Source organism: Bombina bombina, chromosome 1, assembly GCF_027579735.1.
Source record: "Bombina bombina isolate aBomBom1 chromosome 1, aBomBom1.pri, whole genome shotgun sequence".
NCBI classification, from domain to species: domain Eukaryota; kingdom Metazoa; phylum Chordata; class Amphibia; order Anura; family Bombinatoridae; genus Bombina; species Bombina bombina.
Genome location: NC_069499.1, coordinates 992,943,471 through 993,015,559, shown reverse-complemented (window position 1 = coordinate 993,015,559; position 72,089 = coordinate 992,943,471). Strand labels below are relative to the sequence as shown.

General features: G+C 38.9%; 1 protein-coding gene and 1 non-coding gene across 4 annotated transcripts; both read left to right on the top strand.

The window, feature by feature from the left end:
• The first annotated feature begins 20,231 nt into the window (after positions 1–20,231).
• Positions 20,232–20,303, top strand: TRNAE-CUC (transfer RNA glutamic acid (anticodon CUC)). The gene has a single exon. It is a non-coding gene; the product is annotated as a tRNA-Glu (tRNA).
• Positions 20,304–20,692: 389 nt separating this feature from the next.
• On the top strand, positions 20,693–61,831 carry DNAJC5 (DnaJ heat shock protein family (Hsp40) member C5). Of its 3 annotated transcripts, none has more exons than XM_053711537.1 (5): positions 20,693–20,767; positions 55,172–55,287; positions 55,402–55,615; positions 55,819–55,990; positions 59,763–61,831. In XM_053711537.1, the coding sequence occupies exons 2-5, from the start codon at positions 55,181–55,183 to the stop codon at positions 59,864–59,866; spliced, it is 597 nt and encodes a 198-aa protein (XP_053567512.1). In that variant the 5' UTR covers positions 20,693–20,767; positions 55,172–55,180; the 3' UTR covers positions 59,867–61,831. The 3 variants fall into 3 exon arrangements, with proteins under 3 accessions (XP_053567512.1, XP_053567566.1, XP_053567625.1); XM_053711591.1 differs by lacking the exon at positions 20,693–20,767 and adding an exon at positions 33,262–33,372; XM_053711650.1 differs by lacking the exon at positions 20,693–20,767 and adding an exon at positions 45,522–45,541.
• The last annotated feature ends 10,258 nt before the right edge of the window (positions 61,832–72,089 follow it).

Sequence of the window (72,089 nt, the reverse complement as noted above, 5' to 3'; positions counted from 1 at the left end):
TCAGTAGGATTTTGGGCATTTCACCTTCTACAGTGCACAATATGATTAAAAGATTCAAGGAATCCTGTCAAATCTCGGTGAGTAAAGGGCAAGGCTGAAAACCACTTCTGAATGCGCATGATCTATGATCCATCAGACGTCAGTCTCAAAAACCGTCATGAGCCTGTAATGGATATCCTGACATGGGCTCGGGAATACTTTGGTAAACCTTTGTCAGTCAACATCATTCACTGCTGCATCCACAAATGCATGTTAAGGCTTTACTATGCAAAGCAGAAGCCATACATCAACACTATCCAGAAGCGCCGCTCATCTGAGATGGACAGTAGCACAGTGGAATCGTGTTTTGTGGTCTGACAAGTCAATATTTAAAATAGTTTTTGGAAAAACAGCCATTGTGTTTTCCGGGCCAAAGAAGAAAAGGACCATCCAAGCTGTTATCAGCATCAGGTCCAAAAGCCAGCGTCTGTCATGGTATGCAGGGGGTTGTCTGTACCCATGGCATGGGTAACTTGCACATCTGTGAGGGCACCATTAATGCAGAAAGATATGTATACATTTTGGAGCAACATATGCTGCCATCCAGACGTCGTCTTTTCCAGGGACGTCCCTGCATTTTCCAGCAGGACAACTTTAAACCACCATCTGCCCGGATTACACGTGCATGGTTGTGTAAGCAGAGAGTGCCGATGCTAACATGGCCTGCCTGCAGTCCTAACCTGTCTCTGATTGAGAATGGGTGGTGCATTATGTAGCGCAAAATAAGGCTACAAAGGCCCCGTACAGTTGCGCAGCTGAAGACATGCATAATGGATGAATGGGGGGAAATTCTGCTTGTTAAACTTAACCAACTGGTGTCCTCAGTGCCAAAACGTTTAATAAGTGTTAAAAAAAAAACAATGGCCAGGGTGAGAATGATGAATCAGATACAATTTTTCCGGCTCTCATATTCATGCTTCAAAAGTAAGAGAAATAAGTTGACACCCAATTATTTTTTTTGCAGAACTCACAATTCAGTGTAGTTTCTTATTTAATGATAACGTTGAAGACCTATACCAGGTTAAAATAGAGGATGATAAAACTGATTTGATGATGGCTGAATAAAAACAAGTTAAAAGTTTTTGAGACAGACCAAATTATTTAAGTTGCCTTAAGAACTACCAACGATGTTGAGACTATATATAGTATATAGTAAAAATATCAACGTCCCATTTCAAATCATGTTGAATCGTTGTGCCAAGGAATTTGTATGATGTAACTCTGTCTACTCTGCAATCTTTAATTTTCAGAGAAGAAGGTGATGGAGACTTTTTTTTTTTAAAAAATCAATTACAATCTCTTTGGTTTTATGAACATTTAATGCTAAATTGTTTGCTTCACTCCATGATGCCTGCCTGTCTACTTCACATGTTATAGCTCAATTAATCTTCATCTGAGATAAGCCCAATTAGTGTAGTGTCATCTGAAAATTTCAACAACTTCACAGATATAATATGTAATAGATCCAGCAGACTATTAAGTATTGTTGTGTATTTATATGGAAAATACTTTGATTCAGGAGTGTTTGTATAAATAAGACATAAATAAGGAAAGATGAAGATGTGTTTTCTTAAACAAGTTAGATTTATTATGATCTAAGGCCTAGATTTAGAGTTTGGCGGTAGCCAGGAAAACCAGCGTTAGAGGCTCCTAACGCTGGTTTTAGGCTACCTCCGATATTTGGAGTCACTCAATAAAGGGTCTAACGCTCACTTTTCAGCCGCGACTTTTCCATACCGCAGATCCCCTTACGTCAATTGCGTATCCTATCTTTTCAATGGGATCTTTCTAACTCCGGTATTTAGAGTCGTGTCTGAAATGAGCGTTAGAAATCTAACGACAAAACTCCAGCCGCAGAAAAAAGTCAGTAGTTAAGAGCTTTCTGGGCTAACGCCGGTTCATAAAGCTCTTAACTACTGTACTCTAAAGTACACTAACACCCATAAACTACCTATGTACCCCTAAACCGAGCCCCCCCCCACATCGCCGCCACTCGATTAAATTTTTTAACCCCTAATCTGCCGACCGCCACCTACGTTATCCTTATGTACCCCTAATCTGCTGCCCCTAACACCGCCGACCCCTATATTATATGTATTAACCCCTAATCTGCCCCCCTCAACGTCACCTCCACCTGCCTACACTTATTAACCCCTAATCTGCCGAGCGGACCGCACCGCTATCATAATAAAGTTATTAACCCCTAATCCGCCTCACTAACCCTATAATAAATAGTATTAACCCCTAATCTGCCCTCCCTAACATCGCCGACACCTAACTTCAATTATTAACCCCTAATCTGCCGACCGGAGCTCACCACTATTCTAATAAATGTATTAACCCCTAAAGCTAAGTCTAACCCTAACACTAACACCACCCTAACTTAAATATAATTTAAATCTAACGAAATTAATTAACTCTTATTAAATAAATTATTCCTATTTAAAGCTAAATACTTATCTGTAAAATAAATCCTAATATAGCTACTATATAAATTATAATTATATTATAGCTATTTTAGGATTAATATTTATTTTACAGGTCACTTTGTATTTATTTTAACCAGGTACAATAGCTATTAAATAGTTAAGAACTATTTAATAGCTAAAATAGTTAAAATAATTACAAATTTACCTGTAAAATAAATCCTAACCTAAGTTACAATTAAACCTAACACTATACTATCATTAAATTAATTAAATAAAATACCTACAATTACCTACAATTAAACCTGGTCCGGATCTACTCTTCTTCCCGGATAGGATGAAGACTTTGGAGCCTCTTCTGGACCTCTTCAGCCACCGGATGATGGATCGCCAGCCCCCGCTTGGGTTGGATGAAGATTTTGGAGCCAGGACCGATCGGTGACACCCGGTGAGGTGAAGACAAGGTAGGATGATCTTCAGGGGCTTAGTATTAGGTTTATTTAAGGGGGGTTTGGGTTAGATTAGGGGTATGTGGGTGGTGGTTGTAATGTTGGGGGGGGGGTATTGTATGTGTTTTTTTTTACAGGCAAAAGAGCTGAACTTCTTGGGGCATGCCCCGCAAAGGGCCCTGTTCAGGGCTGGTAAGGTAAAAGAGCTTTGAACTTTAGTAATTTAGAATAGGGTAGGGCATTTTTTATTTTGGGGGTCTTTGTTATTTTATTAGGGGGCTTAGAGTAGGTGTAATTAGTTTAAAATTGTTGTAATATTTTTCTTATGTTTGTAATTATTTTTTTATTTTTTGTAACTTAGTTCTTTTTTATTTTTTGTACTTTAGTTAGTTTATTTCATTGTAGTTATTTGTAGGTATTGTATTTAATTAATGTATTGATAGTGTAGTGTAGTAGCTATTGTACCTGGTTAAAATAAATACAAAGTTACCTGTAAAGTAAATATTAATCCTAAAATAGATATAATATAATTATAATTTATATTGTAGCTATATTAGGATTTATTTTACAGGTAAGTATTTAGCTTTAAATAGGAATCATTTATTTAATAAGAGTTAATTAATTTCGTTAGATTTAAATTATATTTAAGTTAGGGGGGTGTTAGTGTTAGGGTTAGACTTAGCTTTAGGGGTTAATACATTTATTAGAATAGCGGTGAGCTCCGGTCGGCAGATTAGGGGTTAATAATTGAAGTTAGGTTTTGGCGATGTTAGGGAGGGCAGATTAGGGGTTAATACTATTTATTATAGGGTTAGTGAGGCGGATTAGGGGTTAATAACTTTATTATAATAGCGGTGCGGTCCGCTCGGCAGATTAGGGGTTAATAAGTGTAGGCAGGTGGAGGCGACGTTGTGGGGGGCAGATTAGGGGTTAATAAATATAATATAGGGGTCGGCGGTGTTAGGGGCAGCAGATAAGGGGTACATAAGGATAATGTAAGTAGCGGCGGTTTACGGAGCGGCAGATTAGGGGTTAAAAATAATATGCAGGGATCAGCGATAGCGGGGGCGGCAGATTAGGGGTTAATAAGTGTAAGGCTAGGGGTGTTTAGACTCGGGGTACATGTTAGGGTGTTAGGTGCAGACGTAGGAAGTGTTTCCCCATAGCAAACAATGGGGCTGCGTTAGGAGCTGAACGCAGCTTTTTTGCAGGTGTTAGGTTTTATTTCAGCTCAAACAGCCCAATTGTTTCCTATGGGGGAATCGTGCACGAGCACATTTTTGAGGCTGGCCGCGTCCGTAAGCAACTCTGGTATCGAGAGTTGAAGCTGCGTTAAATATGCTCTACGCTGCTTTTTTGGAGCCTAACGCAGCCTTTATGTGGACTCTCAATACCAGAGTTATTTTTATGGTGCGGCCAGAAAAAAGCCGGCGTTAGCTACGCGGGTCCTTACCAACAAAACTCTAAATCTAGCCGTAAGTTTGTACGAAAAAAGTATAGATCCTTATCTCTCCCACTTCCTGTCTTAAATACTCCCCATCTAACACTCTCACTCACAGATAGAAAGAACATTTATTATTAAAAGAATATACATGAAAGGTAGGTCAGAATCAGATGGCTGGCTGGGCTCCGGCTTGTTTTTTCTAGTCCTTTTGGGGAGCTACTTATTTTGCAGCAGGATCTTTTGAGGATAAAACTAGAGGGTTTGATTCTAAACTAGGAATACATGGGTCAATATTTATATAAAAATTGTGGATTTTAAAAAAGGTATTCTGTGAGATTGCTTGTTGACTTGGAATTACCATCTTTGTCCTTGTTTAGATTTGTATTTGTATCATTAACATCCATACCCTGCATTCAACTGGGCAATTATAGTAGTTTTGACCACAGAATCTCTAGAACTGAACAATAGTATTGACGATTTACATTTCCAACTCATAAAAGGATCCAACTTCTTTATCTGACTTTTTTCAGCCCTAAAAAAGCTTTTTAATTTTCCACTCCTGAGTTATTTAACTAATAAAAGTGATATTCTTTGTTTCCGTGTGATCCAAAGACTCTCTCCACTAATTCATTTATCTGCTATAATAATCTGCTTTGCCTTTTCCTTTACTCCAGCTTCTATAGCAATTGCCTTATCCTTCGTGAGTTGTGTGGTATCATTAGATGGTTCTTTTCTGATATTTTTCCACTATATCTTTGATGTCCTGGTTATTACATTTTTAGTGCATGATCTCTTTAATAGACGTTATATAACAATATATTATTGTTATAGTTGAGTAGGGAGTCCAATGCCAGCTGCAAATATCTGGAAGAAGAAAACACAGAGGCGCAAAAACTAACCCAACTAACATTCAAAAGAGGGACACCCCCACCCCCCGTGGCAAAAATGTGAAATGTGGTGGGCAGTAGCAGGGGCGGAGCTTAAAAAATCATAAGACCAAAGTAATATAAATAAAATTCTAAATAAAGTCATATATTTTAATACTCTTAGGCAGCAAATCAAACACAAGCTTAAACCACTGGTATAGCTATGTGAGCTCAGTATTTAATTAACCTTTGCAGAGACAGTGCTAAATGTTTTATCTTAATTGGACATTTAATAATATACTCTTTAAAACTGCTCTCTGCATTCCCCATTAATATTCTAGATTCTGGCCTTTAAAGTTAGCAAAAATGCACAGTAACACACTACATAGTTTACACTTATACATGCAGATACACACACAATACACAGCATACACTTATACATGCAGATACACACACAATACACAGCATACACTTATACATGCAGATACACACACACTACATAGCATACACATGCAGATACACACACACACTACATTGCATACACTTACACATGCAGACACACACTACATATCATACACTTATACATGCAGATACACACACACTACATAGCATACACTTATACATACAGATACACACACACACTACATAGCATACACTTATACATGCAGATACACACACACACTACATAGCATACACTTAAACATACAAAAACACACACACTACATAGCATACACTTATAGATGCAGATACATACACACACTACATAGTTTACACTTATACATGCAGATACACACACTACATAGTATACACTTATACATGCAGATACACACACACTACATAGCATACACTTATACATACAAAAACACACACACTACATAGCATACACTTATAGATGCAGATACATACACACACAACATAGTAATAAAGTCATATATTTTAATACTCTTAGGCAGCAAATCAAACACAAGCTTAAACCACTGGTATAGCTAAGTGAGCTCAGTATTTAATTAACCTTTGCAGAGACAGTGCTACATTTTTTATCTTAATTGGACATTTAATAATATACTCTTTAAAACTGCTCTCTGCATTCCCCATTAATATTCTAGATTCTGGCCTTTAAAGTTAGCAAAAATGCACAGTAACACACTACATAGTTTACACTTATACATGCAGATACACACACAATACACAGCATACACTTATACATGCAGATACACACACAATACACAGCATACACTTATACATGCAGATACACACACACTTCATAGCATACACATGCAGATACACACACACACTACATTGCATACACTTACACATGCAGACACACACTACATATCATACACTTATACATGCAGATACACACACACTACATAGCATACACTTATACATACAGATACACACACACACTACATAGCATACACTTATACATGCAGATACACACACACACACTACATAGCATACACTTACACATACAAAAACACACACACTACATAGCATACACTTATAGATGCAGATACATACACACACTACATAGTTTACACTTATACATGCAGATACACACACTACATAGTATACACTTATACATGCATATACACACACACTACATAGCATACACTTACACATACAAAAACACACACACTACATAGCATACACTTATAGATGCAGATACATACACACACAACATAGTAATAAAGTCATATATTTTAATACTCTTAGGCAGCAAATCAAACACAAGCTTAAACCACTGGTATAGCTATGTGAGCTCAGTATTTAATTAACCTTTGCAGAGACAGTGCTAAAAATTTTTATCTTAATTGGACATTTAATAATATACTCTTTAAAACTGCTCTCTGCATTCCCCATTAATATTCTAGATTCTGGCCTTTAAAGTTAGCAAAAATGCACAGTAACACACTACATAGTTTACACTTATACATGCAGATACACACACAATACACAGCATACACTTATACATGCAGATACACACACAATACACAGCATACACTTATACATGCAGATACACACACACTACATAGCATACACATGCAGATACACACACACACTACATTGCATACACTTACACATGCAGACACACACTACATATCATACACTTATACATGCAGATACACACACACTACATAGCATACACTTATACATACAGATACACACACACACACTACATAGCATACACTTATACATGCAGATACACACACACACTACATAGCATACACTTAAACATACAAAAACACACACACTACATAGCATACACTTATAGATGCAGATACATACACACACTTCATAGTTTACACTTATGCATGCAGATACACACACTACATAGTATACACTTATACATGCAGATACACACACACTACATAGCATACACTTACACATACAAAAACACACACACTACATAGCATACACTTATAGATGCAGATACATACACACACAACATAGTTTACACTTATACATGCAGATACACATACACACACACTACATAGTATATATACACTTACACATGCAGATACACACACACTACATAGCATACACTTATACATGCAGATACGCACACACACACACACACTACATAGCATACACTTACACATACAGAAACACACACTACATAGCATACACTTATACATACAGATACACACACACACACTACATAGCATACACTTATACAACCCTGGGAGATAAAAGATAGCTGCTTCTGAGTATGTGCCCAATAGAATTTATATTTATTTATATTTATATATATATATTTTTTAATGCATGGGACAATGCAGGACAGATGGCTAGCAACTAGGGTTGCCAGGTGTCTGAGACAAAAATACTGAACAGAAAAGCAGGGTGCGGGTGGGGGGGTGTAAAAAAAATAATAAGTGTGTATATATATATATATATATATATATATAAATTATGTGTGTGTGTGTATATGTATATATACACGTTTATATATACGTATATATATATATATATATATATATATATATATATATATATATATATATATATATATATATATATATATATATATATATATATATACTGTGTGTATATATATATATATATATATATATATATATATATATATATAGTGGGAGAAGAAAGTTTTTAGTCAGCCACCAATTGTGCAAGTTCTCCCACTTAAGAAGATGAGAGAGGCCTGTAATTTTCCTCATAGGTATACCTCAACTATGAGAGACAAAATGTGGAAACAAATCCAGACAATCACATTGTCTGATTTGGAAAGAATTTATTTGCAAATTATGGTGGAAAATAAGTATTTGGTCAATATCAAAAGTTCATCTCAGTACTTTGTTATATATCCTTTGTTGGCAATGACAGAGGTCAAACATTTTCTGTAAGTCTTCACAAGGTTGTCACACACTGTTGCTGGTATGATCGCCCATTCCTGCATGCAGATCTCCACTAGAGCAGTGATGTTTTGGGGCTGTCGCTGGGCAACACGGACTTTCAACTCCCTCCAAAGGTTTTCTATGGGGTTGAGATCTGGAGACTGGCTAGGCCACTCCAGGACCTTGAAATGCTTCTTACGAAGCCACTCCGTTGCCCAGGCTGTGTGTTTAGGATCATTGTCATGCTGAAAGACCCAGCCACATTTCATCTTCAATGCCCTTGCTGATGGAAGGAGGTTTGCACTCAAAATCTCACGATACATGGCCCCATTCATTCTTTCATGTACACGGATCAGTCGTCCTGTTCCCTTTGCAGAGAAACAGCCCCAAAGCATGATGTTGCCACCCCCATTCTTCACAGTATGTATGGTCTCTCTCCTCCAAACACGGCAAGTTGTGTTTCTACCAAACAGTTCTACTTTGGTTTCATCTGACCATATTACATTCTCCCAATCCGCTTCTGGATCATCCAAATGCTCTCTAGCATACTTTAGATGGACCCAGAAATGTACTGGCTTAAGCAGGGGAACACGTCTGGCACTGCAGGATCTGAGTCCCTGGCAGCGTAGTGTGTTACTGATGGTAGCCTTTGTTACGTTGGTCCAGCTCTCTGCAGGTCATTCACTAGGTCCCCCGTGTGGTTCTGGGATGTTTGCTCACCGTTCTTGTGATCATTTTGACCCCACGGGGTGAGATGTTGCGTGGAGCCCCAGATCGAGGGAGTTTATCAGTGGTCTTGTATGTCTTCCATTTTCTAATTATTGCTCCCACAGCAGATTCAGTCTTCCCAGCCTGGTGCAGGTCTACAATTTTGTTTCTGGTGTCCTTCGACAGCTCTTTGGTCTTAACCATAGTGGAGTTTGGAGTGTGACTGTTTGAGGTTGTGGACAGGTGTCTTTTATACTGATAACAAGTTCAAACAGGTGCCATTAATACAGGTAATGAGTGGAGGACAGAGGAGCCTCTTAAAGAAGAAGATACAGGTATGTGAGAGCCAGAAATCTTGCTTGTTTGTAGGTGACCAAATACTTATTTTCCACCATAATTTGCAAATAAATTCTTTCCAAATCAGACAATGTGATTGTCTGGATTTGTTTACACATTTTGTCTCTCATAATTGAGGTATACCTATGATGAAAATTACAGGCCTCTCTCATCTTCTTAAGTGGAGAACTTGCACAATTGGTGGCTGATTAAATACTTTTTCCCCCCACTGTGTGTATATATATATATATATATATATATATATATATATATATATATATATATATATATATATATATATATATATATATACAGGGAGTGCAGAATTATTAGGCAAGTTGTATTTTTGAAAATTAATTTTATTATTGAACAACAATCATGTTCTCAATGAACCCAAAAAACTCATTAATATCAAAGCTGAATATTTTTGGAAGTAGTTTTTAGTTTGTTTTTAGTTTTAGCTATTTTAGGGGGATATCTGTGTGTGCAGGTGACTATTACTGTGCATAATTATTAGGCAACTTAACAAAAACAAATATATACCCATTTCAATTTTTTATTTTTACCAGTGAAACCAATATAACATCTCAACATTCACAAATATACATTTCTGACATTCAAAAACAAAACAAAAACAAATCAGTGACCAATATAGCCACCTTTCTTTGCAAGGACACTCAAAAGCCTGCCATCCATGGATTCTGTCAGTGTTTTGATCTGTTCACCATCAACATTGCGTGCAGCAGCAACCACAGCCTCCCAGACACTGTTCAGAGAGGTGTACTGTTTTCCCTCCTTGTAAATCTCACATTTGATGATGGACCACAGGTTCTCAATGGGGTTCAGATCAGGTGAACAAGGAGGCCATGTCATTAGATTTTCTTCTTTTATACCCTTTCTTGCCAGCCACGCTGTGGAGTACTTAGACGCGTGTGATGGAGCATTGTCCTGCATGAAAATCATGTTTTTCTTGAAGGATGCAGACTTCTTCCTGTACCACTGCTTGAAAAAGGTGTCTTCCAGAAACTGGCAGTAGGACTGGGAGTTGAGCTTGACTCCATCCTCAACCCGAAAAGGCCCCACAAGCTCATCTTTGATGATACCAGCCCAAACCAGTACTCCACCTCCACCTTGCTGGCGTCTGAGTCGGACTGGAGCTCTCTGCCCTTTACCAATCCAGCCACGGGCCCATCCATCTGGCCCATCAAGACTCACTCTTATTTCATCAGTCCATAAAACCTTAGAAAAATCAGTCTTGAGATATTTCTTGGCCCAGTCTTGACGTTTCAGCTTGTGTGTCTTGTTCAGTGGTGGTCGTCTTTCAGCCTTTCTTACCTTGGCCATGTCTCTGAGTATTGCACACCTTGTGCTTTTGGGCACTCCAGTGATGTTGCAGCTCTGAAATATGGCCAAACTGGTGGCAAGTGGCATCTTGGCAGCTGCACTCTTGACTTTTCTAAGTTCATGGGCAGTTATTTTGCGCCTTGGTTTTTCCACACGCTTCTTGCGACCCTGTTGACTATTTTGAATGAAACGCTTGATTGTTCGATGATCACACTTCAGAAGCTTTGCAATTTTAAGAGTGCTGCATCCCTCTGCAAGATATCTCACTATTTTTGACTTTTCTGAGCCTGTCAAGTCCTTCTTTTGACCCATTTTGCCAAAGGAAAGGAAGTTGCCTAATAATTATGCACACCTGATATAGGGTGTTGATGTCATTAGACCACAACCCTTCTCATTACAGAGATGCACATCACCTAATATGCTTAATTGGTAGTAGGCTTTCGAGCCTATACAGCTTGGTGTAAGACAACATGCATAAAGAGGATGATGTGGTCAAAATACTCATTTGCCTAATAATTCTGCACTCCCTGTATATATGTGTGTGTATATGATGGCCTGGTTAATATTGAATACTATGGTTCCTGGCTTTAGCTTGCCTCCTGTCCTCCCTCCTGCACATTCCTTGTACTCTGATTTTGCTACTGCTCCTGACTACTACCTGGACCTATCTTCTGCCTGCTCCTGACTTCTACCTGGGCCTAACTTCTACCTGCTCCTGACTTCAGCTTGCCTCCTGACCTCTCTCCTGCACATTCATTGTACTCTGATTTTGCTACTGCTCCTGACTTCTGCCTGCACCTCACTTCTGCCTGCTCCTGACCTCAGCCAGGCTGCACCTGACTTCTATCTGCGCCTATCTTCTGCCTGCTCCTGACTTCAACTTGCCTCCTGACCTCTTTCCTGCACATTCCTTGTACTCTTATTTTGCTACTGTTCCTGACTTGAGCCTGCAGATGACTTCAGCCTGCACCTGACTTCTAACTGCGCCAATCTTCTGCCTGCAATTCATCTCTTGTGATATTGGGTCCAACTAGGGTTGCCAGCTGTGCGCTCTAAAAATACCGGACAACCTATAGGTGACTGGACACGGGTTGTAGCTGGGTTCACACAATGTCCCCACAAAAGCTCAACCTTAGGCCCCACCCTTGATCCCACCACATATATTTTTCACAACTAAGCAGTCATTTTAACCCCTTGGTTGCCAGTAAGACATGTACGTAGTAGTCATGTGACCCCTTTGGCTACCAGAAGTAAACACCCAGCAATGATTGAACAAACACCTATTTGCCTAAAACACATATAATAGAAAATGCACAGTGTAACTTCTTTTTGAGCCATATTTCTAATGCATAAAGGCCTAGAAGGCCCCTTACATTTAGCTGACAGGGGTCTTTAAGTGTCCAGTATTTTAGTACAGATTGTACTGGACAGCCTATTTGTATGGTTCAGATCAGCTATAATTAATATAAAATTGATACAGACATAAAGGCTTCTAAATGTGGGGACTCTACTATTAAGTAATGACAGACCTACACTGCACAACTACATATGCTAATTAGTATGGCTGGTAACCCCAGAGGTAATCACATGACATTATCCTGAGGCTCAGTCATAGCTCTGTAGATATTACCAAATCAAAGCAGTTCATGTCATTTTAATAATCTATTCTCAACATATACGCACTGGAAATTCAGGATTTATAATGGGAGTTTTGTTAGAACTTAAAGGGACAGTAAACACATTGTAATTAGGAGACATTTCTGTTACTGTCCTATAGAATAACATATCAGCCAAGTGTAAACATTTGTTTATCAAAATAAAATCCTGTTTACTGCAATTGGGTTTCAATAGAAAAACTGCACCCAATACTCACCTTATTTGGAGGAACCAAATAAGTTTGAGTCGGCAGACAACAAGGCTAATTATTGCCATTAAGTTAGCATAAAATTAATTGTTTTGCAGTTGTTATCTATTAAAGCCAATTAGGAAAATATGTGTTGCAGAGTTAGCTCTGAAAAGTCAGCAGGATGCAGTTCCAACTAAATGTACAATTTTCAGAGCTAATTATATGAAAAGGGGCAAAATAAATAATGAGTATATTCCAAAGTTGTTTTATTATGCTTAATTAACTACACTAATAACAAGCTAAACTGACAGTCATGGTATAATGTGATGCCTGGTTGTCATGGTAACATTCTTAGGGGAGTGGCTTATGTGATGCAGCAGTTATGTCACAAAACCAACTGACAACACAAAGCAACCACCCTCATAACTGCTGCTCACCTTACTAGAGTTGCTAGACTGATCCTGCTGAGCTTCAGTTTTGACTGGGCTAGACTTTACAACTACAACTCTGTATATGTGCTGGTGAGAAGAACAGTGACTACTTCCAACACAATGCAAATGGCATCCAGTGGGAGCTGCAGGTATGAAAACCAATTACTACAGGTAGTGTTACCATGATCACCCCAACTCAGTAACTTAATAATACTAAATCACATTTATATACATTGTAAAATAATACAGATAAATGACAGAAGTAATAGCTTAAACTTTGTAGCTTCCTATGGGCACCAGTACTCAACATAGCATACAAACCTCACATAATAATGATCAATATTATCTTCACACCTTTATTTAAAAATAAATATAATTTATTAAATATAATATTTTCAAATATATTTATTTTAAACATATTATAGCATTATAAGTATTATAGCCAAAACTGTAGGACACACCAATGCCTTTCTGTGCTTCCTCTACATATCTTTATAAGACTTGCAGCTGGCAGTAAAAGCTTTAAACCAGCTTTAAGGATGGTAAGAATTATTGCATCATTAGTCTGCAATTGCTCTAAAGCAAGGACTTCTAGTAAAGGCCTAGAATATAAACCCCATGGTATGGGTCTGCAATTTATACGCTGCACACTCTCTGGTACTGGGACCCTCATTAAACACTGCGCTGTCTGATGCAGCTGTTTTTTACTGCTTGACCCAGATGAAGAAAAGGCAACTGGTCATCTGAAATCATTTCAGATCAGACTGATGCGCATCTGACCAGCAGTATACGCGCTGATGGCAGATGTCCTCACGCTGCAAACTCACTGGTGCTGGGACCCTCATTAAACAATGTACTGCAAGGTGCAGCATCTGATGCAGCTGTTTGTTCTGCTTGACCCCGATGAAGAAAAGACTTCTGGCAATCTGAAATAAATTCAGATCAGACTGATGCGCATCTGACCAGCAGTATATGAGCTGATGGCAGATGTCCTCACACTGCAAACTCACTGGTGCTGGGACCCTCATTAAACAATGTACTGTAAGGTGCAGCGTCTGATGCAGCTGTTTGTTCTGCTTGACCCCGATGAAGAAAAGACTTCTGGCAATCTGAAATAAATTCAGATCAGACTGATGCTCATCTGGCCAGCAGTATACGCACTGATGGATGATGTCCTCATGCTGCAAACTCACTGGTGCTTGGACCCTCATTAAACACTGTACTGTAAGGTGCAGCATCTGATGCTGCTGTTTGTTCAGCTTGACCCAGATGAAGAAAAGACAACTGGAAATCTGAAATAAATTCAGATCAGACTGATGCACATCTGGCCAGCAGTATTCACGCTGATGCCAGATGTTTTTACGCTGCTAACTCGCTGGGAACCTCATGAAACACTGTACTGTAATGTGCAGTATCTGATGCAGCTGTTTTTTCTGCTTGACCCGGATGAAGAAAAGGCAACTGGCAATCTGAAATAAATTCAGATCAGACTGATGCGCATCTGGCCAGCAGTATACGCGCTGATGGCAGATTTCCTTCAAGGATTTTTAAATTACTAAACTGTAAGTATCTAAGGTAAGATTTTCTGAGATTAACAAGTTTGTTAGCTCTTTGAGCAAGACATCCCATTACCACATTAGATTGTAAATACAGATCCTGCTCCAAGAGCCTACAGACATGTGCAGTGAGGTCAGATAATTTCTCACATTTCTGTCACGCTTTTCTTTACTTTCCCATTTCATAGAAATCTTTAGCTTTAATTTGGTTCTGTATGTTTAAAGCTTTCTGTACTTTTCAAGGCTTATTGATATACAATATACAAATCATCTCTGTGACACTAGTATAATTACACTTACACTGCTATAACTTTAATAAACTGATATTAAATGAAATTGAATGGCTTAAATCCATTCTTACTGCACATATCTGTCTAATGTAATAATGTTAAGGATCTTGGTGAAGAGAATACAATGATATGATTATTATGTTTGCACTTATATCCTCAATGCAATGCCTTGACGTATGGACACCAATAAGCACCTTGCAGCTGGTTTACAATTTTATCTGAGAACTGCAGCAACCTGGAACAAGGACTATTATATCTGTGAAACTAAACTTGAATGTCTACAAACACTCTGGGACAAGTACTACTGTTGGATTTTTGAAGCAGAGAGTCCTAGTGAAGCACACGATTTGATAGGTCATGGGAAGGTCCTGTATTTTATACCTCAGATTAGAAATTGAAAAAAAAACCCTGCATTATAAGGTACAGTGTGTCATGCACCTATGTTCTTGCATTGGATGAAAAATCCTTACAAGATGTGCATTGACTGATTCATATCTGGCAAGCAGTATAACGAAGACTGGAATACTCTATGGCAGTGGCAGGAAGATTGAAGATTTCAGAGGGACTAGTGTTATGCCACATGCTGAGTGCAGTCTTACATCAGAGATTTCTTTTATTTCTCTACACTGTAAGTATCCAGAGGTAAGTTCTCCTTAAATACAAGAATGTAAGCTCTTTGAGCAAAGCACTGAAACACTAGATTGTAAGCTCCTTGGAACAGGGTCTGCACCCATGGAAATCCTTTAGAGCAGGGACTCCCATTGTACCAAATAAATGTATTGTTGTTGATAGAGTGAGATAAACCCTCCATTTAATTAGTTCAGCAAGGAATAAATATACAATGCATAGAATATACAAATTATCCCACAGAGTATTACTAATTCAAAATGCATTTTAATATGGCACCCCTTATGCTCCTGTTAGTTTAAACCAGTAGTATAGCAAACTGTGAAATACAGGAGGCTTAAATAACACAGCATCAACCATAGGCAGCCTGTTTCGCTACTTTGGGACTCTTTCTCACTCAAGTCATTATGGTTGATGCTGATGTCCTCGAGCATTCCACCCTTTGCTACAGGGCTGCCCATTATATTGAAATGGATTTTGAATTGTAAGTGTTGCAATTTTGCACAGATAAGTACATTTATTTTTTGCTATGATTAATACAATGGAGGAATGAGCCCCAAATGGGCCAAACAGGCTGTCTATGGTTGGTGCTGCTGTTCTGCTCAAGCATTAATTTCACGCTTTGTAAGTGGGGTTACGAAAATTAATGTAATCATCAGCAAAACTGGCATATAGCCATAAACCTAAAATCAATGCTTGAGTCCAATAACATAGCACCTACATCATACTGAAGAGCCCCAACAAGGGTGAAACAACCTGCCTATAGTGAAAAAACACATTGTAGTATTACAATATATTATTCCCCTGCAAGACACCACTCTTTTTGTACTGGTTTTGTATGTAAGCAGAACTATTACAGAATAATAAGGCTTCCATATATCATAAGAGTCAAAATTTTGCCTGATTGCCAAGTGCCCTTGACATAGTAAAAGTGTTCCTACCTAAAACTATTAAATGGTCAGATGTTCTGCACATATCTGCAATAAAAATGTTTGTATATTTAAATATGAGGACACAAAGAATATCTCTTAATGATAGCAGCAACTGGATCACCCGAATCACTCAGCAGCAACTGGATCACCCTGGATCACCCGAAAAGCCTCTAACAGTTATGTCCATGCTTAATTCAGTGCAGGCCTCCATTTACCAAGTTGGCTACAAGCTCATCATGCTGTAACACACCTAGTAAAGAAGGCTTATTTACAGTATACTGAGAACTTGAAAAACAGCCCTATTAATACTTAGAAATCAGCTATTTAGATATTTTAAATTGCTCTTTTATCTGGTGTCAGATCAAAGTAATTGCCAAAGAAAGATGATAACTACATTATTTGTTTACAAACTGAATAATAAAGTATGCATTGTTGCACATGTCTAGTAAATTCTTTGCCTTGATAAAAAATATAATGTTCTAATTCTTGAGAGCATTTATTGTTAAATGTTTGCAGTACACTACAGGTTACATCGTATGGGACCTACTAAAGGGATATAAAACCCATTTTGTTCTTTCCTGATTCAGATAGAATATTACAGGCAATTTGAAATTATTTTCCAATTTACTCCTATTATCAAATGTGCTTAATTCCCTTGATATACATTGCTGAATTTACAAAACACATCAACATTTAAAAGTACAGTTACACTCATAATAACACTATCTGATGCAAAAATATTAAATAAAAATATTGCATTAAAAAGTTATAAGGGCTCAAAGATATGAGGTCTCAGGTGTTATATATAAAAAAAGACTGCAAATGGCTTTAACATAGAGATACTGTACATTCATACACATGGCTAAATATGTATATGTATGTATATGTGTGTATATATGTATTTATATTTGTATATACGTAGTTACGGAATATAAACACTTACATACATATGCATACATATATAGACCTATATATATAAGTGCATTGGAGCCCTTTGCAGTTAAGTAGATGAAAACATGAAAAACATATGTATGCAATATTCATAAGTGTTTAACTATGTATTTACTGTATAAATTTCACATTCCAATGTTTTTGCACAATGGGGAATATGTTCTATGTATTTTTAAATAGATAATCCTATATATCTGTATACATCTAGACCTATATATAATCAAGTTTATATATATATATATATATATATATATATATATGTATGTATATGTATGCATAAATATATATTTGTGCAAATATCCATCAGATATACATTTAAATCTCTCTTTAAGAATACATAGAACATATTCTGCTATCTGCAGAACATTAGATTATGAAAGATGCAATATTATCTTCTTATTGTATGCTTTTAAATAACCGCCATCGTGTTTATGTGATTTGTGGGTGCTAGGTATTTTTCAGCTACATTGAAGTCTATGGGGGGAATGTGATTTTGTATTCACAACTTCTCAAGGTCTATTTTTTACTGTGACGTTATGAACATGAGAGAGCAACCTTTTTACTTTCAACTCGTAATATGAGCCTGAAACTCTGAGAGCAAAAAATAATTAAGCAGTCATTTTATCCCCTTGGTTGCCAGTAACACATGTACAGAGCAGTGATGTAACCCCCTTGGATGCTAGAGGTAACCAACCCAGCAATGATTGACCACCCTCATGGTTGCCTGTAACACATATAATAGAAAATGCACAGTGTAACTTCTTTTTGAGCCATATTTCTAATGCATAAAGGCCTAGAAGGTCCTTTACATTTAGCTGACAGGGGTCTTTAAAAATACTGGACATTTAAGTGTCCAGTATTTTTGTACAGATTTTACTGGACAGCCTGTTAAAATACTGGACTGTCCGGTTGAATACTGGACACTTGGTAACCCTAAGTCCAACTAATCAAGATACCCTACTTATTACCTTACAGATCAGTCATGTAAAACTTACATAGGCTAATGAGTTAAAACAAGTAATTTCTGCATTAAATGTCTCTTTAAATGTTAATATTTACTGTGCATATACAAAAAAACATTGACTGTAATGTTCTTTTAATCACCGTTTCTCCAGATTTGCAGCACTTCTAACCAGATTGTGTATTTTATATAAATTTTGTGCAAACACAATCCCCTCCCTACAGCTTCAGGAATAGGCTTCCCTGTAGTAAGATGACACATTTAAAGAGATTTACTTATCTGAGCTCATGTTAAGTCCTGTGACAAGGTCCTGCTCTGCAGTATAAAAGAATTTCTGTAACTGACTGTAGACATAGACAGTGTCTTGCTGTTGTGACGTCACGCGAGCGATCACGTGACGTCCGACAGTCTCACAATGCAGCAGCAGGCGGCAGCACGCACAGCGTAGGCTGTGGGCACTGCACATCAGGATCAGCTGAGCGGAGCCTGTTAGATGACGAGTGCACATGGGTTGCGGGCGGCTGCCACTGCTAGGGCTGGGCTAATGGGCTTAAATAGTAAAAAATATAAATAAATAAAAAAGTTCAAAAGCTAAAAAATAAAAAAAATTCAAAAGCAAACTACCTAAGGCTATGTCCGTTTTAAAAAAAAAAAAAATTACTGGGCAGAAGCCTGAAATACCGGACAGTCTGGTCTAATACCGGACACCTGGCAACCCTACTAGCAACCCGGGACAGCGGGACAGACCCCTAAAATCGGGTCTGTCCCGCGAAAATGCAGTGGTCCACAGTGTTATGTAGGAGGAGCTGTAACTGGATATTTGCAGTTCATGTGCTACACTCAGTCAAGGGGTGATTTCAGTGTGTGATACTAGTAGCAAAAGGGGATATTAAACTCAATGCTTTGTGTGTATTTGTTATGAAAAATACTGTATATTGGACAAAAGTAGGAAGGGGCCTAGGATTGAGGTTAAAGGGACATTAACCACAACATTTGTTTTTCATGATTCAGATACAGCATACTATTTTAAAGTTTAAACAACTTTACAATGTACTTCTTTTATATAATTTGCTTTGTTCTGTTTGTATCCTTTGTGGAAAAGCATACCTAGGTAGGTTCAGGAGCTAGCTGCTAATTGGTGGCCGCATATATATATATGTCTCTTGTGATTGGCTTACTAATGTGTTCAACTTGCTCCCAGTAGTGCATTGCTCATTCTTCAAGAAAGGATACCAAGAGAATAAAGCAAACTAAATAATAGAAGTAAATTGAATAGTTGATTACAAATGTATGCTTTATCTGAATTACATTGTAGATGTTTTGGGAGGGAGGGGGCCAATGTGTGACTCTCAACTGAAACCCTAACCCAGTCACAGATTTGTGAGTTTTTTTTATGGAAGGCATCTCAGCTGGGTAGTGATGGTTTTTAATAAAGCCTGTGTTGAACTAAAAAAAAAAAAAATACATGGGTTTATAGTTATGATTTTTCATGCAGTTATAGATTTAGAGAGAGATAAATGATTAAAGCCTGGTATGGTAAGCATATAAAGTCTATATTGCATCCATTCTGATTGTTAATCTAACAAAGTTACAACCCTAATACTGTATTGGTAGCAACATACATGTAATCAAATTCTCTAAAAGAGCTGCAGTCTGAAACAGTCACAGCTCCCTGGTGGTCTAGTGGTTAGGATTCGGCGCTCTCACCGCCGCGGCCCGGGTTCGATTCCCGGTCAGGGAAGTTACGTTTTTGTTTATTTTTCCTTCATCACAAACCAATTATTTCATTTTTGAAGTCGCGCTATGCTTCCATTTAGAAGGAACGCTTAACATACATAATCGAACTATATACGATTGTGTAGTAATCCTGCGTACACTATCCCTAACCATTTATTTTAGCAGTTTTCAGAATCCCCCCAAAACGTCTTCTTACATTTTATAGTTAATAAATGCTCATGGCACTACAGCCCCTATAACATGTTCCCCGTTAATATACTCTATCCTCCAGCCCTCAGGGTGGCAGTAACCATCCCTCAGACCATTCTCCTTTTGAGTTAGATAGTCTCTAGTGCGACTGCGCGTTACCGGCTTCTGCAGGCGACGCGCTTGCTGCGGAGCTATGTGACGACAGCGACAGGACCGCGCACGCACCGCCCCCTCTGCGTCTGAGAGCAGCCGGGAGACCTGACAGGAGAGAGAGGAGCGGTGAGTAATATAGTAGGATGGGGCCTTACAGGGGCAATCGTGATTCGGGGGGCTAAATTGAGTCACCATTTCACCCGCATCATAATACGTGTACATACAGCATCTTATTGTGGCTGTGTAATACGTAGGCATGACTGTATGTATGGACAGGAGAATATATGTGCATCTGTGATTTTTAAATGGGAGGGGGCTGTAAGTAGATGTGGTATCTGGTGTAGGGGGCTGTATGATTATGTGCCCCAGGGGTAAGGTGGATGGTGTAGGAATGATTATATGTGTGAGCATCTTTAATGAGTGATTATGTATTGAGGGATGTGTTGCTGTTTGTGTGTGACTGTATATGCGGAGTGAGTGAGCTATGCCTATATGGACACCTGCTCTTGAGGGTTTGTAAATGGATGTTGGTGGATAGCTGGGCTTTTGGTTACTAAAATATATGTGATGTGCAGGGCTGGGTAGATTATAGAATCTATGGAATGTCTCTTAGATTTGTAACATTTTATTTCTGCATTCTAACTTTTTGGTTCGTTGTAAATACCCACTCACAAGCACCATTATTCTGTGTATGGGAGCCTCTTGTTCAGTAGTATGTGTATGTATATTATTATTAAAAAGATATATCTATAAAGAGACAATATATTCCAAAGGGCTATGATATTAGGTATATGAAGCTGTAACTAAGCATATGTGTTATTTGTGTTCGTGTGAAGGTAGCTGTGGCTGTATTTGTGATTTTGTGCTAATGTGACTTGTTTTATAGGGGACTGTGTGTAGGATTATATAGCCCTTCTGCAAATTCTTCTTCATATATATCTGTGTAAATCCTTTTTTTTTTTTTTCTTTCTTTACATGAATGGATTTTGTGCCTGTGTGCAAGAGGAAATTGATTGTGTTCTCTGTAGGAACTGTGTGTAGATAAGGCTGAATGTGGTAGACAGATAGTAAGGTTAAATGATGCTTACATTTTTTTTAAAAAAAATCTTCAAGTACTGAAATGGTCTCTCTTGGCTCCAGTTCACTACAGGGCAAGTAGTGATAGCCTTACTATATTTTATTTGCTTTCCATTGTATTTATGGCTTCTGGATTCATAATAACTAAGGCTTTTGCTATTTCTAGTGAGCCCTGTGGCTATACTTATGATTGGAAACATGTTTATTAAATTAGCAAAGGAGTCCCAGCAAACATCGAACAGCTTCATTTATGCTCAGCCATGCAATCATATTTGAAGGGAAAGTAAAGTCAAAATTAAACATTAATGATTTATATAGAACATGTCATTTTAAACAACTTTCCAATATACTTCTATTGTCCAATTTGCTTTGTTCTCTTAGTATCCTTTGATAAAAAAAAAAGCATAACTAGGTACGCTAAGGAGCAGAAATGCACTACTGGGAACTAGCTGCTGATTAGTTGCTGCACATATATACCTCTTTTCATTGGATCACACTGTGTGTTCAGCTAGCTCTCAGTAGTGCATTGCTGCTCCTTTAACAAATGACACCAAGTGAATCAAGGGCATTTTATAAAGAGTAATTTGGATAGTTGATTAAAATTGTATGACCTATTTGAATGATGAAGCATTTTTGATTTTTATGTCTTTTTAATGTTATTTTTATTAACAGCAGCAAATTAGTGGCTGGACTAATGCTTAAAGTCTACACCAGGGGTGTCAAACTGGCGGCCCGTGGGCCTCATGCGGCCCTCCACCTGATTATATGCGGCCCACGACACCTCCATGAAAAATATTAAAAATAATAATTATACTATGCTTATTGCTTAAAGAGCGAGCGCTCTTACTGTTAGGGATGTGCATACGTGCAACGTTCATTCAGCTCTCCATTACAATAACTGTATCCCTTTGTTCCTGGGATTGCGATTCACTTGTATAGTGAGCAGCTGCGCTACGGTAGCGAGATCATCAAAGCTCCTGAAACTTTAAAGAACCACGTTGTTAAAAAACAGATACGTGGAAAATGATTTATTGGACACATGCAGCAGTATTTTATGTATGCTCATTACTATGGCAGCACTGATTTCCTGTCCATTCCATAATTTTCTCTATAAACTAAAAATCATTTACTTTTTATTTGATAAATATAAATTTTCAAATGGGTAAATAAATTCTCCGCAGCTATCACTGCATGCGGACAGCATTGTGATCCACTGTTTATAATACACAGGAAATGGTATACTATATATAGCAATGACAAGATATGTAGGTAGTGTGCGGCCCACAGGAGTTGCACTTGTATGGAAAATGGCCCAAGACTCAAATAAGTTTGAGACCCCTGGTCTACACCTTAGTCATCTTAAAGTCTTACCTTAGATTAAACTGCTCATAGCCTCCTGAACCCCTTTCTATATCATGCACCAGGAATGATAAAAGAAAAAAAAGTTATTTAAAAATTGAATATTGTTTCTGGCCACTTTCAAATGGCTGCCAAGCTCCGCCCATGATGTGGGGTTCATCTTGTCACTGCTGAATAGCATTGACAGTCTGTTGAATCTAACAAGTGAGGCTTTTGTGATTGGATGCCATATGCAGCACAGATTGTGATATCATCAGTGGGTGGAGCTTGGCAGCCATTTCAAAGTTGCCAGAAACAATATTTATTGTAAAATAACCTTTTTAACCGTTTCTGCTGCATGATATAGAAAGGTGTGCAGGAGGCTATGTGTAGCTTAATCTAATGTAAGACTTTAAGATGAGTAAGGTGTAGACTTCCCCTTTAAATATGTATTCTCTTGCTAAGTCTATTGCAGCTCCATTTTATAAGCTTTGAACCTCCCTTTTTTTTCTCTCCCCATGTTGTGGTTTTATTGGTGTATTGTGTAACGAGCATCCACATTGTGTCTTAAAATACTGAATTCTGCACCTCTGTGGTCCCATGTGTGTATATGGAATTTTTATATATACGGTATATGTATACACAGTCAGGCAGAGTTGGTTTGTATGTGTGTGTGTGTATGTATGTGTATATATATATATATATATATATATATATATATATATATATATATATATATATATATATATATATATATATATATATATATATATAATCACACACACTTTATCTGGATTCTACTTTAATTTGCTTTTACAGTTTGAGAGGAGTTCACGTGTGTGTGTATATGATTTCCTTCTTTAAACAGAGGCTCAAATGAGTGTTCACTGCCTTTATTAAGCTATATACTTGATGTCAAGGAAATCAGTTTTTTTTTTGTATTGATTAATTTTTTTTTTTTTTTTTCTCTCCCCAGTGAGGGGCTTGTGAATATTTGGTATAGTAGCACCAGTTTACTGCTATCCACATGTATTTACATTTGCAATGACTGAGAAGAATTTACATCTACCGCTAGATACCTTGATTACATTTGATCTCCCTCTGTTGTATGTTGCAGTGGGCAATGTGAGGGTTTTTTCCTTGCCTAGCTAGACCTATGTAATATATACTCTTCCCTTATCATACACCTTTCTGGATACTTTATTTCCTACAGCTTTCTTTGGTTCAGCTTGTGCTATCCTATTAGGTCTACTTTTATTAATTGTATTGACGTGGTCTCTAGGAAGGACCAACGTGTGTAATGCAGTTTAGGTATTATTTGCAGATTCTAGAAACAGCTGGAGAATCGTTAAAATGAAGTCTTGCAGTAATCTATATAATGCAGGAAGCAGGGTTTGCTAAAACATAAATGAAACCTAGGAGTCATCCAAAGTACTGTACTTTGGTGCAAGGAATATTTTTCTTAAATTGAATGTAAACTCTAGTGCATCCGGTAACGCCATAGTAATCTTTTATTAAAATTAGGTATACTTTAATTCATTGTTTTATTTAAATTTGAATAATTATGCCAAATTTTACCTTTTAATCCTGTCTGTTCGCACCCTACCTCCGCCTGCCATACTGTCTTCTTGATTGACAGTTCATGTAATTTCTATCTCCCAATCATTCCCCCCCCCCCCCCCCCGGGGTGTTCAACCACTTTTCTTAAACGTCATGCGTTGGTTATGCGCATGCGCTAAACTTAATATTTCTTATTGAGTCCAAATGCTCTATAACCCTCTCATTGGCAATATAGGAAAACACATCAATCGGATCCAAGTAAGTTGCGCTCAGAGCTGGATTCATTAATTTATGAGCGTAGATTAGCGCATGCGCAGAAAAAGTTTTTCTTGGGAGCGTGCTTCAAAGATACGTATAGAGCGGGTGGGACTGCTCTATACGTCAAACAGTGCTGAACTATGAAGTAGCGTTTGGGAGGAGTCTCAATGCAAACGGGGTAAAAATATTTTCTATATATTTCAGAAAACTTATTTTGGATATTAAAATTTACTTTGCGTTTACACTAGGACAAAGTACATAAATGCTTAGGAGGCTTCAAAACATTGTAAGTTAACATTCACTTTAAGAATTAGGATTGCATCATTTTAGATAATAAATATATAAAATCAAGCGTTGTCTCTTCTGAGATGTGTCCAACCATTAACTTGAAATACATATTGGTTTGTATTCCAGTACCACTGGTCCTTTTGTTTTAAATGTTATCCTCAGTATCCAACACCTGGTTATTTACCAATTTTGAATCTTTTGTTGAGTTCAGTTAGTTTCATTAATTCTGGTCGTACAAACCATGACTCACTGTGTTTGATTCATTTACAGAGAGAGGAAAACTGTCTTGTCCTTGCTGTCTTATATCAATGTTTGGATATTGTGGTGCTACAGTCTGAGGCATTCTAGGTTGCGACACCATGTGAGAAACATCAAGTTCTGCTTTAAGCGCAGTGGGGATTTTTCTGAGAATTATTTAATTAAGTGCACATCACACATCTTAATTATGCATCACCACTTACTCAGCAGCAAATAAGCACTAGATTGGAGAATCAGTCCAGAGGACACAGGAAGGGTTTAACAGGGCTCCCACAAAAGGGACTGCAGCCTTGACAAATAAGTCAGGATCACCACATGGCTTGTCCATGTGTTCTATAATGATTATATACAAACATATATATATATACATAAATATGTTACTAGAGTTTACTGGCTGGTCTACTAATGTAAACGCTAGGAAGAAGTCACATTTTTTTACTTGTCCTCATCAGCGACTAGTAGAAATTTCAAGGCCTGTTTGTTGTGTGTGTGTATATGTGTGTATATATATATATATATATATATATATATATATATATATATATATATATATATATATATATATATATATATATTAATATATATATATATATATTAATATTATACACCCCCAACCACCTGGCTAACATTTTAGACAATATTAAAAATGTTACATTTTTATTAAACAAATTATCATTTAAGGGACACTGGACCCAATTTTTCTTTCATGATTCAGATAGGGCATGCAATTTTAAGCAACAAATTTTACTCCTATTTTAAATTTTTCTTCATTCTCTTGCAATCTTTATTTGAAAAGCACGAAAGTAAGTTTAGAAGCCGGGCCATTTTTGGTTCACAACCTAGGTTGTCCTTGCTGATTGGACAGCACCAATAAACAAGTGCTGTCTAGGTCTGAACCAAAAATTGCCTGGCTCTTTAGCTTAGATACTTTTTTTTCAAATAAAGAAAGCAAGAGAACGAAGAAAAATTGATAATAGTAAATTAGAAAGTTGCTTAAAATCGCATGCTCTATCTGAATCATGAAAGAAAAAAATTGGGTTTAGTGTCCCTTTTAAATTCTGCAATTCATTTGTGCTTTAGATAGCAGACAATTATATTTCTCCTACATTGGTGTATCCGGTCCACGGCTTCATCCTTACTTGTGGGATATTCTCAATCCCTACAGGAAGTGGCAAAGAGAGCACACAGCAGAGCTGTCCATATAGCTCCCCTCAGGCTCTGCCCCCCCAGTCATTCTCTTTGCCGCTCTAACTAGTAGCATCTCCACGGGGGTGGTAAAGAGTATGTGGTGTTAGTTGTAGTTTTTTATTTCTTCTATCAAGAGTTTGTTATTTTAAAATAGTGCCGGCTTGTACTATTTACTCTGCAGCAGAAAGTGATGAAGATTTCTGCTAAGAGGAATATGATTTTAGCACCAGTAACTAAAATCCATTGCTGTTCCCACGCAGGACTGTTGAAACCAGAGAACATCAGTTGTGGGGAACAGTTTGCAGGCTTAACTGCTTCAGGTATGATCAGTCAGAAATTCCCTCTGGGATAGGTAAGCCATTTTTCTTAGACTCTGTATAAAATGATGGCTTATATTAAGGGCTCTATGCTGGTTGACACTATTGTGGGCTTAAAAATCGATTGCTTTTTAGCATGTTTTTCACTATAAATAAGGTGTTTTTTCAGACTTTAAAACACTTTTGGGGTTTAATTTGCGCCTGGCACTTATTTGGTCACCTAATCTAGTCAGAAAGGCCCCTCCACTCTGGAATGAAGAGGGAGGAGGCCTCATTTTCGCGCCTCAATTGCGCAATTGTTTTGCCTAGGCAGTTCATGCAGCTTCATGTGGGGAGTCCAGAGGCATCAGAAAAGACTCCAGAGAGGCTTATTTCTTACTAAAATAATCCCTAAGGAAGGTAAAGGCCACAGTGGAAGCTGTGGCATAGTACTGTAGTGTGTTAACCGGTTAATAACTGTTATTAGCTCCGGTTTGGGCATTAAGGGGTTAATTGGTCTGAAAATTTGTGTGCAATCTTTTCAAAGCATTAAGACACTGTGGTGAAAATTTCATTAAAATCGGATGTTTATTTGATGGTTTTTTTGATGTCACGACCGACGCCAGCCTCCTAGGCTGGGGCGCGGTCTGGGAGTCCCTGAAGGCTCAGGGTCTATGGTCTCGGGAAGAATCTCTTCTCCCGATAAACATTTTGGAATTGAGAGCGATATTCAATGCGCTCCAGACATGGCCTCAACTAGCGGAGGCCAAATTCATCAGATTTCAGTCGGACCACATGACGACTGTAGCGTACATCAATCATCAGGGGGGAACAAAGAGTTCCCTGGCGATGAGGGAGGTGTCCAAAATCATCAAATGGGCAGAGGATCACTCCTGCCATCTATCAGCAATTCACATCCCAGGAGTGGACAACTGGGAAGCGGATTATCTGAGTCGTCAGACTTTCCATCCGGGGGAGTGGGAACTTCACCCGGAGGTTTTTGCCCAGTTAACTCAACTATGGGGCATTCCAGATCTGGATCTGATGGCGTCACGTCAGAACTCCAAAGTTCCACGTTACGGGTCCAGGTATCCCAAGGCGACATTGGTAGATGCCTTAGTAGCGCCTTGGTCTTTCAATCTAGCTTATGTCTTTCCACCGTTTCCCCTTCTCCCCCGGCTAGTAGCCAGGATCAAACGGAAGGCTTCGGTAATTCTGATAGCTCCTGCGTGGCCACGCAGGACTTGGTGTGCAGACCTGGTGAATATGTCATCGGTTCCACCATGGAAGCTACCTTTGAGGCAGGACCTTCTAATTCAAGGTCCATTCGAACATCCAAACCTAGTTTCTCTGCAACTGACTGCTTGGAGATTGAACGCTTGATTCTAGCTAAGCGTGGGTTTTCGGAATCAGTTATAGATACCCTGATCCAGGCTAGAAAGCCTGTCACCAGGAAAATTTACCATAAGATATGGCGGAAATATCTTTGTTGGTGCGAATCCAAGGGTTACTCATGGAGTAAGATTAGGATTCCAAGGATTCTATATTTTCTCCAAGAAGGATTGGAGAAAGGTTTGTCAGCTAGTTCCTTAAAAGGACAGATATCTGCTCTGTCTGTTTTGTTACACAAGCGTCTGGCAGCAATGCCAGATGTTCAGGCGTTTGTACAGGCTTTATTCAGTATCAAGCCTGTCTATAGACCTGTGGCTCCTCCATGGAGTCTAAATTTAGTTCTTTCAGTTCTTCAAGGGGTTCCGTTTGAACCTCTACATTCCATAGATATCAAGTTACTATCTTGGAAAGTTTTGTTTTTGGTAGCTATTTCTTCTGCTAGAAGAGTTTCTGAATTGTCTGCTTTGCAGTGAAATTCACCTTACCTGGTGTTCCATACAGATAAGGTTGTTTTATGTACCAAACCTGGTTTTCTTCCAAAAGTGGTTTCCAATAAGAATATTAACCAGGAAATAGTTGTTCCTTCTCTGTGTCCTAATCCAGTTTCTAACAAGGAACGTCTGTTGCACAATCTTGATGTGGTTCGTGCTTTAAAGTTATATCTAAAAGCAACTAAAGACTTCAGACAAACATCGTCCTTGTTCGTCGTCTATTCTGGCAAGAGGAGAGGTCAAAAGGCGACTGTGACCTCTGTCCTTCTGGCTGAAAAGCATCATCCGGTTGGCTTATGAGACTGCTGGAAGGCAGCCCCCTGAACGAATTACAGCTCACTCTACTAGAGCTGTGGCTTCCACATGGGCTTTCAAGAATGAGGCTTCTGTTGAACAGATCTGTAAGGCAGCGACTTGGTCTTCACTGCATACATTTGCCAAATTTTACAAATTTGATACTTTTGCTTCTTCGGAGGCTATTTTTGTGAGAGAGGTTTTACAAGCAGTGGTGCCTTCCGTTTAGGTTACCTGACTTGTTCCCTCCCTTCATCCGTGTCCTAAAGCTTTGGTATTGGTTCCCACAAGTAAGGATGAAGCTGTGGACCGGATACACCAATGTAGGAGAAAACAGAATTTATGTTTACCTGATAAATTTCTTTCTCCTACGGTGTATCCGGTCCACGGCCCACCCTGGCATTTTAGTCAGGTTTAAATTTATTTTTGTAAACTACAGTCACCACTGCACCCTATGGTTCTCCTTTTTCTCCTAACCGTCGGTCGAATGACTGGGGGGGCGGAGCCTGAGGGGAGCTATATGGACAGCTCTGCTGTGTGCTCTCTTTGCCACTTCCTGTAGGGATTGAGAATATCCCACAAGTAAGGATGAAGCCGTGGACCGGATACACCGTAGGAGAAAGAAATTTATCAGGTAAACATAAATTCTGTTATTGTTAGATATTACACTGCCACTTCCTGACAAAATGTTCTGTGGAGAACATATATATATATATATATATATATATATATATATATATATATATATATATATATATATATATATATATATATATATATATATATATATATATATATATATATATATATATATATATATATATATAATTTATTTTCATTCTCAAATTTGGGGGGGCATCTGATATTTTGCTCTGTGAGCATGCTTAATGTACAAGATGGCAGTATTGTTAAAGGTCTGTTTGAATAGCTAGGATTTAGTTGTAAAGTTGATATAGACTTATTTTGACAGTATACATGAACAATACTGACTATCTCGTTATCTTAATAAACTGTCAAGTTTCATATTTTGAATGTGGCTGGTTCAAGTCATTGATGGGTTTGTTGTTTTTTTTTTTTTTACCCCCAGTGTCCAAAATTACTTTTGGCTGCTTATTTTAAAAAACATGTCTAACAATACTTCTACTCTAGAAATGTTCTGCAGACTTCCAAACTGACATACATACATAGTAACATAAAAAAAGACTGAAGTCCACCGAGTTCAACCTATACAAATCTAATATACTTACAAAAAAGCTCCAGTTGAAATTGCAATTAAAAAGGTGACGCATTTAACACAAGCAATCATCTCCCTGTATTCTGTTTCTAGCCAGAACTGTATCCAAACCATTTTTAAATGTATCTAAGGTATTGGCATTCACTACCTCCCTTGGTAGTGAGCTCCACAATTTAATTGCTCTTCCAGTGAAAAAAAACGTTTCTGTTGAAGGAGATTACATCTCCTTTCCTCCAGCCTTAAATTGTGACCTCTTGTCACAAAAATTTTTATTGGAATAAACAGCACTTCTGCCATCTCTGTATATGGGCCTTGAATGTATTTATATAAAGTAATCATATCACCTCTCAAGTGTCTTTTTCTAGAGAAAACAGACCCAGTTTGGCCAACGTCTCCTCATAGCTTAAATTCTCAATTTCCCTTATTTGCTTTGTGGCACTTCCTTTAGGTTTTTCTAGGTCTGCAATGTCTCTTTTTGAGATTGGTCCAAAGAACTGCACTCCATACTCAAGGTGAGGTCTTACCTGGGATTTATATAGGGTCAGAATAATGCTTTCCTCCCTTGCATCAATACACACTAGTATCTTATTAGCCTTAGAAGCCGCTGCCCTGCATTGTGCACCCATCTTTATCTTGTTATATATTACTACTCCCAAATCTCTTTCCTCCTCTGCCCCAAGGCAGAACATACAGTGATGTGAGATGTCATCGCAGAAAATGCAGCATGCCTGCATAAAGAACAGGACACATGCAGGAACTGTTAGCGCTTGAACTTTGTAGTGCTGCTCCACATTAGGCAGTTCTCTTCAAACAGAGCTGTGCTCTGGCTGCACTGTGTACATTTTTCTTAACACAGTGCATCCAGGGCAAAGTGCTGTTTGAAGTGAGCAGTCAAATATGGAGTAGCGCTGCAAATCAGCAGCACATTGCTTGTTAATGGGCTCTCAGAGATTTTTTTCAAATCCGCCCCTAGCCTTTCCCAGTCTGCAAAGCTGTTTATTCTGAATGTAAGAGAACTGCATCTTTTTATTACTACATTTCTATGTTGGACCAAGAGAAAAGGAAAAAGATTTATTAAAGAGACATTTTTAAATGTCTTTTTTTTGTATGCAGCTAATTTGCAATGCAATTTTCAACTACTGCACTATATTATAAAACATTAAAAATTGCTTTATTCTTCAGTTAACCAACACATTGCAATTAAACTGGTGCCTTAGTGTAGCTGTCTAACTTAAAATTGAATTTTATTTAAAAATGACCTGCAGAAACATTTTCACTAAAAAAATCTCGTCGCAGAAAGTAAAGAAAGGTTCTGCCTCTGGGCTCCTCTGTTTGGCTAAGTCTAGTCCCATTTAAATAATAGATTTCCTGCTTATTTTTACTTCCAAAATGTAGAACCTTGCATTTTCCAGTATTAAATCTCTTTTTCCATTTACCTGCCCATACTTCTCTTATTTTTGCAGCTCCCCTTGTAACATGCTTGGGCTCCCTCATTAATAATACATACATGTACTGCTAAACCATATGGAAGGAAATATATATACTTAATTGTACATTAGCTTTTTCTCTCACAGCCAGTCATACACGCGGGCACACATCTATAACAGCTGAGCAGTCTCAAAACCAATTGTGAGACTGCTCTTGAGTTTTGACCCTAATACATTTTCAGGTTGGAGCACATTGATTTTAGATCAGTTCTGTGAGTGCCTAGCTGCTGGAAATGCCTAAGTTTCTTCATGGTACATTTGTCTCCCCCCCCCTCAAAAAAAAAAAGACTTGGGAGAGGCTTATTTTGTTTCTGATAGTCTGTCTTCTCTATCCCTACTCCACAGGCTTGTGACTTCTCAGGGGCTCACGTTTTGCTTGTTTCAGCTACCCTGGGCCCAGCATAATGCCTGATATATATCATGCCATGCAGTGTATCATAGGTTTTGTATTGTGATGTTTTGAGTTGAAAAATCTAGTTTAAACCTGATGCCAATACTACATCCATTTTATTTGACTATATAAGTGAAAGTTATATATTGACTGTATAAATGGGGAAACCTGGTGCATTTTTGTGTTGAGCTAATCTTTTGGAAGCTATATTCCTACCTATTCCACCCTAAATCTGTCACTCAACTTATTGTCAAAACTTGCAAATGTTCATTCTCTCAATGTCCCTAGTTGTGTTTACTGTGATGTTATACATGCTAATATCTCTTACCCTTAAAGCTTACAATCTTATCTTGAAGGCAGAAGCAAGAGAAGAGTATTTTGAAAATGATTTAAGAAGAATTTAAACTGGTTTGTGAGGATTCCTTAGGTTAAGTAGTGCTGGGTTTTCCTGTTTTGGACTGTAGAAGACCCCTGTGCTTAACACATTTAGATACATCACTGCCATATAAACGCAGAAGAACAGGTTTACACAACAAGTGCGTTAACTCCTGGTATGTTGTGACTTTTACTCTACACACAACCACACCCTGTGTATTCACATCCCCTTGTATAAACAGAACTGCCTGCCTTTGCTCCTCCCTGCTGCATTAAGAGGTTAATTCCATTGTGACACACTTTGCCAGGCATTCCCTGTATGACCCATTAATTCCCTTTATCACCTGCGTCCAGGAATAAGGACCACTAATGCCTGCCCCTTCATTTCTTAGCTTCCCTAATTAATGTGTAAGTAAGATCTTGCGTTGTGTTGTGACTTTAGGCTTAGTTCCAGCTTCACGTGCTGTACAATGACTATGTAAAATATAAACATATTACAAGTATTTACATTGCCTCTTATTGCACACTGTGAGTCCAGTTTAGGTGTAAGCAGTTTATCTTGTCGTTACTCCAGCTTAACTCTTTCATTGCCAACAGATACATTGCACTCTCAGCTTGTGACAGTGGAGAGGTTAATCCTATCCCAGAGAGAACGCTCCCCTTTGCTATCGGTTTGACAATATATTGATCTCCCAGGCAGAGGAAGATAGCGGACAGCAGTAAAAGCAAGCTGCCATTCTCCCGGCTATGAATGCTCCATAGTACTGAAAAGAAACTTCACAGCACCAGTGTTTGATATATTTAGTAAGACTGTGTGTTTAATTTCCTATATTTTTGTTTTGTTTTAAGAATTTTCATCTTTATTGAACATATACATAATACAACAATTTTAAAAATTTGTTTATGAATAACAACAAAAAGAAAAAAAAATACAATAACCACCTCTTAAAGGGCCACTAAACCCAAAATCTTTCTTTCAGGATTCAGATAGAACATACAAATTTAAACAACATTACAATTTACTTCTATTATTTATTTTGCTTCATTTTTTAGATATCCTTATTTGAAGAAAAAGCAATGCACATGGGTGAGCCAATCACACAAGGCTTCTATGTGCAGCAACCAATCAGCAGCTACTGAGCATATCTAGATATGCTTTTCAGCAAAGAATATCAAGAGAATAAAACAAATTAGATAATAGAAGTAAATTAGAAAGCTGTTTAAAAATGCATTCTTTCTAAATCATGAAAGAAAAAATATGGGTATCATGGCCCTTTAAGATTTACAATAATCCATGAAAATACCTTGTCTTGAATACATAAATCAGCAGTGTCTCTATCAGCAAAAAAAAAAAGTAACTTGTTTTTTTTTTCTAAATTTGGGTTTAAAAAAACAAATATGACTTCTAGTTTTTGAGTTGCGCTTCGGTAATATAGTCATAGTGAAAAGCAATATTACAACAATCCTGATATTTTCTCGCTACAACATAAATGAGAGTTGTTTCATTCATTCAATTGCAAATAAAAACACAAAACAAAAAAAAATCATACAGCAATTGAAAGTAGTATCTGAAATAATGGCCAATACACAAGAGCACCTTCGCTTTGCTTGTCACTTGTACTTCTCTTATGGGGCATCTCTTGTCACTGTGCAACAGTAGTCAGCAAGCATAGAAGTGTTCCACCTACCCTGATATATTTGTTCCATTGCTGAAATGTTTTGGTGGAACCGTTCACCGTGCTCATCACTCACTGCACCACAGTTGTCAGGGAAGAAGTCCAGACGAGAGCCGAGAAAGTGGATTTTGTGTAACGGTTGTTCGCAAACTCAACATAGTTTCAAGCTCTTCAGTTACCCAAGAAGCCATGCACAACACCTTTAAAAGCTTCCCAAGTCGCTTGCTCATAACCTTTGGGCTATATCTCGGAAGCGAGAAATAAGAAAGAGATTTAAATGTCGTCTTCATTTTTCGCATACTAAAATCAATTTGAGGTATTTTCAAATCAGAAACATTTTCATTGTTGAACAGTGTAATCAACAGAGAGACGTATAAATGATCTCCATTGCAGCAAAGCCATACAATTCAGCTTATTTTAAAATCAAAGTATCCCATCTTTTTTTATTTTTAAATGCTGTGATGAAATGTGTTCTTGTGCTATATATTTATATATATATATTTCTTCTGTTAAGTGTGATCAGTCCACGGGTCATCATTACTTCTGGGATATTACTCCTCCCCAACAGGAAGTGCAAGAGGATTCACCCAGCAGAGCTGCATATAGCTCCTCCCCTCTACGTCACTCCCAGTCATTCTCTTGCACCCAACGACTAGATAGGATGTGTGAGAGGACTATGGTGATTATACTTAGTTTTATATCTTCAATCAAAAGTTTGTTATTTTAAAATAGCACCGGAGTGTGTTATTATCTCTCTGGCAGAGTTTGAAGAAGAATCTACCAGAGTTTTTGTTATGATTTTAGCCGGAGTAGTTAAGATCATATTGCTGTTTCTCGGCCATCTGAGGAGAGGTAAACTTCAGATCAGGGGACAGCGGGCAGATGAATCTGCATAGAGGTATGTAGCAGTTTTTATTTTCTGACAATGGAATTGATGAGAAAATCCTGCCATACCGATATAATGTCATGTATGTATACTTTACACTTCAGTATTCTGGGGAATGGTACTTCACTAGAATTACACTGTAAGAAATACATAAAGCTGTTTAATAACTAGAGATTATGTTTAACGTTTTTGCTGGAATGTAAAATAGTTTTCATTTGCTGAGGTACTGAGTGAATAAATGTTTGGGCACTATTTTTCCACTTGGCAGTTGCTTAATCTGTTTTCTGACAGTTTCTGTTCTCCCTCACTGCTGTGTGTGAGGGGGAGGGGCCGTTTTTTGGCGCTTTTACTATGCATCAAATATTTCAGTCAGCAACTCATTGTATTCCCTGCATGATCCGGTTCATCTCTACAGAGCTCTGGGGTCTTCAAAACTTATTTTGAGGGAGGTAATTTCTCTCAGCAGAGCTGTGAGAATTATAGTTTGACTGAGATAAAAAACGTTTATTCTGTAATTTGTTTCCTGCTTTCAGAATTTGTTATCTTTGCTAATGGAATTAAACCTTTGCTAAAGTTGTGTTATTTACAAGGATTGAGGCTATAACTGTTTCAATTTATTAATTTTCAACTGTCATAGATCTTCTGTGCTTCTTAAAGGCACAGTACGTTTTAATATTATTCTAATTGAATTGTATTTCCAAGTTGCAAGTTTATTTGCTAGTGTGTTAAACATGTCTGATTCAGAGGATGATACCAAACAACGAGGGGAGAGTTATGCCGACTAACTCGCCTCACGTGTCAGTACCTACATCTCCCGCTCAGAGGGAGGTGCGTGATATTGTAGCGCCGAGTACATCTGGGCGGCCATTACAAATCACATTACAGGATATGGCTACTGTTATGACTGAGGTTTTGGCTAAATTACCAGAACTAAGAGGTAAGCGTGATCACTCTGGGGTGAGAACAGAGTGCGCTGATAATATTAGGGCCATGTCAGACACTGCGTCACAGGTGGCAGAACATGAGGACGGAGAGCTTCATTCTGTGGGTGACGGTTCTGATCCAAACAGACTGGATTCAGATATTTCAAATTTTAAATTTAAACTGGAAAACCTCCGTGTATTACTAGGGGAGGTGTTAGCGGCTCTGAATGATTGTAACACAGTTGCAATACCAGAGAAAATGTGTAGGTTGGATAAATATTTTGCGGTACCGACGAGTACTGAGGTTTTTCCTATACCTAAGAGACTTACTGAAATTGTTACTAAGGAGTGGGATAGACCCGGTGTGCCGTTCTCACCCCCTCCGATATTTAGAAAAATGTTTCCAATAGACGCCACCACAAGGGACTTATGGCAAACGGTCCCTAAGGTGGAGGGAGCAGTTTCTACCTTAGCTAAGCGTACCACTATCCCGGTGGAGGATAGCTGTGCTTTTTCAGATCCAATGGATAAAAAGTTAGAGGGTTACCTTAAGAAAATGTTTGTTCAACAAGGTTTTATATTGCAACCCCTTGCATGCATTGCGCCGATCACGGCTGCAGCGGCATTCTGGATTGAGTCTCTGGAAGAGAACATTGGTTCAGCTACTCTGGACGACATTACGGACAGGCTTAGAGTCCTTAAACTAGCTAATTCATTCATTTCGGAGGCCGTAGTACATCTTACTAAACTTACGGCGAAGAATTCAGGATTCGCCATTCAGGCACGCAGGGCGCTGTGGCTAAAATCCTGGTCAGCTGATGTTACTTCTAAGTCTAAATTGCCTAATATACCTTTCAAAGGGCAGACCTTATTCGGGCCCGGGTTGAAAGAGATTATCGCTGACATTACAGGAGGTAAAGGCCATGCCCTGCCTCAGGACAAAGCCAAAGCCAAGACTAGACAGTCTAATTTTCGTTCCTTTCGTAATTTCAAAGCAGAAGCAGCATCAACTTCCTCTGCACCAAAACAGGAAGGAGCTGTTGCTCGCTACAGACAAGGCTGGAAACCTAACCAGTCCTGGAACAAGGGCAAGCAGACTAGGAAACCTGCTGCTGCCCCTAAAACAGCATGAATTGAGGGCCCCCGATCCGGGATCGGATCTAGTGGGGGGCAGACTTTCTCTCTTCGCCCAGGCTTGGGCAAGAGATGTTCAGGATCCCTGGGCGCTAGAGATAATATCTCAGGGATACCTTCTGGACTTCAAATACTCTCTTCCAAGAGAGAGATTTCATCTGTCAAGATTGTCAACAATCCAGACAAAGAAAGAGGCGTTTCTACGCTGCGTACAAGAGCTCTTGTTAATGGGAGTAATCCATCCAGTTCCACGATCAGAACAGGGACAGGGGTTTTACTCAAATCTGTTTGTGGTTCCCAAAAAAGAGGGAACTTTCAGACCAATCCTGGACTTAAAGATCCTAAACAAATTCCTAAGAGTTCCATCGTTCAAGATGGAGACTATTCGGACAATTTTACCTATGATCCAAGAAGGTCAGTACATGACCACTGTAGATTTAAAAGATGCTTACCTTCACATACCGATTCACAAAGATCATTATCGGTACCTAAGGTTTGCCTTCCTAGACAGGCATTACCAGTTTGTGGCTCTTCCATTCGGATTGGCTACAGCTCCAAGAATCTTCACAAAGGTTCTGGGTGCTCTTCTGGCGGTACTAAGACCGCGGGGAATCTCGGTAGCTCCATACCTAGACGACATTCTGATACAAGCTTCAAGCTTTCAAACTGCCAAGTCTCATACAGAGTTAGTGCTGGCATTTCTAAGGTCACATGGATGGAAGGTGAACGAAAAGAAAAGTTCACTCGTTCCACTCACAAGAGTTCCCTTCCTGGGGACTCTTATAGATTCTGTAGAAATGAAGATTTACCTGACAGAGGACAGGCTAACAAGACTTCAAAGTGCTTGCCGCACCCTTCATTCCATTCAACACCCGTCAGTGGCTCAATGCATGGAGGTAATCGGCTTAATGGTAGCGGCAATGGACATAGTACCCTTTGCACGCTTACACCTCAGACCACTGCAACTGTGCATGCTAAGTCAGTGGAATGGGGATTACTCAGACTTATCCCCTTCTCTGAATTTGGATCAAGAGACCAGAAATTCTCTTCTATGGTGGCTTTCTCGGCCACATCTGTCCAGGGGGATGCCATTCAGCAGACCAGACTGGACAATTGTAACAACAGACGCCAGCCTTCTAGGTTGGGGTGCCGTCTGGAATTCTCTGAAGGCTCAGGGACAATGGAGTCAGGAGGAGAGTCTCCTGCCAATAAACATTCTGGAATTGAGAGCAGTTCTCAATGCCCTCCTGGCTTGGCCCCAGTTGACAACTCGGGGGTTCATCAGGTTTCAGTCGGACAACATCACGACTGTAGCTTACATCAACCATCAGGGAGGGACAAGAAGCTCCCTAGCTATGATGGAAGTATCAAAGATATTTCGCTGGGCAGAGTCTCACTCTTGCCACCTGTCAGCAATCCACATCCCGGGAGTGGAGAACTGGGAGGCGGATTTCTTAAGTCGTCAGACTTTTCATCCGGGGGAGTGGGAACTTCATCCGGAGGTCTTTGCCCAAATACTTCGACGTTGGGGCAAACCAGAGATAGATCTCATGGCGTCTCGACAGAACGCCAAGCTTCCTCGTTACGGGTCCAGATCCAGGGATCCAGGAGCAGTCCTGATAGATGCTCTGACAGCACCTTGGGACTTCAGGATGGCTTACGTGTTTCCACCCTTCCTGTTGCTTCCTCGATTGATTGCCAGAATCAAACAAGAGAGAGCATCAGTGATCCTAATAGCACCTGCGTGGCCACGCAGGACTTGGTATGCAGACCTGGTGGACATGTCATCCTGTCCACCTTGGTCTCTACCTCTGAAACAGGACCTTCTGATACAGGGTCCCTTCAAACATCAAAATCTAACTTCTCTGAAGCTGACTGCTTGGAAATTGAACGCTTGATTTTATCAAGACGTGGGTTTTCTGAGTCAGTTATTGATACCTTAATACAGGCTAGGAAACCTGTTACCAGAAAGATTTACCATAAGATATGGCGTAAATACCTATATTGGTGTGAATCCAAAGGTTACTCTTGGAGTAAGGTTAGGATTCCTAGGATATTGTCTTTTCTACAAGAAGGTTTAGAAAAGGGTTTATCTGCTATTTCTTTAAAGGGACAGATCTCAGCTCTGTCCATTCTGTTACACAAACGTCTGTCAGAAGTTCCTGACGTCCAGGCTTTTTGTCAGGCTTTGGCCAGGATTAAGCCTGTGTTTAAAACTGTTGCTCCACCATGGAGTTTAAACCTTGTTCTTAATGTTTTACAGGGCGTTCCGTTTGAACCCCTTCATTCCATTGATATAAAGTTGTTATCTTGGAAAGTTCTATTTTTAATGGCTATTTCCTCGGCTCGAAGAGTCTCTGAATTATCAGCCTTACATTGTGATTCTCCTTATTTGATTTTTCATTCGGATAAGGTAGTCCTGCGTACTAAACCTGGGTTCTTACCTAAGGTAGTTACTAACAGGAATATCAATCAAGAGATTGTTGTTCCTTCTTTATGCCCAAATCCTTCTTCAAAGAAGGAACGTCTACTGCACAACCTGGATGTAGTCCGTGCGCTAAAATTTTACTTACAGGCAACTAAGGAATTTCGACAAACGTCTTCTCTGTTTGTCATTTACTCTGGGCAGAGGAGAGGTCAAAAAGCTTCCGCTACCTCTCTTTCTTTTTGGCTTCGTAGCATAATTCGTTTAGCTTATGAGACTGCTGGACAGCAGCCTCCTGAAAGAATTACAGCTCATTCTACTAGAGCTGTGGCTTCCACTTGGGCCTTCAAGAATGAGGCCTCTGTTGAACAGATTTGCAAGGCTGCAACTTGGTCTTCGCTTCATACTTTTTCCAAATTTTACAAATTTGACACTTTTGCTTCATCGGAGGCTATTTTTGGGAGAAAGGTTCTTCAGGCAGTGGTTCCTTCTGTATAAAGAGCCTGCCTATCCCTCCCGTCATCCGTGTACTTTTGCTTTGGTATTGGTATCCCAGAAGTAATGATGACCCGTGGACTGATCACACTTAACAGAAGAAAACATAATTTATGCTTTCCTGATAAATTCCTTTCTTCTGTAGTGTGATCAGTCCACGGCCCGCCCTGTTTTTAAGGCAGGTAAATATTTTTTAATTTATACTCCAGTCACCACTTCACCCTTGGCTTTTCCTTTCTCGTTGGTCCTTGGTCGAATGACTGGGAGTGACGTAGAGGGGAGGAGCTATATGCAGCTCTGCTGGGTGAATCCTCTTGCACTTCCTGTTGGGGAGGAGTAATATCCCAGAAGTAATGATGACCCGTGGACTGATCACACTACAGAAGAAAGGAATTTATCAGGTAAGCATAAATTATGTTTTTTATATATATATATATATATATATATATATATATATATATATATATATATATATATATATATATATATATACACACTTATACAAAAAGGGAAATAAATAGCGCTGGTTCTGTTATTCCAATTAGATAAGTGCAATGTATATAATAATAATGGTAAATTTATGAATAAAAATATACTCTCAAAAATATATACACATGATAAAATAATTAGTATTAACAGAGGTTAATGGACTCATAGGATAACATATTCAAACTTATATTATATATAATTGCAATCCTGTGAATATAGCTGAAATTCTCACTTACAGGATAGAACCTCAGTCCTATGAGGTAAGATGTTGGCACTGCAAAGGTGTACTGTTATGGAAATCGGCTTCCCTTTTGGTGTATGGTAACGTTTTCAAGTACCTGACAGGAGTCGGTATTCCTTTTGCCCCTCAGATATATGATCTTTCCTTTTGTATGGTAGATCTCCCCAGGGATGTATGTAAAGAGAACAAAAAGCCGCAAATAGTGCGATATTGTTTAAAAATATGATACACTTCACATAAAAAACACACACTATAAAAATGCCTGCTTACATGAATTAACCTCAAACTGATATGAGGTATTGAAAAGGCTCTTGGGAATTTGTTTACACAGGTAATGATCACTCTGGGTTAGCACCGGGCTAGTGTCCCACAAATAAGCCCCAATAGTCCACAGTAGCAGGAACAAAAAAACGGGTCCTCCAGTATCAAAGTTTAGTTTGTATGTTTAACGCGTTTAAAAGGATCTTTCTCAATGCTTTCTTCTTCTTCAGAGACTTGTACTTAAATGAGCGGCTGTTCTCTTCTTAAACCACATATCGCGGTCTTGGAGCGGTCTGATAGCTGCACTTCTAATGGCTACAGCACACACCTCCTGTGTCAGAGCGTCTTACTGATTGGTTAGCTCTAGGAATGTTTTTCACTCTGATGCTGTTTGCGGCTAAATCGCCGCTTGTATTTTACAAATGGCGAGAAGTAGAGCAAGCACTGCAATGGGTTTCAGTCTGTGACATCACACAACCGTGTCTGTCCTCCTTACACATAAGCAGCATGAGCTGGCACCAGCAAAGTGAGAGTGCTGCAGATCAATTTCAGGGTACAGGCACAACGATTTATGGTCTGGGATAAATAATTAAAAGCCCTGGATGTATTTTAGTCTATTAATAGGTATTAGAGCCAAGTTAAATTATATCAGAGCATCCACCTTAGAAAGGAAATACTTTCCATAAATTGCATTCAGCCATCTTTTTTATTTTTAAATGCTGTGATGAAATGTGTTCTTGTGCTCTGGTGGAAAGTTATGGTCTATACGTTTGTAGAACATTGCATTAAAGGGACATAATACTCACATGCTAAATCACTTGAAACTGATGCAGTATAACTGTAAAAAGCTGACAAGAAGATATCACCTGAGCATCTCTATGTAAAAAAGGAAGATATTTTACCTCACAATTTCCTCAGCTCAGCAGAGTAAGTTCTGTGTGAAAAGTTATACTCAGCTGCTACCAGCTGCAGGTAAAAATAAAAAAAAAAATGAAGAAATGAACAGCAGCCAATCAGCATCAGCAGTGCTGCGGTCATGAACTCTTTTACTGTGATCTCATGAGATTTGACTTAGCTCTCATGAGATTTCATAGTAAGCTTCCTTTACCTGATTGGTGAAATAATGAGAGTGCACGATGCTCATCCTTTCAGCTGTCCTAGGACAAACACACTAAAATGCTGCTTCAAAAATCCTTTACAATGGGAGGTGGCTACTGAGGAACTTTTGAGGTAAAATATCTTTCTTTTTTACATAGAGATGTTCAGGTGATATTTTCTAGTCAGCTTTTTACAGCTATGCTGCATCACTTTCAAGTGTTAAAACATTTGGGTATTATGGCCCTTTAAATAAGGAAAAAGGAAGTCACAATTTATGTTCTCAGAGCAGGGGTAATCTCGAGGCAGGTGCGTTTTGCATATTTATGTATGCTCCTTAGGTACCATGTACAATAAAAGCTATCATTAAAACTAGAATAGCTTTTAATAAAAGCATTATTATTGCCAACACGTTGATTGTAAAATGCTTCAATTGTAAAATTGAAATGTCCCTTTTAAGTGAACATTCAAAACCAGGAGTTCCTTGAAGCTGCGTTAGTTTTATTTATTTATTTTTATATATATATATATATATATATATATATATATATATATATATATATATATATATATATATATATATATATATATATATATATATATATATATATATATATATATAATTATCAGCAATGAAAGGAATATTACATGGTAGATACTATGTATTCAAAGCAAATATTAGTCATAGTAGTATGTTTTTAATTTTTTTGTAATTATATAAGCTGTTTAAATTTTGAAGAAATAACTAATGTTGTAGTTTCTATAAAGTAACAGGCGATGCCATGTTGAAACCTAGGTTTCCCTTATTTAATTTATTTTGCTGGAACAAAATTGACGGCAGATATAAAATAGTTACAAAATTCTACAAACAATGGCTGCGTGGACTGTAGCAATGTTAGTGACTTTAAACCTTGTGAGATAGTAACTATTGTAAATTAACTAACAAGCCTCAGCAGGGATTATGAGGTAAGAAGGGAATAGACTTTTAAATCTAGGATAGCTAAGTCATAACATTATGGAGCCAATTTATTTATAAACTCGGAAAATTAGAAGCCCACCATTTTTCAGTGTTAAATTACAGTAAAAGCATACAAAATAAACAATACATTTTATATTATTATATTTTACTGCACATATTTATTTTTATTTTTATTGGAATCGCAAAAGTGTTTAATGTTGTTTTAAGCACTGCATTGCAAAAAATCTGCGTATAAAATAAATGTTATCAAAGGGAAACCGAAAATGTAGCTTTCATGATTCAGATAGAGCATACAATTTTAATACATTTTCCCAATAACTTCTATTATCAAGTGTGCTTCATTCTCTTAGAATTGTTTGTCGAAGGAGAAGCAATTCACTGCTGGGAGCCAATAACAAGAGACAAATGTGTTTTGCCACCAATCGACGGGCGCTACCCAGGTGCTGAACCAAAAATGTTTTTTCTCCTAAGATTACATTCCTGCTTTTTCAAATAAAGATACCAAGAGAACGAAGAAAAATGAATAATAAGAGTAAAATAGAAAGTTCCTTAAAATTGCGTGCCCTATCTGAGTCCTGAAAGAAAAAAATGTGGGTTTCATATCCCATTAATTTGAGAACAGGTTCGATAACAACAAGTAGTGAATATCTAATTATATCAGATGGCATCCTGAAAATCTGGTGAGAGGGAATCTTGCTTTAACCTTTTACTGCTATTATGCCGTTGTATTCCGTCCAACCGGTGCTGGGCTTTAGCGCCGTTAGGACGAAATACAACGTACAGTATAGCCGTTGGATGTCCTGAAGCCAACTGCGCTTCCTGGATTTGATCGAGGTCTGGAGGGCGTTCCTAGCGTCATAGGGACGCCCCCCAGACCTGATCCCATAATTGAAATCTTACGATCGCGGGATTTAAATTTGTCTACTTTGGAACATTGTTCCGATGTAGACATTATGACCCTTGTCATGAAAGGGTTAAATAAACACTCCCATGAAAATAAATAAATAAGGGTCATTATAGTTGCTAGTAAAAAGAAATACAATATGGGCCCTATGTAACATTATAAAGTGTTGCATGCAACCAGGTATGATATTGGTGTCAGAGAAAATAAGTTACTGGCTGGATGATGCAGAAGTATTGCAGTGTTCAAAGGTATCATCCAACACTCTTCATAAAACATAGTGTTCTTAAAGGGACAGTATACACTTGGCACTTTTAAATAAAATATCGAGTTATGTGCAGAAACACAACTTTTCCATATACTTTCATTATTTATTTTGGCTATCCTTGTTGTCTGCAGACTAAAGCCCAGATTGGCTCCTTCAAATAAGGCAAGTGGTGGGTGGAGTTTGGCTATTGAAAAACAATTGCAGTAAACAAGTTGTTTGTTTTAAAAATATGTTTATACCTTACTGATATGTTACTATTTAGAAAGACAACAGAAATGTCTTGCAGTTACAAAAAGTTTAAATCCCCTAAGGCCATCTTTTTTTTTTTTGGGGGGGAGTATGAAACTTAAAGGGATATCAAACCCAAACATTTTATTTTGTGATTCAGACAGAGCATAACATTTTAAAAAAAGTTTTCAATTTACTGCTATTATCAACTTTGTTCCCATGATGTTCTGTGTTGAAGAGATACCTAGGTAGGCATCTGGAGCACTGCATGGCAGGAAATAGTGCCGCCATTTAGTGCTCCAGAAATGGTCCAGCTCCTAAGCATACGTCCCTGCTTTTCAACAAAAGATACCAAGAGAACGAAGAAAACACTAGTCTATTGATTTATTTGTCACACATAATTAATACTGAGTCCATGAACTAACTTTGAATTTTATTTTACACTTATTAAACAGTTATTTTGTTTAATAAGGGAATGTTTGTTCTAATTTAAAGTGACATTATAGACATTACAAATATATTAAAAAACCTATCCCGTTTTGTTTAGTCAAATTAGTATTTTTCCCTGTACCTTTGAACAAAAGGACCCTTTCTAATTTCAACCCCTTTCATATGGATGAAGTATAAATGTGCATTGGGGTTTACATCATTCAGATAAAGCATGAATTTTTAATAATTGTCCAATTTACTTCTATTATCAAATTTTATTCGTTCTCTTTTGTTGAAAAGCAGGAGTGTGCATTTGAGTTTTCCATTTTTAGAACAATTTATTCATGTGCCTATGTGCGTTGCAGTAAAATAATGTTTTTGTTTGGTATACTTTTATACTGTCTTTCTTTGGCAACAGATATAATGTAGTTCAAATATCATTTCTCATTTGTAAATATATGATTTTTGTTTTATAGGAGGGGAGGTATGCCTCTTTATTTATCAAGATCATAATTCACTGAACACGCATATCTCTGCCTGTCTGTATGTATCTATCTGAATATCATTTAAAATAGCCCTTGCAAGATATATTTACAGTAATAATCATGGCAAATTTTAATTAATTCATTACATTTTGACACCGTTGCTGTGAATATCCTGCGTGTGTTGACACTTGAATGTGTATGTATAATATATAAAATGTGTGTGTGTGTTGGGTTTCCATGGTTACAAACACCTTTACTTCTGCAGTCACAGTGGTATTTACAGGATTTATACACTGATGGAAAAGGGTGTAAACTGAATAATTTGGCATTGTGATTTTGTTTTAGTAATGCCTCTGTTCTGGAGGTGCTGAAGCCTTAAATACATTTCAGAGCTATATAGAGCATTGAGAGCTATATATATGCTTATTGATTTACCATTTGCAATATACATTAATTCTGAATCTTGGCTCCCAGGCTATTTATTACTTCATGGGTTGTCAAGTTTATCAAGCCAGACAAAGATGTATATGTATAGACAGGGCTAGAAAAAGATCTCTATCAATAACCAGTCAGGGAAAAAAAACAAAAACAAGTCTTTAGAGAAAATGTTTCTGATCATCATTAGACTGTAGATAGGGAAAAGCCTAATTTCTTACTTCTGTTTTTATTTTTTTTACTAGTCACTGAGCAATCCAAATCTGAGAATGTTTGTTTGTTTATTTTTGTGTAAGCTTTGTCTGGTAGAGGGATCCTGATTAATTAACCCGTTCCGTGCCATAGCCTTCTTAAATGATAGTGCTTCATTTTAGGCTGTTTTGAGCGACAGATGGATTGGGGGAGGGGGCATAGAATTCTGTATTTGTAAAGATTTAAATGGCCTGTGGAAGATCAAATGGTCTCTGACACTGGCAATCCTTTCTCACCTCAAGCAGGTTGGAATTGTACTAATAAACAGCTAGAAAACTGGAATATATCTATATCAAAGATTTCTCTCTCTATTTATATCAAAGATCTTTCTCTCTTTCTCTTTGCCTTTCTCTCTTTCTTTCTCTTTGCCTTTCTCTCTTTCGTTCTCTTTACCTTTCTCTTTGCCTTTCTCTCTTTCTTTCTCTTTACCTTTCTCTTTGCCTTTCTCTCTTTCTTTCTCTTTGCCTTTCTCTCTTTCTTTCTCTTTACCTTTCTCTTTGCCTTTCTCTCTTTCTTTCTCTTTGCCTTTCTCTCTTTCTTTCTCTTTGCCTTTCTCTCTTTCTTTCTCTTTGCCTTTCTCTCTTTCTTTCTCTTTGCCTTTCTCTCTTTCTTTCTCTTTGCCTTTCTCTCTTTCTTTCTCTTTGCCTTTCTCTCTTTCTTTCTCTTTGCCTTTCTCTCTTTCTTTCTTTCTCTTTGCCTTTTTCTCTTTCTCTTTGCCTTTCTCTCTTTCTCTTTGCCTTTCTCTCTCTTTTTCTCGTTCTCTTTGCCCTTTGCCTTTCTCTCTCTTTGCCTTTTCTCTTTTCCTTCTTAATGCAGAGGGAGAGTCCACAGCTGCATTCATTACTTGTGGGAAACACAGAACCTGGCCACCAGGAGGAGGCAAAGACACCCCAGCCAAAGGCTTAAATACCTCCCCCCTTCCCTCACCTCCCCAGTCATTCTTTGCCTTTCGTCACAGAAAGTTGGCAGAGAAGTGTCAGAAGATTTCGGAGTAGTTCCTTATGGAGGGTATTACCCTTCAGGATGGGACTGTAGTTTTGTCTTGTCAGCCTCTCAGTGAGAGCATTGATGAAAGTTAAAGTCTGGAGATGCAGGGAGAGTCTTTCTGCGAATCCATCCAGACTTATATTAACAGTTCCTTAAGCAATCAGCGTTGACGAGTTTCGCTGCCTGCTTTCTTCACTCAAGTCCATGTCATAAGCGCTGCTATAATCTGTCAAACTTGAAGGACTGTGTTACTGTTCCACGGCATATATTCCAGTAAGATAGTTTCATTTTTTACACATATTGCAAACGCTAGAAGACAGGGTCACAGTGTGGGTCCTTTTATCTGTATGGAATCAAGGGTTAATATCTCCCGAGGGGGATTATGAACAGTTGGGTTTAATCATATATGCTTTATTTGATTTTATACTGCTTTTTGTGTAATATGTTTATGGGCTCATAGGCTGAAATGGAACATACAGGTTTAACTTCCACTTTGAAGGTTGCGCAGCTTAAAAGTTTGGCACGCTTTTTCTCATAGCAGTGACGGTCCTGCATTGCGCACCATGTGACCGGAATGGTCGAGGCTTCCATTTCCTTTCTCTTGACTGAGTTACTACCAGATAGGAGTTTTATCTCTGTTCTGTCTAGGTCATAGGAGGTGGTGAGAGCCCCAGCCATTGGGGGTATAAAGGTGCCTCTTTTTTTATTTAAAATAAAGTTAGTTTTTTCTGTAGTCCTCCGCATATCGTACTTTAGCTATGGAGGATGATTCTGATTCATTAGAGGGTTCCCCCTCTATTTCAAAGAGTAATTCCTGTTTATATTGTGAGGGAGCTCTGGAATATCCGCCCTCTCAATTATGTTCCATATGCCTTGATAAGGGGATTATATCAAATAAGGTTGACATGTTTCATACCACTGAGCCGCCCACCTCTGAGGAGTCCTCGTCCTGTGAGGTGCACACCCTACATGCATCTTTGTATGCACATGCAGCTTCCCATTGCACTGCTAATCCTCCATCTGGACGTTACTGCGCATCCGGCGGTGTCTGTGGCCATTAGTCCTTTCCCTCACACTGCTAAGCGCAAGAGAGAGGTTCAATCTTGCACTCCTGCCCAGGTGGCATCATGTAATTTGTCGGATATATCCGATCAGTTATCCGAGGATGAGGTTCTCTCTGAATCTTCAGAGTATGAACTTTCAGGGTTGGAGTCTGCTGCCTGTAATCCTCCGCCTGTGGAAGATCCAGTTTTTTGATTTAGGACAGAATGTTTACGCTTTTTATTAAAGGAGGTTTTGACTACTTTAGAGGTTCCAAAGGCCGAGCTGCCAGTCGAACCTCTGGGTCCTAAATTTGATGGCAATCATTATTAAAGGGACAGTCAACACCAGAATTTTTTCTGTTCAAAAAGTAAGATTATACCTTTATTACCCATTCCCCAGTTTTGCATAATCAACACTTTTATAATAATGTACTTTTTACCTCTGTAATTACCTTGTATCTAAGCTTCTGCTGACTGTCCCCTTATTTCAGTTCTTTTGACAGACTTGCATTTTAGCCAATCAGTGCTCACTTCTAGGTCACTTCACGTGCATGAGCTTAATGTTATCTATATGAAACACATGAACTAATGCCCTCTAGTGGTCAAAATGCATTCAGATTAGAGACTGTCTTCAAGGTCTAAGAAATTAGCATATAAACCTCCTAGGTTTAGCTTTTAACTAAGAATACCAAGAGAACAAAGCAACATTGGTGATTAAGGTAAATTGCGAAGTTGTTTAAAATTATATGCCTGGGGGGGGGTAACTTCTGAGCGGCGGCCATAATAGGTCGCAGTTTTGTGTGCTGCTCCAGCCTTGAGAGATTTTGCTTGACAAAGAACTGGAAATATTCGCCATCTGGCAAGAAACTAAACTTCCTGCACTTAAGATAATCATTCTCTACCTAGTGATCCTAGTTTTTTCTAGATAGCTGCCAGCACCGGAGCATACACAGAGGTTGCGGCCTCAGACTAAACCTCCCGGCAGAGATCCCTCAGGGCTCTGCCGTTTTACAACGCCGTGGTTGCGTTGAAACAACCTAACATTTTCAAGACTTTCCTAAAACACTACAGCCCAACCGCATCTAATAACCGTTGGGGGAAGATAACGAGGGATTCACAATGGAAGACTTCGGCATCATTATACAAGCTCTCTTAAAAGAATATGAGGGGATGATGGCTGAAAGATTTGCTCAATTCTCGAGGCTTGCATCCGCTGACCCTGCAGACAAGACAGGAGAAACTGAGAAGGCTGAATGCATAGACCAGCAGCAGCACTTATCAGGCAACCCTTCGGATCAAGATGGGGGCATACACATCTCACTTTACACCGCCCCGGGGGGTTCGGCTGGCTCCCAAGAGCGGGACACGAGCCAGTTACAGGAGCGATCAAGGACCTGCCACAATTTTGCCTTCAGCCCCTATACTTACCCTTATACAAGGTAAATTGCCGTTGAGTCCTCCTAACATCCTAGCCCGAGGGATACAGCAACGATTAGTCATGGCTAGTGGAGCTAGACCCTCTGGGCTGCAGCTGCTTCCTATCCCCAGATGCCAAAGGGCATCTGACTTTTACAGGAACAAAGCACTTATTGCCCCTGTGTCACCAGAATCGTATAGTATTTTACTGAGGCTTGTAACAGATTAGTGTAGCATCAGGGCAGTTGTTGCAGAAGATTTAGCACCTCCGCAGCTTTCATTATACTCTCGTGGAATGAAGCATGATAATAGCTTACCCCTCACAACCTACCTCTACCACGAGATCCGGATCGCACTTCATGAGGACTATCATTACTTTTCAAATGGAACTCACGTAAATGCAAAGTGACTGACCTACAGTACCCTTATAGAAAAGATGGTCAGAAGTTTGGACTAAAGACTAGGTGTAGGATAGCTGCACACTAAATATGTCAGTTACGAGACTACAGGATACATGTGTTCTCAAACCTGAATAAGTCAGCATATTTCCACTTGAGGAACCTCTAGTAGAGAGGATTCCCTGGGCGCTTCCACTTAGTTTTGCAGTATTTTATTTTAATAAGCCTTATCATCAGATGTAGGTGTGTGGGTGTATACATATGTATATATATGTCTGTCTGTGTGTGTATTCATATAACTATTTTGCTAGAGATAAAGGTTAATAGATCTCCTACTACATCTATGTTATAGAGGAAGATAGACCTATTTATGTTTTCACTTACACTAGAGTCACTCATGGAAGTTAGTGCTCTGATTTCTACTATGAATATAGCCTTTGTTTCTTACGCTACTTGAAACCAGAAGATGTCTGAAAATAGATTTATATTTAACATTGTTCATCTGTCAATAATTTAGTTGAATGATTATATGACTTCTCTTTCTGAGTCCAGGAGAGGCCCTTATTCATCTCATTCATATGTTAAAATTTGACTTTTGGATATATTATACCATATAAACTTCCAAGGTTCTTATGACACTGATAATCAAGGTCTAAGAGTGGCCTTAATATGATATGGAGGTTAAAAAGAAACAAAAAACGGAGAGATTTGTTTACTGTTTTTATATATCTTTACAGCTCAGGTACTGAACAAACAACCTTTAGATTTTTGTTATGCTGGCGATACTTCAAGTTGATGATTTGATTGATCCAGATCTATGTTGGAATTTTATACATTATATATTTGTACATTCATCTTCATATAGATTGATTTAGAGTGGTCCTGATTTATTCTATTTTTCTTATGTAATGGATCAATATTTGAAGTGAAGTACTCCTTTGTGTTATTTCCCTTAACTATATGTACCTCTAACATTGTCTCGCAATAAAAATATTTATAAATTAAAAAAAAATTACATGCCCTATTTAAATCATGAAAGTTTTGTTCGGACTTGACTGTCCCTTTTAAGGACGAGTGGAACAGGATTAGATTCCTCTTCCTGTCATCTGCCTTTTAAGGATCCCGCTTCCGGGCTCTCTATGGGGGTGGGTTCTCTTTTCTCATCCCTACTTGGTTGGCACAAATTTTACGCTTGCCACATGTAATGCTAGCCCGTGCGAGGATAGTTCATTGTTCATAGAGCCGCCGATATGAGGATGGAAACTCTCTGTTAAAAAGGATTTGCAACCTATCGGATATTTGCTTTTCGGCCGGTGCTTGTCGCCGCAGTTGCTGGAGCGGCTATCTTGGTCCGTCTCCTTCGCGAAAATGATCGAGGTGGAGGGTCTCCTCGACATTTTTCAGGAAGGAATCACGGCCTTCTGGGTTACAGGCCCGTATGGTGCTCTGACAGTTATAACTTCTAAGTCTAGTCTCTTTTCCTCTCCTTTAAGGGAAATAGTTTGGCTATCTCTACAGTTTCAGAGGCCAAGGGTGCCTTCATACTGTAAGATAAGGAGAACAATTCTAAGCTCGTATTTTTGCTCCTTTAGTTCTGATAAAATCCCAGCATCAGAGGCCTCCGCTAAATCAGAGCAAACCAAGAGTTCTTGGAAGCCGGCTCAGTCCTGGAATAGATCCAAGCAGAGCAAGAAGCCCGCAGAGACTAAGTCCGCACGAGGCTTTGGAACGGCGATCATTTGGATCTGTCTCAACAGATTTCTCTGGACAACCGGTCAAGAGAATCGCTCTCTTGGTGGCTCTGTCCAGACCACCTGCCCCAAGAGACATCCTTTTTAAGACCATCCTGGGTGACTGTGACTACGGACGCAGTGTGTCAGGATGGGGAGCTGTTTGGGGCGCCAAGACATGCAGGGCCTGTGGACGCAGGAGGAGAGCTCCCTGCCGTTCAACATTCTAGACCTTCGGCAATATTCAATGCTCTGAAGGTTTGGCCCCTACTGGATCGTCCCAATTTATCTGATTCCAATCAGACATTATAGCCTTGGTGGCTTACATCAACCATCAGGGGGAACAAGAAGCTTCCTGGCATTGAGGGAAGTATTTCTCGGATTCTGGGGTGGATGGAGACCCACAACTGTTCGCTGTCAGCGATCCACATTTGGACAGGTGGGGAACGCTGGAGATAGATCTCATGGCGTCTTGTCTTAATACCTAGCTACCCAGATATGGGTCGAGGTCCAGGGGTCCTCAGGCGGAGCTAATAGATGTATTAGCGGTGCCTTGGAGGTTCAATCTAATTTCTCTTTTCCTGCCCTTACCACTTCTTCCTTGAGTGGTGGCTCAAATCTTTCGGGAGCAGGCGTCCGTGATACGGATTGCTCCATCGTGGCCTTTGCGGATCTAGTGGGGATGTCATCATCTCCTCCTTGGAGGTTACCTTGTCACTGGGATCTGCTTGAACAAGGCCTCTTCATTTATCAAAATCTAGATTCTCTGAGGCTGACTGCGTGGAGATTGAAGGCTTAGTCTTAGCCAAGAGAGGGTTTTCTGAGATTGTTATCGATACTCTCATTCAAGCTTGTAAACTGATTACTCGTCGCATCTTTCATAAGGTGTGGAGGACCTACTTATTCTGGTGTGAAGAGCGTGGTTTGTTCTGGCACAAAGTAAAGGTTGCCAGGATTCCTTCTTTTCTCCAGGTTGGACTGGAGAAGGGCCTCTCAGCTAGTTCCTTGGACAGATTTCAGCCCTGTCTGTTTTACTTCACAAGAGGCTCGCTGAGCTTTTGTTAAGGTTCTGACTAGAATCAGGCCGTTGTTTAGATCTAATGCTCCTCCTTGGAGTTTAAATCTTGTTCTTAAGGTTTTGCAACGGGCTCTGTTTGAACCTATGCATGAGGTTGACATTTAGTTTTATCTTGGAAGGTTCTTTTTCTACTAGCTATTGCTACTGTGAGTAGAGTCTGTGAGATTGCTGCCTTGCAATGCGACCCTCCTTATCTGGTGTTCCATGCTGATAGGGCTGTTCTGCAAACTAAGTAAGGATTTCTTCCTAAGGTTGTGTAAAATTGTGGTTCCTTCCTTATGTCTTAATACTCCTTCATTGAAGGAATGTTTACTGCATAATCTGGATGTGGTTCGTGCCTTGAAGTTCTATCTTCAGGCTACGAAGGAATTTAGACAAACTTCTCTGTTTATCTATTCTGGGAAGCGTAGGGGTCAGAGGGCCTCTTCGACTTCCTTATCTTTTTGGTTGAGGAGTATCATCTGTTTAGCATATGAGTCAGTGGGTCTTAAGCCTCCTCAGAGGATTACTGCTCATTCTACGAGAGCAGTGGTTTCCCCTTGGGCCTTCAAAAAAAGATGTGCTACCTGGTCCTCCTTACATACTTTTCCAAATTTTACAAGTTTAATGTTTTTGCTACTGCTGAAGCAGCCTTCGGGAGAAAGGTTTTGCAGGCTGTGGTGCCTTAAGATTAGGGGCCTCCTCTCATTTTTTACTCTCCCGTTGGCATTCAGTGTCCTCTGTAGCTTGGGTATTGTTTCTCACAAGTAATCAATACAGCTGTGGACTCTCCCTGTATTAAGAATGAAAACATAAATTATGACTTACCAGATAATTTCCTTTCCTTCGATACAGGGAGAGTCCACAGCTCCTGCCAGTGTTCTCCGATGGGCAGAGCTAAATTTTATTTAGTTTTCTTCTGGCACCTTTTTCACCCTGATATTTCTTCTACTGTTTTTCTTTGTTACCTCGGCAGAATGACTGGGGGATGAGGGAAGTGGGGGAGTTATTTAAGCCTTTGGTTGGGGTGTCATTGCCTCCTCAGGTTGTACAAACAAACAGGTTCTGTGTTTCCCACATGTAAGGAGTGCAGCTGTGGACTCTCCCTGTATCGAAGGTAAGGAAATTATCTGGTAAGTCTCACACACACACACTCTCTCTGTCTCTCTCTCTGTCTCATAACTGCATAAAGAACAGGACACATGCAGGAACTGTTAGCACTTTAACTTTGTCTCAGAGATTTTTTCAAACCCGCCCCCTAGCCTTTCCCAGTGTGCAAAGCTGTTTATTCTGAATGTAAGACGTTAGTATGAGCATTGCATCATTTTGTTATTACAGTACTACATTTCTATGTTAGACCAAAAGAAAAGGAAACAGATTTATTCTAGAGATATGTTAAAATATTTTTTTTTTTATGCAGCTAATTTGCAATGCAGTTTTCAACTATATTATAAAACATTAAAATTATTTTTATTCTTTGGTTAACCAACACATTGCAATTGAACTGGTGCCTTAGTGTAACTGTCTAATTTAAAATTGAATTTTATTTAAAAAAAACGACCTGCAGAAAAATTTTCACTAAAAAAAAATCTCATCGCAGAAAGTGAAGAAAGGTTCTGCCTTTGGGCTTGTAAATGCCCTCAGCTTAAAGAAACATGTTGTCCAACCTAAATGGTAATGAAAAAGTAGGGTAGAATAAAAAATAATAAACAAAAAGGCTTAAGATCTTTTCTAATCTGGCCTTTTCCTGGTCTGTTATTATCCGTCCGGAAACAAAAATGTACAAATTACATTGATATTTCAGCATAATCTTGTGGTATTTACACATAATTTTGCAAGATTTTATAGAAATTCTGGCAATACTAGGAGAGGAATGATAACGATTGCCCATGGCTAAGAGATTGCTCTCTCTGGCCTAATACCCAGGACAAGCAATCCATTGAGGCACTTTAGTTTTTAGTGGTACTTATATAATATGCAATCCTTTAACTTATTTATATGTATAATATGGATTATTTAACATATTTATTATACTAAATAAAGTAAAGTTTCCTTAGTGTTTTGTTAAATTGAGCAGTCATGGCCCCTTTTCTTTTCTCTTGGCATATCAGCCTCCAGTCAGCTGCCTACATGGACATGTATAGTCCCTCTATAATAGACAACAACCATTTGGAGTGTAAACTCACTAAGTCCAAATTCTTTGAGGCACCGATATTTCATGATAGAATATAAACTTTGTTGTAAGAGTCTTCTTGAGTCTGGTTACACCAGTCTTCCATGTTTGTGTACTAGCAATTAATACATACTTAAAATAATGATGGTCTTTGGGTAATATCCTGATATGGTCTTATCTGGTCTCTCTTGGCATAGTGAATAAAGATGGCGGACCAGCGGCAGCGCTCTCTCTCTACATCAGGAGAAAGTCTTTATCATGTACTGGGACTAGACAAAAATGCTACATCTGATGACATCAAAAGATGTTACAGGTATGTAATATATTTAAAATGTATTACTAATACGTAATTAATTTTATCCTGTATTCCCTTGATTGCTGCCTTGTTAATTTTTCTAATTCTGGCCCCTGAAATTCCTGTATATAGGAAGCTGGCACTAAAATACCACCCAGACAAAAATCCAGATAACCCAGAAGCATCTGAAAAGTTTAAAGAGATAAACAACGCACATGGGATCTTGACAGATAACACAAAGAGAAACATCTACGACAAGTATGGCTCTCTGGGCCTGTACGTGGCCGAACAGTTTGGGGAGGAGAACGTCAACACTTATTTCGTACTGTCTAGCTGGTGGGCTAAGGTGAGTATTAACTGATTAGAGGTTTGTGAGTATCTGTAGATTAACCATTTAAAAATGTGAGGAAACTGGAGTATCAATTTTCCCACAGTGTATAATCGGGTTTTGTAAACCGTTTTGGAAGAATGTTTTTTCCTTGATTCTAATATGTTCTTCATGCCATGTATTTAGCTCTGGTGTATAATTGTCATCTCATTTCCCCTCAGGCTCTGTTCATGTTCTGTGGTCTAATCACGGGCTGTTATTGCTGCTGCTGCCTCTGTTGCTGCTGTAACTGTTGCTGTGGAAAATGCAAACCTCGGCCCCCAGAAGGGGAGGAACAAGATTTCTATGTATCACCCGAGGACCTCGAAGCTCAGCTGCAATCTGATGAGAGGGGTGAGTGTTAATAAAGACAACCTTTAGAAGAATTAGCTCTGTGAGCATAATGCAAAATGTTCAGTGTATTCTTGTCTTCAAGTTTAAATGTAAAACAAAAAGAAAAATACAATAAACTTTAGTGGGGCCATAGGAGCATCTTTGTGACATGTATTGGCACATATGGAGTACCTCAGTGATCTGCACTGGAAGTTGGAGAACTTGCTAGGAGGAAATGGGTTTCACTGGGATCATCTCTGATAACAATTGAGTATCTCTGAAATGTGCAGGAATAATCCTGAAACAAGTGAAACACATTGTGATTCGTTGTAGACTGCTCCTGGGTACCAGCACTGTACTCAGCAGAACTATCACTGGGATCTGGGCAGAATCCAATAGGACATCCATTTATGCCTGTGCCAGTCTGGTACCCCCAAGCTAGTTGTGTTGGCCCAGTAGAGTATCAGTCAGAAAAAGGCTGCACAACAGGTCAAAGGTAAAGTGCAAATAGGTTTATTGTAATAATAAAACCATGACAGACATGAACAGGTAGATAATGACGCGTTTCGCCCACCCAGTGGCGCTTAATCATAGACTAGCTTCCTGTCCATGTCTGTCAAGGTTTTGTTATTACAATAAACTGATTTGCACTTTACCTTTGACCTGTTGTGCAGCCTTTTTCTGACTTTGATTCCTTTAGCGGTTGGTTCCCGCTTCACGAGGCTTTGCACATTGCCTGATTTCTTTGAATTGAGTTTTGCCTGCATTTGGATGACGTCAGCTTTCTGCGACACCCCCTCTCTCTCCGGTAGAAGTTTCACATTGACCGTCTACCCAGTAGAATAACCCCTGGCAGTATAACATAACAGTGCCTTCAGGGGGTCTGTGCTATTAGTTCATGCCGGGAGGACCAAGGAGGATTGTAGACATTTTAAAAAATGTTAGCCAAATCTACTTTTTTTTTTTCTGACACAAAGTATGACAATACATTCACTGAACAGTATGCATGTGTCAAAAATAACTATTCTTTTACTGGAATATAATGAGCTACATAAACTAGCTCTAATAGGATCACACTGTTAATTATGTTATCATGGTATTGTGAATCTCAATACCACTTTTTTTCGTTTAACCCCTTTGCTGCAACATTTTCTAGATCTATTAATCCCATGAGTGCCACGGATGACTACAGCATCTTCTTGCTCTAATAAGTCCTTTTGGAGTAAAAATGTTAGATTAGTGCTTTTCTATCAGTCATTAGCAAATCAAAGGAAATCACTATATGCACTTAGATTTATTTTTAATCTGCATCCAAGTTTTTTTTTTTTTTATTATGATTTTTTTTATTGAACTATTTTGAGCTTATTTAGGGGATAGAGAGAGTAGGGAGACTGTTCAATTGTTTAATCCCCAATGCAGACATGTAAGTATACTTTTATATGCTAACCCCCAATGCAGGCACATGCCATATAACTAATACAGGCATGTGTAATATACATGATGCACAAGTATGTTGACAATACTCGTTGATGTCTGTGGCACAAGTGCAGTTGGAAGTTATCTTAGAGGCCCTGATATTCAAAACCTCTCTGCTCAGGTAAGATATTCTAAAATTATTCTCCAGCACTGCTAGATCCCTAGTGGAATATTCAAAACGCAGGGGTGTTTCCTGCACTTCTGTATGTGAAGGAGAGACAAGCCCAGTACAATATAACACTGCATGACATGACAGTTCTGCTGCATTTACACTTTATTTCTATTTTATATAAATGTACAGTTCAGGTTAAATTTTATTACATTTAAACTTTGCACATTCTATTTTGTATTTTATTTTGTATACAGCAATGTATTTAGGATTGTGATTTTACAAATTCTGATTAAGCTTTCACAGTTTCTGTGCACATTTAACAAATTAAGTTTAATATATATACACACACACACACACACCTCTTTTCTAAGTTAGTTTGCATTTTGCATGTCTTTTTTTATTTAAATTAAAACTGAAAAACTGTCAGCTTCAGTTTCCCATAGAGTGTCCTTACTTTCTATGGGTCAGATAATCAGACATTCTCTAGTTTGGAGAGAGAATATAGTGCTGACTTCACAGAGCCAGAACTCACTGAATTTTCTAAGAAAAGCGGAGGAACCTGGAAATCCCAGAGAGATGAGAGATACCTTCCATAGAAAGCAATGTAGCTCTCTGGGATACATTTCACGTGAGAGAGAAGGTAACTGAAGAACCCCTGGGGCTGATATAAAGGCTCTGTTTGCTAGATCAAAACTTTAATGTATTAAAGGGACACTGAACCCAAATTTTTTATTTCATGATTCAGATAGAGCATGAAATTTTAAGCAACTTTCTAATTTACTCCTATTATCAAATTTTCTTCATTCTCTTGGTATCTTTATTTGAAATGCAAGAATTTAAGTTTAGATGCCGGCCCATTTTTGGTGAACAACTTGGGTTGTCCTTGCCGATTGGTGGATAAATTCATCCATCAATAAAAAAAGTTCTGCCGAGTGCTGACAGAAAAAAAGCCTAGATGCCTTCTTTTTCAAATAAAGATAGCAAGAGAAAGAAGAAAATTTGATAATAGGAGTAAATTAGAAAGTTGCTTAAAATTACATGCTCTATCTAAATCACAAAAGAAAAAAAATTGGGTTCAGTGTCCCTTTAAATTACAAATTAGTGCAAAGCTTAAATGCAATAATGCTGAAAGTATCTGAAATGCATATTAATATAAAATGCACAAAGTGTTCCAGCAGAGCCAGGTATCTCCTAGCCAGAAACTGGAAAACCAAAAAAGCTCCATCTTTAAATATGTGGAAACAAAGAGTCTCAGACTTACTTGATATAGAAGAATATTATTATATTAAATATGCTGAAATGGCCACTCTATGGGGTCAATACCTCAATAAATAATAGCTCCCATGCAACAAGGCCAAAGGGACAAAAAAGGGGCGAAAATAGAATTATGAATGAAGAACTAGTTGTATGTTATAAGTCATGGTGGGTCGTCAGTCACACTATATCCTTAACAAACCAAATAAACTGAACAGCATCTTTATTATTTTCTTTTCTTTCTTCGTCTTTCTTTTTTTCAGAGTTTGCCTCTCCTTCCTATGATTAGTTGATACTTCAGATACCACTATATGGAAGGGATCTTAGAAGTAAACTCCTTTTCTTTTTACAGATATGATTGTAAAATATTACTGATTATTGACTAATGTTTCAGGAAGCTGCGACTTCCACTCCGTACCTTACATTATGCAAATAAAATCGGTGTTATAAAAAAAAAAAAAATACAATGCACAAAGTGTAACAAAACTCATATCATTCAGTGCTATATTGCACTGGGCTTGTCTCTGCTTCACATACATAAATGAGAGCTCTTGCCGTGCTGGAGAGTTCCAACCTTTTTCTAGTGAAAATTCAGTGCGTTCAGCCATTGTGAAGTCTGAACTACAATTTCTCTTCAAGCTGGAGAACCTTTGAATATCGGTGCCTTAGTGTTTACTGGGTCGCTAACAGGTACAACCAGGCAGTGTCTGGGGGCCATTTGAGGAGCTGAAGTCTTCACGATGGAGTTGCCAAGCCCATAACTGCTTAGGCAAAAGTTTTACAGCATACCATCTACTTGTCCGCAGCACGGCTAAAATAAAAAAACACTGCCTGCCCCCTATGTCCCGAGCATTGGGATAAAAATTACACACCGCTGCATAGTTCTGTTGAAAGGAACTGTACTCTAATCTGAAGGTCTGCTCTGATCTCTTGTCACATTATTTCTTGCAGAGGCTGCAGATGCTCCAGTGTTGGTACAACCCAGTTCTGCTACGGAGACAACGCAGCTCACCACCGATTCTCATGCCAGCTACAACACTGATGGATTCAACTGAGTGTATGCGGGTCCCCCATAACACTAGGATTAGAGAAGAGGGGGAGGACTGAAAGGGACCCACACCCCCTCTGTTTTACCATCCCCCAATCCCCTCATCTGACCAGCTTGTACCTGCTCCCCTCAGTACGGTGACTTGGGGGGCCGTCCAGGGGCTGCCGCATGCTCAGTGCTCACCCTCCTCATGATCAAAAAAATGTCATTTATTTTTTATTTTAGGTCTTAATTTTATTGGATTTTTTTGTATGGGGACCTGTTACTACCTCCTCCCCAGCCCCACTCCTTACTGTGTCATACCAGAAATAGCCCTTAGTGGATCACAGAGGTGTGTGGCCCTCTTATTATTGCTCCCTTTCTGTGTTAATTATCTCTGTCGGTGTTATTTTTTTTTTTTTTATCTCCTATACTCTGTTTCCTAGGCTGTCTGTGTTTGTTTCAGCTTTACTGTATTGACCTCCCTTTATCTCTTCATGCCTCTTGTAGTGTGTTCATGAGGGCTATTAGCTGTATGCTCCCTGCACTTTATTCCTTACGTCCCCATTGTTTTAGTATAAGATGTAAATTATTCTAGAATAGCTCAACTCTCTGAAACGTTTCTTGGTTTAAGTACTTCTAGATTACCACAGCAGCTTCATCTTTAGATACCTTGCTTGTGGTGTACATAAATAGACAGTCTGCGTAGAAAGTCAAGTGATGCCCCTGTATTGTTATCATGGGATGGGCACTGACCCAGCAGCTTTTTGTAGTGCAATATGCTGCAGTGTCCCCTACCTTTCAAGGCTTAGCAATTAACCTCTGTATGACCAGCCAAAGTTATCATGGTCAGATCTAACCAGCAGGTTTCTATCTTACCCATGTACATGTTGCCCTTTACAGGTTTGGACATTTCATTCTGAAATTGTTGATATAATTTACTGTGCAATGTAAAAAAAAAAAAAATACCATAGGGTAGGTTGTCTCTTTTGGTGACTGGTGCAGAGTCTGGTGCAGTGACCATTATGCTCTTCTGTGCATAGTGTTTGCAGTGTGAGCAGTGCCATATTTATTTGTATATAGTGTCGGTAGTCTACGAAGAGCTGTATTTATCTGTATATAGTGTCAGTAGTCTACACAGCGCCAGTTTTGTATGTGTGTCTGTGTGTGTGTGGTTGCTGTATGGTGCTGGGAGTATATAAGTTACTGTGCCAGATAATGCAAATGTCTCTGTTCCCTCTTGCTACATGTTATTTCAGGTTTTAGCAGAGCACAGATTCTTAGCTCAGATACAGATTTCAAACTGATGTTCTTTACAAGCTTCTTATATTCCAGCCAGCAGTTTACCCTAGATATGTAAAACAAAGTGAATTGATAATTAACAATTACAGAATATTTTGATCCTGGTGACAGTCACAGCAGATGGTCTTTATGTCTGACCTGGCAGCGTTAATACTGCATGTATGACACTGTGAGACTATATTGTCCCCACCTTATCTGAGGGATCCTGCGGTATAATGTATTGCTTTGACTTTTACAAACCAATTCCCAGTAAGGGAAGTCTTTGAAAGTCTGAACTTGACAAACAGCAAAGTTTCCCATTTTAAACTAATTTTATTGGACTTGCCATTTAATAAACAGACGGGACCAATAAGTCTCACAGTGTTTTACTTTTGGGTTTTCCTGATTATAGGCTCACAAATCAATTTAGTAAAAATATACTAAGGGTGACTTCCTTTGTTTTTCCTGATGACTGTTTAAGTTCCAGTGCCACCTGCATTGTTAGTGCCCAATACAGTTGAATGTTTGGGGTGCTGGGGAGAGAAGGGGTGATATGGAGGTCCCTCTGAACATTCACAAAGAAGAGAACCACGTTCCATTTGTAGCATGTCATTATGTATGTCTGAATATTACCTTATGTGAATCAAACTGAGAAGGATGTTAAATTATCTGAATCACACTGTAAAAATAAATGTTTCAGTGCAGGAACGTGGTACTGCCTGCTGTGTATCATTGGAACAGGGTCTCGAAGTTAACACCAGTCTGAGAGACACGTTTTATATATTGTTTCTTGAACACCTTGTGCTTTAAACATAACACTACAATGAATTTATTTTCTATTACATTCCTTGTGTCAGTGCATGAAGTAGGCTATGTTACTAGACAAATGAGTTATGTTCCCATTTGAAAAAAGGTAAACATTTCAAACAAACTGTTTAGCAGGAGACCCATGTTCCTCACAACCCCTCCTTTCTCTCTTCAGTTATGGGAATTTCTGTTTGGAGAATTACTGCTTTCCTTAGAGATTTACCACTTTATTTTCCTCTTCATACTTCCTGCCCACTTTACATAGCATAGCATATCCTGTTCTATGCTACATAATTATATAGTGTATTGCCCAGATTTTTCTTAAACAGGAAAAGTACACAGCTGCATTCATTACTTTTGGGAATTCAGAACCTTGCCACCAGGAGGAGGCAAATACACCCCAGCCAAAGGCTTAAATACCTCCCCCACTTCCCTCATCCCCAAGTCATTCTTTGCCTTTCGTCACAGGAGGTTGGTAGAGAAGTGTTGGAAGATTTTATATAGTCTCTTATAGAGGGTAGTACTATTCGAAATGGGACTGGAGTTTTAAGTAATCCTGTCAGCCTCTCAGTGAGAGCATGGATGAAAGTTAGAGTCCGGAGATGCAGGGAGAGTCTTTCTGCGAAACCATCCCGACTCATATTAACAGCTCCATAGCAATCAGCGTTGACAAGTTTCGCTGCCTGCTTTCTTCTCTCAAGTCTATGTCAGAAGCAAGGCTACTATCTGTCACACTTGAAGGGCCGTGTTTCTATTCCACGGCGTTGATTCCGGTAAGATCGTTTCATTTTACTTCGATGATGTGATAAAGTAATGTAAACGAAGAAAGCCAGGGTTTCAGTGGGACTCCTTTATCTTTATAAGGAATCAAGGGGTAATATCTCCTGAGGGGGGGTTATTGAACAGGGGGGGACTTTAATCATGTTTGTTATGTGATTCTGTCTGCTAATGTGTAGTGTCACTTGGGCTCTTGGCTATATCAGAACATAGCCTTTTCTTGTCAGGGTGTGGGGCCCTTGTAGGCCTTGGCGCGCTTTTCTATGGCCTGCACAGTGCACCTTGTGACGAGGCGTGGTCACGCCTCTCTGCTCCATTTTTGTATTCCTGACCGCATGGCGATGGAGAGAGTCTGTTTCGCTAGCTGTCTGGGTCTCAGGAGGTGGTGAGTGCCCCAGCCATTGGGGGTGTAAGGTGCCATTTTTAATTTTTTTCTATCCATAATTTCTATATACTTAGTTATGGAGGATTCTTATTTTTTAGAGACGAATGTCTCCGATTCAGATTCTACTTCTTGTAAGAGTATGAAATGGCCCGGGTAATCCATGCCCATCAGTTATGTTCCGAATGCCGCTCTAGAGTGCTCTCTTCTCCCGATACAGGGAACTTATAGTCCGCCGAGCCATCTGCCCATGGGGATTCCATATCCTGTGCGGCGCGTCCCCTAGAACCTTCTTTGGCTACGCAAGCAGGTGTCCCTAATGCCGTTACCCTTTCTCCAGAAGGCAGTTTGTTTTCTCCAGAGGTTACGGCACAGTTCCGCATTGGCCATATCTATGGCGTTGGTGCATTTACATCTTCCAGAGGAGGTGTTAATAAGATACTATCCGTGTTATGCTAATTGGGGATCGTCAGGCGTGGGATTGTCTGGGTCAGCTCTGCCGTCTGGGGAAGCGGTTTCCTCTGAAGCTTCAGGGGCCCAATTGTCGGGGTCGTCAGTTGCCCCGGCAGAGGTAAGTCTTGCTTTTCGTTATAGACTGGCGCACCTTCGTGTCCTCCTGTTGCATGTTTTGGCAGTGTCTTCTGTTGCAGTCAGCAAGCTGGTTTAGACGTGTGGGGATGAAGTAATCTCCTTGTCTTCTCCAATTTTCCTTTCTTTTTTGGGTATCTGATTCCAGTTCTGAGCTTTGGAAGAATGAGGTCTCTGGCTGGTGTACCCATTCTTCTGGGGCGTTCACCTTTGGGTGCTGCTTTCTTTTTCTTTGATCCGGGTAGGATGTATTTATTTTGTATTTTTAAGAATCTTATGTCTGTTATTTTTCCCTTGGGAAATATTTCTTCTCTAGAATTTGATACTAGCGATTTTGTGGTTGCTTGGACACTTCTGCGGAAGTCGCATGTTAAGGAGTTAGTACATTATGTCTTTAGATCCTTTTTGTCAATCCCTATTGGGGTCTCAAATTTTCTGTGGCCTGGGTCAGTTGGAGTGCCCTATGTAGCAGGCTGGTCCTGATAGCGCGCCATCCCTGTTCCTTACGGTCTATATCATCCACGTGGTGCCGGTGTAACTGGCTGACCTGGCTGGGTGGTGAGTTGCTCACTCTGATGAGGAGTTTTTTTTTATCTGGTGTCTCTTCAGATCGAATAATGCTTTGCTTCTTTCTCAGAGTTTTCGTGAAGGGAACCTTCCAAAAATAATTTAAGGCTCTGCCCAGGTAGGGCTAAAACACTTTGTGCACAGACTACAGGCTGGTTCTCGTTCTGCCTTTGGGGCAGGACTAAGTGGTCTAAGGGATAGCTACCCTGCCTAGCAAGCGGAAGGCTTGGAGTTTGAATCCTGCTGTGGCAGTTTTCTTTTAATGGGATCAAAGGATTGTACTCAGTCCTATCTGTCCTGTTCCTTGTGGGCGGGCAGATCCTACTGAGGATCTCTCTGGGAGATTGTCCTTGTCTTCTATTTTGAGGTTCCCCTCTTGGAATCTGTTTTCATTGATGACTGTATCTCTTCCTTCGGGTTGAGGTTTATGGGCCTTTTTTGTCCCCTTCCTTGGGATTGGCTTCGGGTCATTTGTTTCTAGAAGTTAAAACCTTTTCGGTTATTCTACTTCCGGGATCTTGTCTGCTCTCATTTCTTGGGAGATTTACAGATTGGGTTGTCTCCCCTTTTTTCCTGTGTCGCCCCTGTTTAGGCATTTTAGATTGTCTCCTGCCAGGGAGAATTTTGGGGATCTGTATCCAGATCCCTTAGGACTGTTGGATGGCCCAGTTTTTCGGTTCCGGGACGTCTTCTGTTCCTATGGGAGTAATTTCTCTCCCTTGCAGGGAAATCTAGACTTCTTACTGGGCCGGCCTTAGTGACCGGATGGTTTTTCGTTTGGTATTTGACCTTTTGAGCTTTTGCAGCTTTATGCTTCAGCCCCGCTGTAGCACTATCTAAGGAACGGAAGTTTTGCATTTTGAAACCAGCTGCACCTATTTGCACCTTGATTGTGTGCAAACTGTTAAGTTCTGGCTTCGCTTTCCCGCCCCTTGGGGGTGAATTTGACATCCCATAGTATCCGCCTGATGCTTGGAGGTACTTTTTATGCCTCTGTTCAGTGGGTTTGCCCCCCCTGCCTTGCGTGAGGGATGTCGGTGTGAAGGGATGGATTTCTTGTTCCATGCCGTTACTGTAATTCCAGTAGAGGGTCTCCTTTTGAGTGTACCTTTTGTTTTTAGGAAGGAGGCTGTGTCTGGGTTATGAAACCCAAGCTCTTTAGGCGGCGGGATCCCTTCCCTTTTTCCTTCCTGCGGTCCTGATGATTTGGGGTAATTTTAATTTCCTACGTCTTTCGGACATTATCAGTCACTTTGGTGCTAGGTCTGTTGCTGGAGCGAGAGTCAGGGATCTGTCTGATCTGTTGATCTTGGCCGCGTATCATAGTTATTGTGAGCCTTCCTTAAAGGGACACTGAACCCAAATATTTTCTTTCGTGATTCTGATAGAGCATGACATTTTTAGCAACTTACTAATTTACTCCTATTATCAAATTTTCTTCATTCTTTTGGTATCTTTATTTGAAATGCAAGAATGTAAGTTTAGATGCTGGCCCATTTTTGGTGAACAACCTGGGTGGTTCTTGCTGATTGGAGGATAAATTCATCCACCAATAAAAAAGTGCTGTCCAGAATTCTGAACCAAAAAAAGCTTAGATGCATTCTTTTTTTTTCAAATAAAGATAGCAAAGAGACCGAAGAAAAAATGATAATATGAGTACATTAGATAGTTGCTTAAAATTGCATGCTCTATCTGAATCACAAAAGAAAATTTTTGGGTTCAGTGTCCCTTTTAAGTAAGAGGTTTAGCGGTGGATTCCTCCCCGGCAAGTAGTTTTCTCTACTGGTTTCTGGGTGCTGTTCCTTCTTTCTGCCCCTTTTTGGGAAGGTGCTGTCCTGCTCCGTTTCCGTTGGAGGAGCATATTCAGATATCTGATTTTTTTTCTGCTGCTCCCGGGGACGGTTGTCTTGTGGTTGCCTTATTTGGGGTGGGGGAGGAATTCTTCCTTCTCCCTTTTAAGTTCTCAGGACTTTACTAAGTCCTTTGTTTTATGCATAAGGGGATTTACAAGACCTCCCTTTGCTGGGTTGGCAGGGTCTTTTCACAGGTTCCCTGTTTCACCCTAGTTTACTCTCTTGGAGTTACCTTTTCTTTGGTCCTAGTCCTTTGGGTTCTAAGGGTCCTTTTCGGATTTTATTTGAGTCTCTTTTCTTCCCCGCTGGGGGAAGGTAGTTCCCCTTTCTTCTGATCGGGGGTGAGTTTTTAATTTTGCGGGCTGCTCGCCTGTGGGACTTGGTCTCCTCAGAGGCTTTTGGTTTGGTCGAGTCTACTGATCTGAGTGGTCTCTAGCAAGGGCCTGTTCTGATTCTAACTGTTGGGCAGTTATCTCTGCCTTTTCCTTTTTGGCTTTCGGCCTTAGTAAGCAGTTTTTTTCTGTCAGGTGTTTGGGTGTTTTCAGGCTGTGGTGCCCTCAGGGGGGGGCCGCCTTTTATACCCGCCCGTTTTGCATTCAGTGTACTCTATAGCTTGGGTATTGTTTTCCCAAAAGTAATGAATGCAGCTGTGGACGCTTCCCGTTTAAGAAGAAAAACTGGGACGGACGTATTTTTATTTTCTTCTGGCACCTTTTTTTTTCACCCTGGTATTTCTCCTACTGTTCCTTGTTCTCTCTGCAGAATGACTGGGGGATGAGGGAAGTGGGGGAGGTATTTAAGCCTTTGGCTGGGATGTCTTTGCCTCCCTCTGGTGGCCAGGTTCTGAATTCCCAAAAGTAATGAATGCAGCTGTGGACTCTTCCCGTCGAAAGAAAATGATCAGGTAAGCATAATTTAAATTATTCCACCATCTAAGAATGGCTAAGGAAGAATTTTATTTGTATTTCTTAGAGCCAATGGAAGTAGGTCAGGATATCAGCAATATTGATAGAATTTTCCAGGTCAGTGCTAAGCAGGAAAGAGATTTTCATGCTGCTGTGGCTACCATGGATATATATCGACAAACTATTAACAAAGGTCAAGAAAGTGTTTGAAAACTCTTCCTACTCTTTATCCCATATTTAGAGTCTGAAAATATCTTCATTTGTGGATCGTCTGCAAAAGGACCACTATTCTTTCTACTTGAGATCTATGCCTCTTTTAAGGATCATGTGAGCCAAGATTAAATCTTCAATATGCAAACTTTTTCTCCTTCTGTCCTCAGTACTAACCACTTGTGTAGCCAGGATTAACAGTAACTGACTTGAATCTGCCAGAGTAACTCCAGAATACTTGTGCTCCTTATGACTATTTTTGGACTAGCTCTTCATCTGTGTTTTTATGACCACCTTGTGCTTGTCAGGCATGGCCTCTGCATTTGCAGTTCATGCACCGTGAGCACAATGGCTCAAACCTTGAACAGCTAACAATGTCTAAACATTTATTCTTGGCTTTCATCTTCACCATTTATTATCACCTTCAGTCTTCCCCATGCTCTTAATAAGAACTGAAGGCGTCATCTTGGTATTATCCCAAAATGACATTGAAAGCCTTCTAAGCCAAGCTTGAAGTGATGCTGTCACCTTTCAGGCAGATAGCTGTTGAAAAGGATGTGCTATATGTCTGACACTGCTCTAGAATATTGTTTCCTTTGGATATAAAACAAGTTTCACCTTTTCTCTCTCAAATTCCCTCAGATGCTTTTCAGTATTTTTTGTCATCAATGGAAGATCACCTCACACGTTTAATTCAACGTGCATGGGTTTTGTGCGTTTCATTCATTTTTATTTTATGGGTCCTGTATCTGTACTATCTCAGCACATTTGTCAAATTCCCTTGTTTGAAAAATAAATCACTCTGCTTCATTTAGAGCTGTGGAACCAGGCCAGTATACATCCACCATTGACCTTAGTGAGGCTTATCTTAACATTCCCATTCACCAAGATCTTCTCTCCACATTGCATGTATAGGGAGTTTTTGTGCCCCCACAAGACGGCTTAATTACGCTTTTACATAATTGTTGCAGTAGGAAACATCTATATTAATGTGCTTTCACTCACAATTTCATTTTCTTTATGATTTGGACCACAACTTCAAACATCTGTCACAGGTACTTGTCGTCCCAAGCATGTTTTTTTTTGTTTAGTTTGGCTTAATATTCCGAGGGCCATTCTCATTCATCAAGTCTACTATCCTGGAAAATATTTGTGCCTCTGTGTTCACTGGATCTCATGGTCACCAGATAAAAGTCATTGTCATTATACGAAATTTAGGAATTAACAGAAAGATTACCCAGCGCCTGTTGATATTGACCCTTGGCTTAGATAAATTGACCCCAGCGGTCAATAGACAAACAATCAAATTTATAGAAAAATATATCAAAGCGCCAATGATAGAGGCAGGGTCTTAAACTCGAATTAGATTGCTTTAACAATATTTATTACAATAATGATTAAAAACCTTATCAATACATTTCTGGAAGATTGTGAAACATAAGTCAAATAACAATTTGAATTAACAACTTTCCACAATTGCCTCTTCTTATCAACTTAAATTAATGACTATTTTACAACATGGATCTTTACTCTAAGTCAGTACAATGAATAAGAATATATATGTATATATATAACCACCTTAGGTAGATATCTCCAATAGCGTTCAAAAATTGAATAAAAATCCTTATATATTTCCCTCATGGATCCATGTTAACAATATAAAATTCTGACAATGTTAACAATCTCTAAATAGTCTCTAACAATGTTAATCTGACTATTTAGAGATTGTTAACATGGATCCATGAGGGAAATATGTAAGGATTTTTATTTGATTTGTATTCAATTTTTGAACGCTATTGGAGATATCTACCTAAGGTGGTTATATATACATATATATTCTTATTCATTGTACTGACTTAGAGTAAAGATCCATGTTGTAAAATAGTCATAATTTAAGTTGATAAGAAGAGGTAATTGTGGAAAGTTGTTAATTCAAATTGTTATTTGACTTATGTTTCACAATCTTCCAGAAATGGATTGATAAGGTTTTTAATCATTATTGTAATAAATATTGTTAAAGCAATCTAATTCGAGTTTAAGACCCTGCCTCTATCATTGGCGCTTTGATATATTTTTCTATAAATTCCATTGTCATTATACCCAGAGTTCTATACAAGACCAAACAAAATTGTCATTTCACTATTCCCATAGCACAGTTGTGGCTTTGAATGTCATGTTTTTCAGCTTTGATCACATTTTGTAGGTTTTCTTCCTGCTTTATGCGTCCAGATGTCTTTAAGCTTAGATTATTTTCCAGTCTTTTACATGGGCCTTTGCAAGACTACTCTAAGAGTCCTTTGCAAAACTGCTCGGTTCTCTCTTTTAGTCTGTGTTTTCTTCTTACCCTGCACCAGCACCATTCCTCTTTCCATGCCACATTTACTCATTAGGAGATTAATTTTTTGCTTAAAGGAACAGTCTACACCAGCATTTTTATTGTTTTAAAAGATAGATAATTACCCATTCCCCAGTTTTGCATAACCAACAGTTAGTTTATATTAATATACTTTTAACCTCTGTGATTATCTTGTATCTAAGCCTCTGCAAACTGCTCCTTTATTTCAGTTATTTTGACAGACTTGCAGTTTAGCCAATCAGTGCCTGCTCCGAGATAACTTCACAGGCACGAGCACAGTGTTATCTATATGAAATACATGAACTAACACCCTCTAGTGGTGAAAAACTGTTAAAATGCATTCTGAAAAGAGGTGGCCTTCGAGGTCTAAGAAATTCGCATATGAACCTCCAAGGTTAAGCTTTCAACTAAGAATATCAAGAGAACAAAACAAAATTGGTGATAAAAGTAATTTGGAAAATTGTTTAAAATTACATGCTCTATCTGAATCATGAAAGTTTATTTTGGCCTAGACTGTCCCTTTTAAGGCAACTATGCTTTCCCCTTTTAAACCTCAATACTGCATTTTTCTGAAGCTCATCATCTTCAAGGTACTTGTTCTGGTGTCCCTTTTATCCGCATGCACATTTATGAGCTTCCTTTATGCTCAATATTCCCTTACCTGTTTTATTTATTACGGTTATTTTTATTCCTTTATATAAGGTCATTTTTTACATAGTTTCTACCCAAGGTGTTGTCATCCTCTATTATGAATAGTTATTTTGTCTTAACCATCATAATAATCAGGAAGCTCTTTTGCACACTTTAGATGTGGTTACCTAAAAGCTAGGATACACTTTTTTCATAAGAACGGATTCATTGCAGACCTGGGAAGGCTCTTTTGTACTTTAAAATGCTGCTTTCCTTTTGGCTTCAGTCAGTCTCTCTTCTTAATACTAGGAAGCAGGGAAGATCTGCCTTTCGTATTACTGCCTGCTATAAACATTCAGTTGTGACGTCATGGGCAGGTTGCCATAACGCCAGCCACATGATCCTCTTCATGTTTTTGGTGGGAGATTATGGTTTTAATAGTGATTCCCTGTTAGCTGCCTAGAATCATTGCCCACTCCATGTGTTACTGCAGCAAACGTGAGAGAAAACAAGAAATTCCTTTTCTTCTTTTTCCCTTTCCCGGATTGCCAGATATCTAGAATAATTTCCTTTTTCGTAAACGGTCATGCAGAATGTGAAAGTGTGAAGAAAATTATTTAATAGTAATTAAAACATTTGATTATCATATATATATAAATTGTAACAATGAAGGACACTAATCTGTTGCAGAACATTATGGTGTTATACTCTTTTTAAAACTGTAACTTAGTCCTTAATGATTGTTTTCACACTGTCATGTCAGAGTACCCCTTTTGAGATCCATCCTTTCTTTGGTGAACACCATAGTCTCCATAACTGTAATACTGTTTTCTAATGAACCGAAAAGTGTTCTGTGAGCAAATTATGTTAAAGGGACATTACACAGTAAATGAATGCTAGACTCGATCTATTTAAGGCACAGATTAGGTTTAGAATAATAATGCAAAAACATTTGTTAAAATTGTGTGAGTTGGGTAAATATTGAAGAAATATGACATTAGCTTTAGTGTCCATAAAGTATTGGGCACTACTGTGTTATAACCTAGGGTTTCTTTGCCTAATCTTCTCTGCTGAGGCCAATCTGTAAAGTTTAAGTGTAGGTATAGCTACTGTGCAGAGAAAGTAATGTGTGTTTGCCTTCTTTGGCAACAATATCACCTTCTTTTACAGAGGGACACACCTATAAATAACATATCAGTCAACAACTTGTTTGGTGCAACTCCAACCACCATTTGCCTTATTTGAAGGACCCAGTCTGGCTTTGAGGCTACAGCTAACAAGGCTAACCACAATCCTTGTTAATGTAAAGTGCCTTGTTTCCATTAATTATCTGCTAAAGCCTACTAGGTAATGACATATCATGGGGATTGCCTTGAAAAGTCTGCAGTATGCATTTCCAGCTGTGAGAATGAAAAAAAATAAAAATGCAATGTTCAGAGCTAAATTACATGAAAATGGTAAAAATAGATAATGAAAGTATACGGCAAAGTTGTTTTACTTCACTTAGCTAAACATTTAGGGCTAGATTATAAGTGGAGCACAAAATACCGCTTCTAAATTGGGTGCAATGCAAACTCGACTTTGCATTGCACGTAAGCTTTGCGCTCATGAGAGCGCTCTTCCATAGGCTCCAAAGGGAGCCTCGTTCTCATGCCGTGAGACATAGCATTAGAGCCTTGCACAGCGATGGCATCAGATTGTAGCAATAACCAGCCACTTGTAATGGTTGGGTATGTGATAAATTAGTGCTCTACTAGGCCTTAATATAAAAATCTTAAGGTCTTTACTGTTTCTTTAAGACAATTGACACTACTTCTGAAAGTGTGGACACGGTTTAGATCTGCCTGTGTTCTTATCTGCTGGAGACATTTTTGACTGCTCCAGCAAATGATTGT

Bases quoted from the DNA above. Each gene is read 5' to 3' on its own strand.
- DNAJC5 (XM_053711537.1), top strand. From the start codon at position 55,181: ATGGCGGACCAGCGGCAGCGCTCTCTCTCTACATCAGGAGAAAGTCTT. The intron at 55,288-55,401 runs GTATGTAATATA...TCCTGTATATAG, and splicing joins GACATCAAAAGATGTTACAG to GAAGCTGGCACTAAAATACC. The intron at 55,991-59,762 runs GTGAGTGTTAAT...TATTTCTTGCAG, and splicing joins GCTGCAATCTGATGAGAGGG to AGGCTGCAGATGCTCCAGTG.